Consider the following 71,229-nt stretch of genomic DNA (forward strand, 5'->3'; position numbering starts at 1 on the left):
GGTGGGGTTCAGTGGAGAAAGGGAACAGGAAGGGCAGGGATATCACTGAATGCAGGATCTCAGCAGTACTAGATGTCAGGATAGCACATAGTGCAGCCCATTGGAAAACATAATCCCCACTATACATACAGAATGATGGGGTCTAAATTAGCTGTTTCCACTCAAGAGATGGATCTTGGAGTCACTGTGGATTGTTCTCTGAAAACATCCACTCAGTGTGCAGCAGCAGTGAAAAAAAGCGAGCAATGTTGGAAATAATTAAGAAAGGGATAGATACGACAGAATATATCATATATCATATTTGTAAAAACAGCAAATAAATCCATGATCCACCCACATCTTGAATACTGCATGCAGATGTTGTCGCCCCATCTCAAAAAAAGATATATTGGAATTGGAAAAGGTTCAGAAAAGGGCAACAAAAATGATTAGGGGTATGGAACAGTTATGCCAGACCTAACTCCCAGTTTCACTTGAGCAAACAGGAGATATTTGACACTGTGCGATTTGGCTCCTGTGCTCTGTTCCCAAAGTGTTCTGCAGCAGGGGAGGGTCTCTGGTAGTGTGTGTGTGTCACTGGCATGCTGAAACAGGACAGAGTAGAGGTGGCATTGTGGGGCTGGCGTGAACCTTATCTCTTCATTTCCCCTTCCAAGAACCGAGGGGACAGGAACCCTTACCCAGCGAGGTCACAGTCTCATAGTTCTGCTGCATGACAACCCAGTAGAGGGCTCTTTGAGTGGGGTCCAGCAGAGCCCAATCTTCCCTGGTGAAATACACAGCCACCTCCCCGAAGGTCACCGGCCCCTGAAAGAGGAAGAGTCCAACACTCAGGACCTCTTTCCCCACTCACAGCCCCACTATTTGTGGCAGAGAGGAGCGAATCAAATGGAAGCTCTGGGTGGATCGCAGTCAACAGAGTCCCACCACAACCCTGCTCAGCGTATCCAGCAAATGCCAGGCTGAGGGGACAAAGAGAGAGCCCCTTGTCTCTCCCAGCAGATCCATCACACACCTACTAGCCACCGACTGATTCAGGAGATGGAACCCCTAGCAGGGTCCAGGGAGTGATCCATGGTAGGAAGCTCAATAGCCTCCTCCTTGTGAGGAGCGGGATATGACGGAAGAGGCAGCTCCAATAAGCCTGACTCATGGGTGCCTCCTTCATATCTCACAGCAGCCGCTGATTAGTGAGGTCAAGCTCCAGCACTGGGAGTCTGGTCAGTTTGACTAGCTCCATGTAGGTGGGCTATTTTCTTTCTTCACAAATTAGGGCATTTCCACCTCCCAACCTTCTGGGTCTGTTCCTAGAATCTAGGCCACTTATTAAATAACTCCCAGCAGGTTTGCCACACCCTGGCCTCCTCCTTTCTCCACCCTGTGCATTTCCTCCCCCGCTCCAACCTCCAGATCAGACTGTGCAAACCTTCCCATCTCCGGTGTATTTGCTGTCCCTCTCCTCCAGCAGGAACCCACCACCAACCCCCCGATAATCTCTACCTGAGTTGGTTCCACTGCAGCCATTTCTATTCCCTGTCCCACGCCAGGCTGGGATGAGCTGGAGCAAAACATGGACGTCATTCTGCAGCCTGTCTGGGGGAGAAGGGCAGTTGTGGGCGTCTCACAACCAGTTTTAGTTAATTTCACATCAGAATTCCCCCAGGCCCTTTCCCTGCAGACAGACACCCTAGATTCTGCCATGCTGGGAAATGCTCAGTCTGTTTATTACAATGTAGATCTGGCCCCTCCTGCCAGGCTAAGCCCACAGAGACATTTTTAACCCCCCTTCTCCCACCCCTCACCCCCTAACAAAGTCTCTGAACACAAGGCTAGAAACCAAAGGAGTCATTGTGGGGGATTCCCTCGGACACTGACCCCACGGCAGCCACACCCCAGCAGGGGGAATATGGAGTCAGGAACTGCCTTTCCCTCTGTCTGATCCTTGTTTTGTCCACTGGAAAGTGGTTCTGCCCAGGGATGCAGCAATACATGTGTCTGGGTGGATTAGGGAGCTGGAAATCTCTCCCCCCTCATTTCTACCACTGCCCCTTTCAGTCTCTCCTTCCCCTGTCCTCTCTCCCTGCCCCTCTGGCTGGGACAGTCCCATTCCTGGGGGCTTTGCTCTCCCAGGGCTGGATTTTCTCCTGGCAATTGCTACTGGGAGGAGAAATGAGGAGGGGCTGTTTGTGCAGAGTCACTTTCTTGCCAGTCCCCAGCACTTTCCCTGAGGTCTTTCAGTTACCTGCAGACTCTGGCTCAGAATTTAGTATTAACAGGGCCCAGGGCTGCCCTAGGGGGCTAGGACCAGCTGGGGAAAGTCATCCCCTGGGGCGGGCAGAGAAGCAGCTTTAATTCAGGTCACTTCCCAGCACAGAACCCTGCTGGGGGAGCAGCAGCTGCTAAGCCTGATCTCCCAGATCACAATGGAGGCTGCAGCATCTGACCCAGGAAGCTGAATCCCAGTATCCTGAGCAGAGAGGGACAGAGCGTTTGAGCAGCTTCCCTCCTTTAGCTCTCTGGGGAGAGCAGCTAATGAGAGCCCCTCCTCACAGGGAGAATTGCTGATCTCATTTGCCCCACTGTCCATCCAGAGTCACTCCTTGTTTTTCCATACAGTGACTCTGGATTAACATTGGTCTCAATGAAACCAGAGTTCAGAAAGAATGAGTCCAGAATGCTGTGGATGAGGCCATTGTGTGTCAGTGCTGACCCCCCTCCCAACTCCCTCACCCCCAGATATAGGACAAGGATGGTGGGGATGGGGGGGGGGCATTTTCCCAACAGAACCGGAAGTTCCTGCAGTTTTCAAGAGGGGAGAAAAGCAAAAATCTGTGATTTCACCTCACAGTAATTGATAAGTGGCTAGAAAATTATCACAGTGACTAGGCCTGGCCGGGGAATGTCGGGCAGTGCTTGGAGCCAGGATTCTGGCATAAGCTAATCACGAAGAAGAAGAGGGGTCAGGAGCAGCCCCCAGAGCCCCAGCTAGCCCCCCGCCCAGATACTCCCTGGGACCCAGCCCCCAGAGTCCCTGGCCAGGGACCTCAGATACCCCTCAGAGCCTCACCGGCCAGAGAACCCTCACCAGATCTTCATTGCCAGGTTGGGAGTCCCAAAGTGTTTTCCCCCTCCCCCCAAGAGACCCCAAAAGCCAGAGACCCCCCAAAAGAGACCCCCACTGGGAACTCAGTCTCTCACTGCCTGCCTAGGATTCCCCCCCCGCCCTCCAGCAGGATCTGCCCTGCCCTTTGCCTGGCACCCCCTCCTCCCCCCTGCGGGATCCCCTGATGCTTTACAGGGGCACCCCCTGGCCTAGCGCCGGGGATTCTCCCACACACACTCTGTGCACTGGGCACGGCAGCGATCCCAGGAGTCTGCGGGGGAAGCCCAGACAGAGCCCCTGGCACAGCACCAGGCTCCCTCTAACCCCCTGTCCCGCCTCCCCAAGAGACGCCCACCCCGGCTGTTCTGCAGCCACCAGGCCCCCAGCGATACCCACCTCCAGGACCCACAGCCTCAGGGCTGAGCACATCACACCCACCCCCTGAAACCCCAAATCTCCAGAACCCACCAACCTCACTAGGGTACCCCCTGCCCAGCCACCCAGAGGCCTCCCCCCACCACAATCCCCCTTCAGCTGCTACCTCCCCACACAGCCCCACCCCCACCCCGCAACACTGTTACCTCACAGTGCCTGAGAAGTGGATAGAAAGTGACCACCGCCCCCTGCTGGCCAGTCACAAAGGCAGAGGGAGCCCTGGGGGATGTCTATTGAACTGGAGTATGAAAGGCCTGGAGGGACAAAATAGATAAGAAATGTCCATGCCTGTCACTAGCAAATAATGGCCACCATGGATCCACCCCAGAGGTGGCTACATCTTAGCACTGTGGGAATCAACCCCTCACCGAGGCCATTTGTCATGGGGTTTGGTATACTTCTGGACCCACACTGCACTCAGAGTGACCTCCTCATCCCGTGCCAGCTGGAGAAAAGAAAAGGGTCCAGCCAACTCTCCCGTTACCACTTGGAACCACTGATCCCCCAAACAGGGGGAGGCCTCTGGCTTTGATGGGTATTAAATATGTGGCTGGTCTCTTTCTTCTGCAAACATTTTAACAGAGGTAAAGGAAGGAACAAATGATTCGCAAAGGAGACGGGAAAGATGATCCCTGGGCAATTTTACCACCTACAACATCCAGGATGGAGAATGATTCAGGGCAACAGGCAAGAAAGGAGAAGTTGCTGGAATTCAGAAACACAGAAATTGCCTGAATTGCTGGAATTCAGGCAAAACCTGAGCTTTGAGACCAACGTTCAGAAATGAAAGAGAAAGGGTGGAAATCTGAGAGATTTTGGTTCCATTTTGCAAATTATAGAGAGGAAAGTGGAAAATCAGAGGGATTTTATATCAGTTGTTGATAGGAGACAAAATCTGAGTGTTTCACATCAATATTTGATAAATGAATAAAGAGGAAATGGGCAACATTTGCAAACGTTTTATATCCAGGTTCAAGAATCTGAGAAAAGGTGTAAATCTGAGATTTTCTTGGTATTTTATAATTAGAGTGACAAGGGGAAATCTCAGGGCATATTCAAATAGAAATAGACAACTAGAGAGCAGTGGGGCAAACGTTTAGGGTATTTTATATGAATCTTTGAGATTTGCAAAGAAAATGTGTCAAACTGCGTATTTGATAACAAGAGAGGAAAACACCAAGATCTGAGAGGATTTTATATTGTTGTTAACGAACTAGTGGAAAAGCAGGACTGTTGGATTGGATTTTATACGACTGTCCAATACATAAACACAAAGTGATGGTTCCCCCCACCCCCACCATTGCCATGGGCAGCAGGGAGCCCTTTGAGGAGCTGATTAAAAGGGAGGGGGAGGGGGAGCTTGAAGGTCCCTGGATGAGGGAAAGGGGCAGCAGTGGGGGGCGGGCGGGTGACTGGCAACTGATGGTTGGGGTAACTGTGTTGGTAGTTAGGGGGCAACAACTGGGATTGGGAAATGGGGGTCTGGGCAGTCCCCATGGGGGACACGTGCGCCTCCTTTCCCTGCCCTGGCAGAGAACAGGCATCTCACAGAATATCAGGGCTGGAAGGGACCTCAGGAGGTGTCTAGTCCAACCCCCTGCTCAAAGCAGGGCCAATCCCCAACTAAATTCCCAAATGGGCCCCTCAAGGAGTCAGCTCCCAGCCCTGGGTTTAGCAGGCCAGTGCTCCAACCACTGAGCCATCCCACCCCCACTCCAGGGGCAGCCATGTGCTGGGGAATGACTCAGGGAAACAATTTCCCACCTACACAAGGACAAATCGCTGCAGATAAAATGGGTGGGAAAATGCCCCTCACTAGAGAAGATTTTAAACTGACGTTTGAGACTCATGGGGAGAACGGGGGAAATCGGGGGAGATGGGAGAGCTGATCATTGGAGGGGAAAGGGGGGAATCGCCCCAGATTTTATAGCCCCGTGTGAGACACTGAGAGAGAAAAGGGGCAGAACTAGAGAGAATTTGTGTCGGGGGCAAGAGGCAAGTGGCACAAACAGGGGAAGGATCCAATTAACCCCCCTCCCCCCTTCGCCCGCCCGCCACTCCCCACCCCTGGGAATTTCCTGGCTGCACAGAGACAGTTCAACGCCCCCCCCCCTGCATCCCACTCACCTTCCCCTCCCTACAACTCCAGCTTCTCCCCTCCCTGCCTGACACCCCCCATCCCCCCCACACCACAGGGATCCCCCCCGCCAGGCCCCAGTCTCTGCCCCCCCAATCCCAGCGGTGCCGGGGGCGGATCCTGCTGCAGCTCCACTGGGGCTGAGGCAGCTCGGAGGCTTCTCCCAGGTTCCCCGGGGCAGAGTCACTTTCCTGCCCAGCCCCAGTGCCCCCCCCCCGGGGTCTCTCACTCCCCGGGGGGCTCCGTGGGAGGCTGGACACCAGGGATGCAGGACGGCAGGAATGGGGGTGACAGGCCTCCTGTGCCTCAGTCTCACGGCGGGACCGAGGGGGCTCGTCACTCTCCAGCTCGGGAGCACTGGGAAGACCCGACCGTGGAGGGGCCGTCGCTGGGGGGGACGGCCCCGCGCAGGCGCTGAGCACGTCCTTATATCACTTCTGTGGCGGGAAAAGTGCTGAGGAGATGGAACGCTGAGGGCTGGTTTTGCCGGGAAAAACCGGTTTGGACTGGTTTGAGCCTGTCCCCTGATGGTAAACAAGTCCCCTCTCAGAGATGGAGTCCAGGGGTCAATAGTTCATATGCTCCAGATTGGATCTTATTTTAAAGACAGTGATTTACTTCATAAACATCTTATTAACCAACTCATTGAACCTATTGAACAGTTTATACTTCTCACACCTAACAATGAGATAAAAAAAAAACCAACACAGACAAACCTTGTCAGTAACGGCTAATGTCCTAACTGGGAAATCAGCAGCGGTTTGTAGCGGGGGGAGCGCACAGTCTGAATGTGTATGACCCAACCCCAGCCCCCAGCCCCACATAGCAGTGGGGCTTGGCACTCTCTGTCCATTGGTGTGGTGGCTGAGTGGTTCACCAAGCAGTGACAATCCAAGGAGGTTCCCGAGTCAGTCTCACTCCTGAGGAGATTCTGCACCAAAAAAATTCTGTGCACAATAGTTTAAAATTCTGCAAATTTTATTCGTCAATAAATAAATGTGGAGATCACCCTGCAGCCCCCACTCTCCTCCAGTGAAACAGACTTGGTGGTGGGGCTGCACCTCTCTGCTGCCTACTTCAGGAGCCCCAAAAAGACTCCCCAGAACTGCTCATGAGGGGCACATGTGCCTTCCCTTTGCTTCCCCATCAGGAAGTCAGAAAGCCTGAGCAGCTGGCCCCGGGCGATTTGAAAGGGCCCGGGGGCTCCTGCTACCACTACAGGCAGCACAGCAGGACTAAAGTGAATTCCTGCCCACCCTGGCTCCGCACGGCGCACCACTCCCAGAAGCATCTGGCACATCCCTGCAGCCCCCGTGGGGTGTGTCTCTCGCACGCTGCCCCCACCCCAAGTGCCAACTATGCCATTGGAACTGCGGCAATGGGAGCTGCAGGGGTGTTGCCAGCGGTCAGTGGTGCCAGGAGACCCACGCCCCCCGGGCCTCCTCCATGTAGGAGTTGCTGCCAGATGGGGGTGAGGGTCACTTTCGGGAGCTGCCCAAGATAGGTGCCACACCCTAACCCTCTGCCGCAGCCCAGATCCACATCCAAACTCCCTCCCATGGTCCGCCCCCCGCCTCCCTTGCACCCCAACCCCCTGCCCAGCCCAGAGCCTGCACCTCATGTACCCAAACTCCCCCCCAGCGCTTGGGGGGGGGCGAGGACCTGTTCTGGCATCACCAAAAGTTATATAAACCTGGTGACGTTGAGCTGGAGGCCTAGTCACTGCACATCTCTCTCCTTACAGGGGGGACTCTGTGGGGCAGGGCGCTGCTGGGGGTTTATTCCTTCCTTTAACGGCTGTGGAAGGGGGAACGGGGAGAGAATTTGCTCCTCTGTTCTCTGCGGAACACGTGCAGGCAGCGGGATTATCTCCAGGGCTGTAACAAAACACAAGCTAGCAGAGGGGGGGAAGGGATTTCCTGCAGGATGGATTCCCAGTGCAGCTCCCAAGCTGGCGAGCTGTGCCCAGGGGATTTAGACGCTTTAGAGGCAGGTGATTGACACGTGCTGGGTCCCATCTCCAGCGCTGACCTGACACGTGCTCGCTGCATTCTCAGCCGGGGGCTCCTGAGTCTGATGGTTCAGCAGCACCAGCCCCGCCCCCGCTTTTCCCCTGGGGAGCCCCGGCCCCCTCCTGCCCCCTCCGGGCTGAGGCGGGTCCCCGCGGGTCCCACCCCCCCGCGTGGGGCCCGGGAGGAGCCGACCCTTCCCGCCCCCCCCCCCCCGTCCCAGCCCCCGCCCCTTTGTGCGGCAGCGGGGCCGTGGCCGGGGCCGGGAGCGCAGCGCGGGGGCTGCTCCAGCCCTGCAGCCCGCGGGGCAGCGCGGTGGGGCCGGGGGCAGCGCGGGGCGGACACGCTGCCTGGTTCGCCCCCTGCCCGGGGGGGGGGTCCCGGAGCTCCCCGCGGCCGGAGCGGGGCTGCCCGGGGCTGCGGGGGCCGAGTGTCTCGGGCGGGGCCGGGGCGACGGAGCCCGGGAGCGGCTGGGCCCGGGGCTGCAGGAGGGGCTGGAGCGCGGCTCGGCTCGGAGCCCAGGCTGGGCCCGGGGGGGGGCGGATCTGGGGTGTCAGAGCCTGGCGGGGGGGAGCGGCTCTGGATGGGGCTGTGGGGGAGCTGGGAGTGCGCTGGGGGGGGGTAAGGGCTGGGGGGGAGCGGTTGGGGTTGGGGGGAGCTGGGAGTTTGGGGGGTCAGGGCTGGAGGGGTAGTGGCCGGGAATGGGGGCTGGGGGGGGGGAGCTGGGAGTTTGGGGTGCGCTGGGGGGAGCAGCTGGGGATGGGGGCTGTGGGGGAGCTGGGAGTTTGGGGTGTGCTGGGGGGGGTCAGGGCTGAGGATGGGGGGAGCTGGGAATGCGCTGGGGGGTCAGGGCTGGTGGGGGAGGGGATGGGGGTTGTGGGGCTGCTGGGAGTTTAGACTGCCCTGGGGGGTCAGGGCTGGGGGGAGCAGCTGGGGATGGGGCTGTGGGGGAGCTGGGAGTGCGCTGGGGGGGTCAGGCTGGGGGGAGAGCTGCTGGGGATGGGGCTGTGGGGGAGCTGGGAGTGCGCTGGGGGGTCAGGGATGGGGGGAGCGGCTGGGGGGGAGCTGGGAGTTTGGGGTGCACTGGGGGGTCAGGGCTGGGGGATGTTTGGGGGGCTCCGTGTTCAGATCTGGCCCTGCGGGAGCTTTGGGGGCTGGTGCTGGGGAAAGTGGGGGACTGTCTGAAGTTGGCTGCTTGGGATGTGGGTGAGGCCCCGGGGAGCTGGGGGTTGGGCTGCACCCCTGTCCCTGCAGCCTGGGGCCCTGCGTTTCCTCTGGAAAAGCTGCTCCCTGTTTCACCAGCTCTTCTCAGTCTGAGTCCCAGGGACCCTGCACAGGCGTCTGCAGGGCAGGACGGGCCCTGAAATCTGGCAGCTGGGAGGTTTGCAGCAGTTTCTAACCCTCCCTCCCCTGCTTCTTCCAGGAGGCCCCACAAAAGCATCTGGCCCGTCTGGGAAAAGAGAGAGAAGCAGCCAAAGCCGAGGAGGAGCGGCAGAGCGAGGAGCTGCTGGTAGGTGCCCAGAGCCCCCCGCCACTTAGGTTTGCCTGGCATAAGAATGACCTGGTGAGTGCAGGGCCCACCCTGCCCGCCTCAGCCAGGGACCCATCCCCGCTGGAGCCCAGGGAGCCTGCAGGGTCAGACACGGGGGTAACGTGATGCCCTTAGGACGCAGGAGGCTGCTGGGCAGGAGAGGGTTAGTCTGTGTTAGCCCAGAGCCCCTGCCCACGGGCTGTCTGGATGTCATCCTTTCTAGCTCCTGGGGGGATGGGGAGGAAGGAGATGAAATGTGGGCTGCAGAGGTGGAGGATTCGGCTCAGTGCACGTTGATGAGGTTTTGGGGAGAAGTGTCCCTCCTGTAGGTGATGTACAGCTCACCCCGGTCCTGATCCCTCCTCCCTTCCCGGGATAAATGAACTTCCCATCCCCCACCACCAGAGATCTTGTGTTCTGGTAAATAACTCTGCCACCTGCCCCCAGGTGCATTTATGATTTTCTCCTGTTATGGAGCAGATGAATTTCAATGTTGATAAATGCAAAATAGTGCACATTGGAAAAGATAATATCAAATGCACATAAAATGATGAGGTCTAAATTAGCTGTTACCGCTCAAGAAAGAGATTTTGGAGTCACTGTGACTAGTTCTCTGGAAACATCCACTCAATCTGCAGCAGCAGTCAAAAAAGCAAACAGAATATTGGGAATCATTAGGAAAGGGATAGAGAGTAAAACAGAAAATATCCTATTGCCTCTATATAAATCCATGGTATGTCCACATCTTGAATACTGTGTACAGATCTGGTCGCCCCATCTCAAAAAAGATATATTGGAATTTGAAAAGGTTCAGGGAAGGTCAGCAAAAATGATGAAGGATATGGAACAGCTTCTGCATGAGGCGAGATTAATAAGACTGAGGCTATGGCTACACGCCGTAGCTTTTAGCCACACGACTGTGCCGCTACAGCTGTTCTGCTGCCAGGCGCGCAGTGTAGCTGCTCTTTGTTGGCAGGAGAGAAGTGCCAGTGTAGACAAAGCCTGAGACTGTTCACCTTGGAGAAGAGACGACTAAGGGAGGATATGGTAGAGGTCTATAAAATCATAACTTGTGTGGCGAAAGTAAATAAGGAAGTGTTATTTCCTCCTCATAACACAAGAACTAGGGGTCATCCAGTGAAATGAATAGGCAGCAGGTTTAAAACAAACAAAAGGAAGTATTTCTTCACCCAACACACAGTCAACCTGTGGAACCCCTTGCCAGGGGATGTTGTGAAGGCCAAGACACTAACAGGGTTCTAAAAAGAACTAGAGAAGTGCACGGAGGACAGGTCCCTTAGGGGCTATTAGCCAGGATGAGCAGGATGGTGTCCCTAGCCTCTATTTGCCAGAAGCTGGGAATGGGCGACGGGATGGGTCACTTGATGATTCTCTGTTCTGTTCATTCCCTCTGAGGCACCTGGCATTGGCCACTGTCAGAAGACAGGAAACCGGGCTAGATGGGCCTTTGGTCTAATCCAGTCTGGCCGTTCTTATGTTCTATGTTCCCCTGTTACTGAGCCGCCCTCTCCCTGTTGCAGAAACAGACGGCAGCCGAGAGGCAGAAGATCGTCTGGGAGTGGCAGGAGCTGCGACGGTTTCTGGAGGAGCAGGAGCAGCGGCTGCTGTCCCGGCTGGAGGAGCTAGAGAGAGCCATTGTCCAGAGAATGGATGAGGGCGTCTGCAGCCTGTCCTGGGAGATTTCCCTGCTCAGCGAGAGGGGAGGAGAGAAGGGGCAGCAGCCGCTGAGCGAACCCCTGCAGGTCAGGCTGTCATTGCAATGATCATACGCAGCGTTTCTCTAGGCGCTTCTGAGCCCTAGACCCCAAAGCTCTTTACAGAGTGGGGTCAGGGGCATTATCCCTATGGGAGAAATGGGGAAAGTGAGGCAGAGGGAGGGGCAGAGCCCTGCCCAAGGTCACCCAGTGAGTCTGGCAGCGGTGCCAGGGATGGGCCCTGGGAGTCCTGGATGCTGCATCCCCAAGACCTTCTCTCCTGGAAATGTCTCTCTGCATTTGCACTTGGAGGGTGAAATCCCCTCCCCCACCATGCTGAGGTCCCGAGCCAGGCCCAAGGCCCCTGTCACTGCAGGTTAATGGGTTTAGTGGGACCAGGGGCCTTCTGGGTCTCTCAGCCCTGGGGGGAATTTGATTCTCAATGCAGAGAAATATCTTCTGCCTGTAAAGTGCCCGGGGAGAAGATTTCCACAGTGGGACCTGCCCGCAGGGTTTGCTGGGGCTGCATAGGGGAAAGTCCCTGGTAGGGGGGCAGCAGCTCTGCGAATGGAAAGCTGAAATTCCCCTACTGCCCGAGGCCTCAATGGTGACCCCTGCAGAGCAGGAGGCCTCCCCGCCCAGGGACACTCCCCCTGACGGCCTCCTCTTTCTCTCCTTTGTAGGGTGCTGGGAGCACTGGGGGCAGGTAAGTTCTGGGCTCCATTTCGTTCCCCCTCATGGGCCGCTAGGTTTGATAACTGCACTGAATAGGAAGCTGCCCCCTGCCCTGGGAGCATATGATTCTGTCTCCACTAGTGGCTGACTCGGGTAGGAGACGAGCCGGTTACTGTCTGGTCGCTCATGAGGTCACAGCAGGGCTGCTAGACCCAGGGCCGATGGGACAGACCAGGCCTGACTCCTGGACTGACGTGGCCGCGTCACGTACTCAGAGGGCGCAGAATCTCAGCTTTCGCCTTTGTTAAAGTGAGTTGCCGGCCCTCAGCACCTCCCCAGTGTAAACGGAGACAGTGTTGCCTTGCTGGGGCTGCCAGTAGCCTGAAGCCGTAGCTCTGAGAGCGTGAACTCTCCTGTCCCCTGTTAATGTCATCGAGGTGTCAACTGAAATGGCAGGAGTGTTTCCTGGCTGATCACTTGAGCAGGTGGAACGGGGAGAGGGCAGGAGTGAAGCCTTTGTGGGGTGGGAATAGGGGGTTGCCGTAGAGAGGGAAGAACAGAGGAGAGACACAAGGACAAGGAAGCGAGAGAGAAATGGAGAAAGGAGCGTGGGAAAGGCAGGGAAACACAGGGAAGAACCAGCAGGGCCCTACAGGGGTGTCCAGGAGGGGGCTGTTTTCCTCCTGAGTGACACTGAGTGTGACAGACAAAGACTTGGCAAAATACTAAGAACTAAAATTGTATTTCCCATACGAAGGGCAGATTCCCCCCTTGTTCTTCGTACGTGGGTGTCCCATGGAGAGCAGTGGGTGTTCTGCTGTGAATGGAGCAGGGCACAGAGTCCTAACCTGATGCCCTGGCCACTGGCCGGAACGGACAGGGCAGTGTGGCCCCCTCTGCCAAAGGAGCTGGACGCCCCAGGGTTACTGCTTCAGCTGAAGGGTTGGGGGGTTTTGGCATTAAAGGGCCCACGTTCATTCCCTGCTGGAGCCCTGGGCTCTGTCTGTGGCCACTGTCAGCATGTAGGACCTGCCCACTCTTTGGTCTGTGTCTCCTCCCTTCCACATGATCCCCGTGCCGGTGCCCCTTGTTCCTGCCGTAAACCAGCGTAGGGGGTGGCTCTGCCCCCCCCAGAACCAGAGCGTCCCTGAGAAAGCCCCTGAACAATGTCTCCGTTCCTTGCTCTAGTGTCTCCCCACTTCCCGTCTCTCTGGGGAGCACAGGGCTGAGGTGACTCACCCTGACATTGACTATCTCAGGCTACAAAGCTCAGATCCAGGTTTTGTGAAGTTTGGGGGTTGCTGGGCTCAGGGTCTGGGGCTCAGGCCTATTTCTCACCCCTCCTTTCCCCAGCAGGGAGAACAGGACATTTCGGAAGCCAGAGTCGTCGTTTGCGGAGCTGGAGAAGAGACTCAGCGATTTCTCTCTGCAAAGTGCCATGCTGCAGGAGGTGCTGCTGGGATTCAAAGGTGAGTTGGAGTCTGGGGGTGGCGTCTCCTCTGGTTAGAGCGACCCTGACCCTGGGAAGGAGTCGGGGACTCTAGTGATGTCACTGATCCTGGGCTCCATCTCACAGCCCAGCTCAGCGAGTCGCCCTTCCCCACGGAGCAGCCCTGTGGGGCTGGCTCTGTCTGCAGCGGCTGCCTTATCGGCCTCTGATCTCTGTCACCATCTCGTCGTTAACAGCAGTTCCATTAATAAGCAATGGGGATTTCTCCATGAATGTGAGGGCCTGAATTCTCACCTCTCCCATCTTCTCCTTCCCCTAGAGACGCTGCGACGGGAGCTGGGGAGCGACACAGGTACGTGTCTGTCTCTGACTGGCCGTGGGGAGATTTCAGCCCAATAACCATGTTAGCGACAGGGGATTGCAGCCTCCAGCAGCTAGAAGCTGTGTAACAATGGGAAGCGATGTTACTTTGTTCTTGCACCACTATATTTTCAACTGACTTGTCTCTTAAATATTTTAGCTCAGGGATCAGCAACCTTTGGCACGCGGCTCACCAGGGTAAGCACCCTGGCAGGCTGGGACAGTTTGTTTACCTGCGATGTTGGCAGGTTTGCCCGATCGCGGCTCCCACTAGCCACTGTTTGTCACTCCAGGCCAATGGAGGCGGTGGGAAGTGGCAGGCAGCACATCCTTCAGCCTGCGCCGCTTCCTGCATCCCCCATTGGCCTGTGACGGCAGACCGCAGCCAGTGGGAGCTGCAATCGGCCGACCCGTGGACATGGCAGGTAAAGAAACTGGCCCGGCCCACCAGGGTATGTGGATTGGAGTTTCCCCAAGGTCCTTTAAGTGTTTCTTGATTGGGCACTTGATTTGCAAATTCCTTTCTGAAGAAGCTGATCTAATGCTTTACTAAGGCTACTTCAGAATCAAAACACACGGATGTACAAGAACGTAGCCAATATTAATAACTTTAACTGCAAAAATGATACACCCACACAGGTAGTATCATCAGGAGCAAATTATAACCTTTTCATAGACACCTTACACAACAACCGTTGTACAACATTTGCTGCAAATATAACAGTGGTTGCACCAATGAACTATATAGTCACAGGTTATATTAATAACATCACAGCCAGGGCTGGTGTTAGGGGGTAGCAAACAGGGCAACTTCCTGGGGCCCCAGACCCCCACAAAGCTACATTGCTTCAGCCCTGGGTGGTGGGGCTCAGGGGCCCAGACTTCAGCCCCATGCACTGGGACTTCAGCTTTCTGCCCTGGGCCTCAGCGAGTCTAATGCCGGCCTTGCTTGGCAGCCCCCTGAAAGCTGCTCATGGCCCCCCAGGGGGCCCCAGACTCATGGTTGAGAACCCTGCCTTACCCCACGAGTCACAGCGACGTTCAGGTTACTGCCAGGCCTGAAGGACCAGTCACTTCCTTAGGTCAAATGACGCTTGGATCTCCCAGCAAAGACAACACTTGTAGCCAGTCCTGTCACAACCTGTATTAAGATTTAGTTGAAAGGAAATGAGAGTTGTTTACAAAGTTAAAGCAGTGTGACAAAGCTCTGTCCTTGTCTCCATGGGCCCTGCATTTCCTGGTGGATTTCGCTAGCCTCAGAGGCTCACTGTGACCCTCCACGTAGCCCTTCTCTTTAGGGACAAGTGTCACAGCCCACTGAGCCATTTTCATCATAAGCCAGCGAGGGAGGGGAGGCAAAGCTACCCTCCCTTGCACAGTCTCTGTTCTCTCCCAGTCTCAGTGATTAATCAGGGCAGCAAAGGGGGGAGCCCAGGACCCTCCTCTACTCTAGGCTCCAGCCCAGGGACCCTAATAGTATCAGCTGTGGTATCTGACCTTTTAGAAACAGGACACACACAATTCCCTGTTCTACTTCCCCACAGCAGCCCCACTTCCTCAGGCTCCACTTCACCCTTACCTCAGGGCTTCCTTCCTTGTGCCTGATCTGGTGTGCACTGCTCAGTCGCTCCCACAGCTCCTGTTCTGCACACCCACCTGCCTAACTGGGAGCTCTTTAACTAGTTTCAGCCAGCCCCTGATTGGCTTCAGGGGTCCCAATCAACCTAGCTGTCTCCACAGCTTTCTGGAAGGATGTTAATTGGCCCCAGGTGTCTTGATTAACCTGGAGAAACTGTCATTTGGTTACCATGGTAACAGGGATTTGTTTAGCCTGGGGCTAACGTACCTGTTTCTCACTACTTTCCTATAGCCAGCTGGCCTTGCCCTCTCACAGCAGCTAATCATCCGGATGCAGACAAATTACAGTCTTAAATTTCAAAGGTGATAGAAGCTTCTATAATAAGCAAGCTCTGCATATTCTTTAGGACAAACCCCGGCTAAGCAGCTGGGGATCTCGTGCTTATGCCTAGGAACTTTGCCCCCCAGAGTCCAAGCAGCATACAGATCATCAGTTCCTTCTGTGTGGGGTTTTTCATCCCCTTCCTGCCATGTGCTCTGAGCTGCAAACTCAGCTAATGGGAAGTCAAGAGCACAACAGTCTTTTGTCTTTAACATCCCATAATAGTCTCTCTGGTGTGGATGGACCTTTCCTGCCAGGCAGGGTGTAATGCATTCGGCTGTCAATCAGCACTTCACCTAGGTAAAGTCTCTCTCCTGTGTGGTGATTTACAGAGCCACAGAGGCTCACAATGCAACTAGTCAGATGTTAACCCAGGCAGCAACTCACAAGCACTCAATAAAGTCTAAACATGTTCTTAGAATCCTAATACCTGTTTTAACAATACTAACACAGTTGAGTCAGACCGATTCCACTGTGTGTTTGTCCATGTTCAACTAAGACATAGAGGCTTGTGTAAGAGCTAACACCTCGTCTGCCAGTGTCACAGGCAGGCTGGGCAGGGATGGTGTCTCTAGCCTCTGTTTCCAGAAGCTGGGAATGGTTGACAGGATGGTCAGTTGATGATTACCTGTTCTGTTCTTTCCCTCTGATGCACCTGGCATTGGCCACTGAGCTAGATGGACCATTGCTCTGATGCAGTGGGCCCTTCTTATGTTCACAGTCTGTATGAGGAGTATCTACTCATTTGGACTCACTGGGGAGCCACAGAAAGGAACAAGATGTGCTGAGGCAAGAAGGCCCAGTCTCAGCACCCGCAGGGTCACACTTCCCAAAAGCTAAAACTAGGCCCAGCCCATGAAGGGGGCACTGCCAGGAGAGACTGGATAAAGGCTGGAGCATCCAACAACTTAGTTAACCTGAGAGAGCTGCCTTGGGGACAGTGACAGGAAGAATCCCCAGAGTGACTCCTTTGATTCTGCTCTTCACTGGCCTTTGGTTCATAGAATCATAGAACTGGAAGGGACCTCGAGAGGTCATCTAGGCCAGTCCCCTGCCCTCAAGGCAGGACTCAGTATTATCTAGACAATCTCTGACAGGTGTTTGTCCAGCCTGCTCTTAAATATCCCCAGTGATGGAGATTCCACAACCTCCCTGGGCAATTTATTCCAGTGCTTAACCACTCTGACAGTTAGGGAGTTTTTTTCCTAATCTCCATCCTAAACTGCCTTAAATCCATTGCTTCTTGTCCTATGGTCATGTCCCCTCTGAGTCTTCCCCAGTTTTTTTCAATCTTCCCTCATAGGTGATGTTTTCTAGATCTTTAATCATTTTTGTTGCCCTTCTCTGGACTTTCTCCAATTTGTCCACATCTTTCTTGAAATGTGGCCCCTAGAACTGGACACATTACTCCAGTTGAGACCTAATCAGCGTGGAGTAGAGCGGAAGAATTTCTTCTCGTGTCTTGCTTACAATACTCCTGCTAATACTTCCCAAAATGATACTTGCTTTTTTGCAACACTGTTGACTCCTGTTTCGCTTGTGATCCACTACGACCCCCAGATCCCTTTCCGCAGCGCTCCTTCCTAAGCCGTCATTTCCCATTTTGTATGTGTGCCACTGAGTGTTCCTTCCTAAATGAAGTACTTTGGATTTGTCCTTATTGAATTTCATCCTATTTACTTCAGACCATTTCTCCAGTTTGTCCAGATGATTTTGAATTTCAGTTCTATCCTCCAAAGTCCTTGCAACCCCTCCCAGCTTGGTATTGCCCGCAAACTTGATAAGTGTAACACAGAGACTCTGCTGCTGGGAGGGTTTCACCATGTGTCAGAGGGTCACGCCCTGGTGGGAGGGGGCTAGGCCTGTACTGGGATACGGTCACTCTGTGCTTCACAGTGTGGCAGAACCTAGAATGTCCATTAGCAGGGAACAATGCTGGGGGGGAATCGACATGTGGAAAGGAGAGAAACCCTGTCTGCATTCTCTCACATTGCCTTTCTCGCCCTAGCAGGCTACAGAATAACGTCCACGTTTCTCCCCAAATCATCCCCTCCTCCCAGGGGGAAGGAAATGGCTGCAATGGAGCTGGCTCAGGTAAGGGATTCTCAGGGAGCTGGTGGTGGGTTCTGCTTGGAGGGAGAGAAGCAGTAAATGTACAGGAGGGTGGGAGCCAGTGATGAGCTGCCAAAATATTAACAACAGGTTCCCTTGTCCTCACCTCACGAGGGGGTCATGCCCCCCCAGGAGTCGTGCCCCTTCCAACCCCCCATGCTCCTTGACACCCCCCCCGGGGATCCCTGACCCATCCCCCCTGTCCCCTGACTGCCCCCTGCCGCCCCATCAAACCCCTCCTCTCATTCTTGATGCCCCCCTGGAACCTCTGCCCCATCCAACCACCCCTTCTCTCTGTCCCTGAATGCCCCCCACCACCCCATCCAACCCCTGCTCCTTCCTGACTGTCCCCCGGGACTGTTGCCCCCATTCAGCCCCCTTGTACCCTGCCCTCTGACTGCCCCGACCCCTATCCAGCCCCCCACAACCTCAAACGGGGAGGAGAAGAAGGGTGGAGCTTTCAGAGGAGAAGGGGAGGTGAGCTGGGGCAGGGGGCCGGGTGGACAGCTGCCTGAGCATTTGTTAAATTTAAAAGCTTTTTTAGAACCAGTTGTCCTGGAACAACCGGTTCTAAAAAGGCTTCTAAATTTAACAACCGGTTCATGGGACCCAGCTGGAGCTCACCACTGGTGGGAGCTGCTAGAGATGGTGGGAGGCAGGAAATATCCTGGGTGGAGAAAGGGAGGGGACAGGATGTGACAAACCTGCTGACACTAGTGTAGTTTAGGGTGTGATGGGTTGTCACCCCCAGGGGGCAGTCTGGGAACCGCTGTGCCCTCTAACCCAGGGGTCCCCAACCCCCGGGCCGTGGACCGGTACCGGTCCGCAGCCTGTTAAGAACCGGGCCGCGAACCGACCCCTAGCACATCAAGCGGCGTGTCTCCGGCAGGGCCCCTAAGCTCCGCCCGCTCAGAGCCGCGTGGTGAGGGGGCAGGGCTGCAAGCTCCGGGCTGAGCTCAGCTGCCTCGGCTCGGCGTGGAGCTCCCAGCCCCGCCCCCTCCCCACGTGGCTCGGAGCAGGACGGAGCTCAGGCCCCGCCGGAGACACGCTGCAGCTGTCGGGCGAGGCGCTGAGGCTCCGGGTGAGGAGGGAGCTGGGGGTAAGAGGCTGGGGCCAGGGGGGTTGGCTAGGTGGCAGGGAGTCCTGGGGACAGTCAGGGCACAGAGAGGGGGCGGAGGTTGGGGGAGCGGTCAGGGAATGGGGGGGGGTTGGATTGTGGGTGTTCCGGGGGGGGTCTGTCAGGACTCAGCGGGGGTGGGGGATAGGGGTTGGGGCAGTCAGGGGACAGAGAGTAGGGGTGGGGTCCCAGGGTGGTGGGGGTCTCTGGGGGATGGTGAGGGGACAAGGAGCAGGATGGGTCGGGGATTCTGAGGGGGGCGGGCAGTCGGGGGGGCAGGAAGTGGGTGGGGGTCAGATAGGGGGCAGGTCCGCGGAAATTATTTTTTCTACGAAACCGGTCCCTAGTGCCAAAAAGGTTGGGGACCGCTGCTCTAACCCTCAAGCTGGGCTGGCCCTTCTCATACTGCTTTGCTGGACATTTAGCCAGCCTCTCCAGGGCCTGTTATCACCCAACACGACAGCAGGTGGCGCCATACACCCAACTAAGCTACCTGAGTGCTTTACCTGAGCCACTCAAGGAGAGAGAGAAGACAACAGCCAATTTCCCAGCAATAAGTGATAGCAAGCAGATCAAAGCAGATTACTTATATAACCAAAAACTCAAACTAAGCCTAACATACTATCTGGATAGAATTTGAATTAGCAATTTCTCACCCTGACTGATGATAGAAGCAGTCCACCAAGTTTCCACACACAACCTAGAAATCCCTTTACCCTGGGACCAGCACTTCCCCCACTTCAGTCTTTGTTGCTCAGGTGCTGCCAGGAGTTCTCTTGTGTGTGGGGAATGAGGCCAAGAGATGATGTCACACCCCACCTTATGTAGCTTTTCCATAGGGCAGGAACCATTTGTTCCAAACTCAGTTCCCAGTCCGGTTTGTGGAAACATACAGGTACCAAAATGAAGTTCATTGTCATGTGGTCTGGTCACATGCCCTAGAGTGCCCTGCTGAGTCATAGTAGCCATGACTCATAGGCTGGCTGGCACATGCACAGGAGGGCTAAGCTCTTCCACAGTCCATTGTCTTTGTTGATGAGCCATGAACATTGTCTGGCTTCTTCGTTGTTGTACCTGAAAGGCTCGTTGTGGGTGTTACCCAGAGTAAGCACATTTGAAAGACAGATACAGAGTCAATATCCATAACTTCAGATACAAACATAATCCATGCACACAGGTAGGATAATCATATTCAGCAAATCATAACTTTTCCGATGACACCGCACATGACTCATCTTGTACAAAATGCCTCATGTCCTAATCATATTATAATCCTGCCACTATGCTGAATATGGGCTGTAGTGTCAGATAGGTCCTAATGTCAAGGCACAGGTGTTGGGAATGGAACTTGCCCTCTTTGTGGAACAGGAAATAACCCCCCAGCCAGGGCTGGGAAAACTTCCCAGACTCCCAGTGCTGGAGCCTGAACCTACTGACACTTCATTAGTTACCCCCACCCCCAGTCTTTGTGGCAACTGCAAACATTATCGGTGGTGATTTTATATTCTCTTCCAGGTCATTGATAAGAATGTTAAATAGCACAGGGCCAAGATCCAATCTTACGGGAACCCCCTAGAAAGAAATCCACTCGATCATGGTTCCCTATTTACAATCCCAGTTTTTAATCTATTTAATGTATGCCGTGTGTATTTTGTACATTCTAGTCAAAATATTGTGCTGAAGCAACTCATATGCCTACGTATATTACATCAGTACTATTAGCTGCAACCAAACTTTTGATCTCATCCAATAAGGATATCCACTTAGTTTGATAGAATCTATTGTGTCTAAACCTTTTTAATGGATACTAATTACATTACTCTCCTTTCTTTATTAATGAAATCCAGTATCGGCTGCTCCATTCTTTTGCCCAGTATCGATTTCAGACTGACACACTTGTAATTAGCTGCGTCATCTCTTTTATACTTTTTAAAATATTGGCACAGCATTAGCTTTATTCCAGTCTTCTGGAATTTCCCAAGTGTTCCAAGTCCTAATTAAAATTAACAGTCCACCACGCTCCTCCAGCAGGTCTTTCAAAACTCTAGTTATCTGGACCCACTGATTTAAACACATCTAACTTGAATAGCTGCTGTTTAACGTCCTTGTGAGTTATTGTTGAAATGGAAAGACTGTCACCGTCAACATCTTATGATATGAGTTACATCATCTGTTTTTCTCCAAATCCAGGAGAGAAATATTTATTGAACACTTTTACCTCTTCTCCATGATTGTTGATAATTCTGCCATTTCCATCTAGTAATTTATCACTACCATTGTTAGGATTAATTTTGTACTTTTAAAAACTTCCTTCTTATTTTCATTGGTTAATCATTGATTTCTGATAGCTTCCCTTGCCAGCTTTCTACAATTCTGACCTTCGAACTTAAATTCTTTACTATTGACTTCCCCTTTCTTCCATATATTTTATTTGGAGAGAGTTGGGATTCCAACCAGGGAGCAACCAGCAGGGTCCAGAGACAGCCCCATCTCCTATATTAAGCTCTGGTTAGTAGCTATGTGATAAATGTGATGACCCTGCCTCCGTCTGTCAGCTGGGAGACACAAAGTTTCTCTCTTTCCACCTTCTGATGCCACCTGGCTGCTCTAAGCAAGGTGAGGTGGGACTGTTAACATGTGCCTCCCGGAGCTTCCATTTACCTGGTGCTGCTGTTCCGTGAGTAGTGGGGTTGTGAGTGGGGCAGCAGGTCCTGAGTGTTGGACTCTTTCTCTTTCAGGGGCCGGTGACCTTCAAGGAGGTGGCTGTGCATTTCACCAGGGAAGAGGGGGCTCTGCTAGACCCCGCTCAGAGAGCCCTATACTGGGATGTCATGCAGGAGAACTATGAGACGGTGACCTCGCTGGGTAAGGAGTCCTGTCCCCTGGGTTATTAGAAGCTGTGGGATCTCTAAAGAACCTGAGTAGTGATAACGTTATACCTTTATTTGTCACACAAGTTTTGGCAAGTTTCCTTGCCCTCTCCCACCCACTAGTATCATTTTTGTCATGTGCCTTTTTGGTGCCGTCAGTCATTTTAAAATTGCATTGTATGTATCCTTATTGGATACATTAATAACTGCAGCTTTCATGCCTTTTCCTCATTTTAAGAGGAAAATACGTCACCTGTAGAATTCTAAATTGAGTAAATGGGTGTATGACTCATGCATGGCTTGTGTGACAGTCAGATGAGCTCCTATTTTGATAGGAGAGCGTATAATGTTGCCATTCAGGACCCCATGGGTGAAGGGAGAACAGAGCTGTGGGAGGGGAGGAGAAGGGGGGAGTAGATAATTCTGGGGTGCCAGGACATGGGGAGGGTGTGTGCAGGGTTAGAGCTAAGAAGCAGCAGGGAGGGATGAGGTAGTGAGAGACGTAGAAGGAACACAAGAAGCTCCCAAGGTGCCGGGAGGTGGTGCCGGCTGAGAGTAATGGGAAGAAGTGGAGAGGAGTGTGGAGGAAGGGCACTGAGGAAGTGGCTCATTCTCAGGTGCTGAAGCTAAGTGGCCTGTCCTTGTGGAAGAGTGGGAGCTCTTGGGGATCTAGTGCACTCAAGGGGCACCTCCCAAGGACTGTTTAAAAGCCAGGGCATTGCAGAGATCCTATGGATCCATGACAGTGCCAGAGGTTCAGCCTTATGGGGGAAAAGATATAAAACAAGAAAAGGATCTAAATGTGTATTTACCATCACCCCCTCATCAGTCCTCAGGGGAATCCCTGATCAGTTCCAAAGTGTATTAAAACCTTCCTTAAAGGCTTACCTCTTGGTTATCAGGTGGCGTATTTTCCCTTCACCCTCCCACTTCCCTGGTTCTTGTCATGCAGACAGCAAGCAGCAAAAGACCAGATGTCTGAAGCACAGATAATGCGATGTTTATTGGGGTTATTTCCAAGCAAGCATATTCCACTGCCCTAATGAACTTACACCTAGAAAAATTAATTATGCAGCAGACAGAAACAATTAGAGAACCAGACTGATTAACAAGGTAAAAGTGGTGGCCATAAAGATAAAACAATACAGAAATGAGGGTTTCACAACCACAAGCGTTGAGAAGGGATTTCTTGCCAGACAGGCTGCTGTCAAACTAAGTTTTCTTGAACCATCTTAAGATCTGTTTCTTTATCTGGTGGTGATGGGCACTATCAGGACAGGACTGTCTTCCTAACAGCCCAATAGCACCTTATTTCAGTGTGACTGGTTTGGGATGTGAGGATGTGACCCTTCGCTTCCCAGCTTATGGCTGCCCCTGCTGCTTAGCCAAAGGCCTTAGCCTAAGAACAAGGCCTCAGACTGTCACAGTGAGAGAAGGCTCAGACACAGGCAGACTGAGATTTTGATTCTTAGCTAGTTACAGGGGTATAAAGACAAGTGATAAAAATACCCCTAAGTTCTTAAAGTCTAGGCTTTACAGGCAGGCCTGAATATGTCTATTCTAACAGTGGGTTCTAGCCCTTCCCCCGTTCTGTGTCTGTCTTGTGTATTTAGATCAGGGGTCGGCAACCTTTCAGAAGTGCTGTGCTGAGTCTTCATTTATTCACTCTAATTCAAGGTTCCGTGTGCCAGTAACACATTTTAACGTTTTTAGAAGGTCTCTTTCTATAAATCTATAATATAGAACTAAACTATTGTTGTATGTAAAGTAAATAAGGTTTTTAAAATGTTTAAGAAGCTTAATTTAAAATTAAATTAAAATGCAGAGCCCCCCCTCGGACCAGGGGCCAGGACCCAGGCAGTGTGAGTGCCACTGAAAATCAGCTCGCTGCCGCAGGTTGCCTACCCCTGATTTAGATTGTAAATTCTTCAGGGCATGGGCCATCTACTATTCTCTGTTTGCACTTTGCCTAGCACAATGGGGACCCACTGTTAGTTGGTCCTTAGGCACTAAGGTAGTGAATATGATTTGTTATAATAGTAACTCTCTTGCCACTTTGAGCCAAGGAAGATGGCCTTGGGATGCGTAGCCTTATTTGGAGTGTGTTAGTAATGTTGATTTGATTTATCAACTTAATTTAATTTGTATTGTAATTATTTTAATTCATTAATAATAATACTTAATCATTTATATTAATTAATATGGGTTTAGGCTCGCCAATTTGTTTGATCAGAAGATAAAAGTTCGTGTTTCGAATCGGGTTCCACAGAATTGATAAAGGGACCTTCGGGGGTATGACAGGAAGCTCACAGTGAGACAGATTTAGTCATAACGACTTTTTATTAAAATCAATGAAATAGTAAGTAAATTGTAAAACAGGTAGAATTACAGAGTTACAATTGTATTACTGTTATTCAGGAGATACATATGATGATACAATATTATGTTCTGCAAACTTTGGTTAATATTCACACCCTGTTTTGATAAACTGGCGTTGGCCTCGCCTCTGGCGGTTCTGGTTTCACAGCTCTTGCAAGGGAAACTAATGTAAAGAGCTGCCAAAGCTACTTTGGAATTTACTTTTTAGCTCAACTAAATAATCTAATACACAAATTAAAATAAAGTTTAGAGAGACCAAGCTTAGCTGAGTCCCTTTTGAACTTAAGGTTTGAAAAGAAAATAAGTGCGGCCTATTACTGGTTAATAGCTGTCGTAGATGGATAGCATGAATACGTAGTTGAAGATGGTGAAGTGTAGAGAAGAAGGAGGAGGTCGAGGTGGGGGTGGGGATACCATAGTGAGGTAGGTTACCTCTTTTTATAGAAATAAATGCCGGAAATCCTTCCTCTTATGCCCAAATTTCACTCTTCCCCCATAGAAATGTTAGGGTACGCTTACTCCATAGGCTAGTATGTATGTGCGTATGGATGACAGGTATCTGCGCACTTGTGGGGTACTTGTTCAGTCTGTGAGTGCAACTTTGAAAAATCCCCTTTGCTATTCTTCATTGTCTATTGGTCTAGGTAAAGGGTCTTAGACCTAAGAGTAGGCACTTTATTTGGGTATAGGAAAAACAGTTCCTTTTCTGGGTAAAAGGGCACAGGATATAGCTATGCTAACTTTGCTTTAGCTTAAAATGCAGGTTTTTGTCCTGTAGGTTTCTTGCATTACAGCCAAACGTATTTTTAATATGAATTAATAAACCTATCACAATACTGTACTTACAAGAAAAGAGATATTGATGCAGGCAAGCAGATGAATCCTGAGGGCTACAGATGTTACTGTCTAAAAATGAGATGGGGTTAAAACTATGGAATATTCTTTGTGACAAGTATCCCACAAATTCCACTGACCTCCCTCGTTTTCTTTACCTGCAGTAGGGTTTCCAAATTCCAAACCTGATGTGATCTCGCAGCTGGAACGAGGGGAAGAGCCGTGGGTCCCAGACCTCCAGGGCTCTGAGAAAGAACTGCTTCCAAGAGCTGCCTTCACAGGTGAGGAATTGGTTAAACCAACTCAAAAACTGTGTTGGAATGCAGGAAACATTCGGGATGCCCTACAAAGACCCTGTGAGCTCTCCAAGTTCAGGATTGTTCCCTGCAGATGTGGAATCATTATGGCAGATGTCACTCATGGCTTCCCTCCTATTCTGACTGACAACTGGCAGCAGGTCGCTCCCTGATCTCACTTTCCCCTGAGAGTTATGGTGCAATGAGGACCCAGAACTAATGCCTTCCTCTCTTCTCTATGGAAGGGTTTGGGGAAAATCAGCTCCTGATAGGTTTGATCTCTCCCACATATATTTTGGTTTGTTCATCCCTTTTTCCATTCCTCTCTCTGACATTTCCTTTTTCTCAGGCACAGGGAGTGACCTATGTCTGGATTCTCTCTGTCTCGCATCCGGCAATGAGATGGTGAGTGAAAATGAGGAGGAAAAACCCCAGCAGGAAGACACTGTGCAAGTAGATGCAGATTGGATGTTATCAGGAAGATCCAAAGGGAATGTTTCCAGGAGTTGTGCACTCCCAGAAAACACAAAAGCCTGTGAGACTCAGCAGAGGCCAGAGGAAAACTACAATAGCCACTCAGTCCTTATTCCACGCAACAGAATCAACTTGGAAAAGAGACGCTACATGTGCCATGAGTGCGGGAAAAGCTTCAAGTGGAGCTCTGCCCTTATCGCACATCAGAGAATCCACACAGGGGAGCTGCCCTACACGTGCGCTGAGTGCGGGAAAAGCTTCAGGCGGCGCTCACACCTTATCAGACATGAGAGAATCCACACAGGGGAGACGCCCTACACATGCTCTGAGTGCGGGAAAAGCTTCAGGCTGAGCTCTCACCGTATCAGACATCAGAGAATCCACACAGGGGAGACGTTCTACACGTGTACTGAGTGCGGGAAAAGCTTCGATCGGCGCTCAAACCTTATTACACATCAGAGAATCCACACTGGGGAGACGCTCTACACCTGCACTGAGTGCGGGGAAAGTTTCGGGTGGAGCTCTCACCTTATCAGACATGAGAGAATCCACACAGGGGAGACGCCCTACACGTGCTCTGAGTGCGGGAAAAGCTTCAAGCGGTGCTCAAACCTTATTACACATCAGAGAATCCACACAGGGGAGACGCCCTACACGTGCTCGGAGTGCGGGAAAAGCTTCAATCAGCGCTCAAACCTTATTACACATCAGAGAATCCACACAGGGGAGATGCCCTACACGTGCTCTGAGTGTGGGAAAAGCTTCAATCAGAGCTCACACCTTATTAGACATCACAAAATCCATATGAGAGAGAACTGTAATAAATCCCTTGACTAGGGCTGGCCAAAGTTTTGTTTTTTTAATTACATATGCTAATTCCCACATAGTGATTTTTGCACCATCTTCACCAAGGTCTCTCAGCTCCACCAGATCAGTTGCCTTCTTCTGCCTTTTGCAGCTCACCCTTCTTTGGGGTCAGTCCTGTGATCTTTTCTATCAACTCCTTTCCTTTGAGTCGAAGGAGTGTGTGTGTCCCTCCTGCCAGGAATGTTCATCAGCTCCAGGTGGGGGAGAGGTTTGATCCCAACAAGCTACACTGAGGCAAAAAGTACCTGTGCCTGACATCCACTAGGGCTGTACATGGCGTTGGCTGCTCAAGTTAGTGATCTTAATGTAAACATTTGTAGTGCAGATGCAGCCCAGGTGCAGGGATTGGCATTAGCTTTCCCCTTGACCTGACCTAAACTCCATCACTTTTCCTAGTCTAAACAAACCCTGAGCATCACGGATATACTGTTCCCCCATTTCACAGCAACTGTTAGTCATCGAGTTCTCCCTTGGGGAACCAATTGTTTCATTCCCAGTTGCTCTGATGTTGCTTCAGGTTGTGCTGGGGAGCAGATATTTTTATGATCATTTTCCACACTTAAAATATATTGAACTATAACAAAGAGCAGGAACAGGGCAGGGATAGGGAAAAAGAAGTCATTTCACCCATTGTAACAACAGATGTAGTTAGGGTAAGTCAGAGGGATTCCCTTATTCCCCATCACCATCCTCCTTCCATCCGTGCTAGAGCCTAAGAATCCTTTTCCTTTCCCCAGTTGTGAGATGGGAGACTTCCAAAAGTGCTCCCTGTGCTATAGCACATGGCTAAGCTCAGAGAATAAACCCCAAATATCCCCTGAGCTTTGCTTTTTGAATTCTGTGTTTCTGATTACTTCAAGCCTTGGCATTGTGATTATTTACCAGTTTCTCTAGCACTGTTCCTACCACTGTTTCTGTAACATATTTTGTTTTTTATGGGACAGGGTTGTTATTCCTTTGCCTAACCCCAAGCTGGAAGGCCAGGGTGTCTGTTTTCTCTGGCCCCTCCCCACAGACAAATCTGACATGGTTGCACCTGCCAGGAGCAAACAAAAAGCCCCACCGGTCACACACACAAAGCAGATAGACACACACAAGACACAGAAGAAACTGAATTATTTGAGCTATCAACATTTCCACTTTCCCACAGCATGTTAGTTCTGAAGGTTGTTTTAATTTATTTTCTTGGAACCAGAAATGGGGAAAGAGACACTGGAGTCAGTGGAATAACAGCAGGAAGGGATAAGTCTCATGATTTGTCACTAACCAAAGGCTTTGTAAACAGAGTGATAATGTTACTGAATGGTCTGGCTAACCCTGCAGTTAGAAACAATCAGCTCTACGGGTGGTAAATTGACAGAGGCTCTGCTGCTGATCATGAAATAGAAGCACATTACCTTTAAACAGCTGCTACTTCAGTGCCTCTGGAAGTACAGAAAACAATGATCTGTCTTAAAGGAAAGGTGCCATTTCTCAGAGCCCCAATTTCTATTGTGTGTGTACAGGAAGGTTTGAATGTGTAGCAGGTAGTTTGGTCAAGCTTAGCTATTTTATGTGTGTAACAGGCTCCTGCCCACCTCCAGCAGAGGTTTCAATCACATACGATGGCAACTTACCGAATGTCACACAAATTAGTCCATCCCTCCCCCTATTCAGTCTCTGACCAGAATGTTAGAATGAGGCAGAGAACTGGGAAAGTATCGCAGTAGGAATACTTTAAAAAGTGGGATTAATCAGAGCTGGGCTGCAGACAGAGCCTGTTCTACAGCTGGTGAAGTGACAGGGACACACTCCCGCTAGTGCTGGCTCTGAAATAACAGCAGAAGCAGATTGAAGAGAATGAGCTCATGGGCAGCTGCCCTGTCAGTGCATCACTCACCTGGCAGGTGTTACACAAAACACAGCACTTCCCCCCACTGCCACCACTTCATCATACTGTCCATGGGGCTGTTTGTCCTGCAGGACTTTGATCTCTCCGGGTGGTCCATGGTGATTCATAACAGAGCCATTGGGGAGCAGGAGTCATCCTAATGGAAATCTCTCCACTTCTTTCTCAGTGTTACCTTCCCTGGCTTTGGAGATGACATTAGCCTTACTCCTGTCTTGATTTTAGGTAGGATTTTGATCACCTTCTGGGGCTTGGCAGCTTAGAACTTTTGAGGGCTTTTCTCTGCCTTTTTGGTCCCTGCTGCAGTCAGTACATTCTAGACATGGGCATGGTGACCTCCCTGAGGATCTTGACAGCTTTAACCAGCTTCTTGGTGGCTATTTTCCTGCTCACAGCCACTGTCTTCTTCTTGTGCCTTGTCCTGGGGGCCCAGCTGCTGGTTGAATGTGAAGGAGCCAAAGTGCTGGTGACTTTAGCCCGCACCAAGTTGCCTTTGCTTGTCAGACTCCTGAACCCCAACTGGATGTGGGTCTTGTTCTTCTGCACAGCACAGCCCTGGAGAGGAGGAATCTGCAAATGTACATTCATATGATCCCTTTGTTTAATTGATGAAAACATAAACTAGACACTTAGAGGATTGGAACTGATTTCAGCTGATGGGCAGGTTTGCTAGGTTTTTATGCATTTGGACAGTGAAATGTTGAGTGTTTACATTCATTTCAAGCATCCCCGTATAGTGGAGCTCCTGAACATAATGGAGAATGGTAATCAAAATGTTTTCCCTTTTTTTTAAAAAATAAAAAAATAAAAGAATAGGGAGAGGCTTATTAGAGAGCACTTGGATTTGAAGCAAGGACCACTTGATCTGCAGTCAAACACTCTACCACTGAGCTATACCCCCATGAGAGCAGATGCTTTCCCCATTGTAGCTGAAGCACATCAGTGATTCCAATAGCAGGGGCAGGTTCTCTCTGGGGCACAGAGATTCTTCAGGGAGTTGGTGGCTCCTTTCTTTCCTCACCCTGGAGTAAACTCAGCTTCTTATTCCATGGTACATGTTATTCCATAAAACAACAGCAGCTTGAAGAAAGAGGAGAGTGAATATCTCACTCTCAGGGCTGAAGGTGGCCACGTCCCCTCTGTCTGACCATTGCCATTGCAGGAGAGAAGGTTTCAATGGAATTGAATGCCCTGGCTCAGACTAGAGACACAGAAAGGTTTTGCTGTTCGTTGAACAGCGAAGGAAATTGTGTCTGTAGGTGAAACTGAGGAGGGACATGAAACGCCCACAGGGTGGTGCAATGCCCTAAGCTAAGGCAGGAGGGTGAAGGAATGGGGCTGAGGAATGAGTGAAGTGGACTCACCTGGGATTGAAATGACATTTGTTTGTGTCGGGCAGTGAGAAATGTGACATTAATTCAGATGCAGGGTTGAGGCTTCTTTAGCTCCTTGTAGAACTTGAACTTGATTTCCCTGAAGGGAAAAGGGGAAAGTCTGCGGTGGCCTTTAGTCCCTGGCTGGAGCAGTGTATGAAAAAGGCTCCAGAGACGCAGCTGGCAATTACAGGCCACTGAGGCTAACGTCAGTACCAGGCACATTGGGTGGAATTGTAGAGCCCAATGATTAGACTCATAGCTAACCAGGATTTGCTGGGTGTATCTATTGGGTTTCCGGGAAACGGGGCGGGCGGAAGCCCGCCCAATGCTAATGGATCCCCCCCTCAGCCTAAGGGGAGGATCCACAGGGCCTCAGAAACCCACTAATTCCGGGGGACAACTAATAAAAGAACAGGGACAGGAGTGCGGTCAAAGGGTCATAAGAAGGGAGCCTGACGGGGACACCGAGCAGAGAACCCCGGACAGCACCCACTGCTCCTCGAAGGTGTCAAGGGAGCCAGCGGACGCCGCCCAGAGGAACTCCGCCCGGAGACGTGAACGGACTAAGGACCGGAAACAATCCCCACAGTTGCAGGAGTCTCTGTTGGCCAACCGCCTCTCCCTGGTCGTGTAGATGGCCATTTTAGCCAGGGCGAGGAGGAGGTTGACCAGGAGGTCCTGCGACTTTGTGGGGCCACGGATAGGGAGTGCATGGAGAAGGAGGTAGGGGGAAAAGTGCAGCCAGAAACGCAATAGGATATTGGTGAGGAGCCGGTATAGGGGCTGCAGCCTGGCGCACTCTAAATAAACGTGTGCCAGGGTCTCCACTTTGTTGGGTGTAGCGGGGTGGTCCCCTGCTCCTGCCCTGCGGGGCTTGAAGCAGCCCAGGAGAGGGCTGGGGCTGGGGCAAGGAGCCTGGGCTGATTGGGGGAAGCAGGCTCAGCTGTGGCCATGCCCCAGTCAGGCCCAGCTGGCCCCTAGAAGAGGCAGTGAGCCAGGAGCCCAGTCAGTCTCCCTCTGCTTGTAGCGAGAGAAGGGCCTGGCTGCAGGGACCCAAGCAAGACACCTAGAGTGGGAGCAGGGCTGGGGAAGGGCCAGAGGAGCTGGGAGCTCTGGTCTGGAAAGCCCCAGGCTGCAGGCCTGACTATAGGCTGAATAGGTGCAGGGCTGCAATGGGGCAGCCCAAGGGGAAGCAGAGGCGGCAGGTCCAAACCCCTTTGCCTGTGATGAGTGGCTCATACTGCAGTCTGCCCCAGTGAACGGGGGCTGGATGGAGACTGGGCAGTAGCCAAGACTGAGGTGAAGTGGGGATCGTGGGTGGGGGTTCCCCTGGGAGGGGGAGACCCAGACCTGGGGGGGTACTGCCAGGGGGTACTGCCAGGGTAAAAGGGGCACCGGGGTCCTGGGAGGGACAGGGGGCCAGCTGCGGTAAGGCAGATCACCGGCCTGCAGAGTGTGCTCTGACGGCTGGAGAGCTAATTCCCAAGACGACCAGCAGGAGGTGCCGCTGGGTGAGTCTGCCCCTGCTTACATTGGGGAAGAATGAACATGGTTTTTGTAAAGGAAAATCATGCCTCACGAATCTACTATAATTCTTTGAGGGAGTCAACAAGCATGTGGATAAAGGTGATCCCGTGGATATAGTATACTTAGATTTTCAGAAAACCTTTGAGAAGGTCTCTCCCCAAAGGCTCTGAAGCAAAATGGGATAAGATGGAAGGTCCTCTCTGGATTAGGTAACTGGTTCAAAGACAAGAACGAAAGGGTCTGATTTTCAGAATGGAGAGAGGTAAATAGTGGTGTCCCCCTGGGGTCTGTACTGGGACCAGCACTGTTCAACATAGTCCTAAGTGATCTGGAAAAAGGGGTAAACAGTGAGGTGGCAACATTTGCAGATGATGCAAACCAACTGAAGTTAGTTACGTCCAAAAGAGAGTGCAAAGTGTGACAAAGGGATCTCACCAAACTGAGTGACTGGGCAGCAAAAAGGCAGATGAAATTCAATGTGGATCAATGCAAAGTAATGCACATGGGAAAACATGATCCCAATTCTACATCTAAACTGATGGGGTCTAAATTAGCTCTTACAACTTAAGAAAGAGATCTTGGAGTCACTGTGGATACTTCTCTGAAAACATCTACTCAATGTGCATTGGCAGTCAAAAAAGCCAACACAATGTTGGGAAGTCATTAGGAAAGGGATGGCTAGCGAGACAGAAATATAATATTGCCTGTCTATAAATCTGTGGTCTGCCCACATCTTGAATACAGGAGCTGGTCCCCCATCTCAAAAAGATATATCGGAATTGGGAAAGGCACAGAAAAGGGCAACCAAAATGATTGGGGTGTGGAACAGCTTCCATGTGAGGTGAGATTAGTAAGACTGAGGGGAGTTTTCAGCTAGGAAAAGAGACGACTAAGAGGGGGCTAGGATAGAGGTCTATAAAATGATGACGGGTTTGGAGAAAGTAAATAAGGAAGTATCAGAGGGGTAGCCGTCTTAGTCTGCCTCTGTAAGGAAGTGCTATTTACTCATAACACAAGAACTAGCGGTCACCCGATGAAATGAATAGGCAGCAGGTTTAAAACAAACCAAAGGAAGTATTTCTTCACCCAACAAACAGTCAACCTGGGGAAATTTTGCCAGAGGATGCTGTGAGGGCCAAGACTATAACAGGGTCCACCAAAGAACTAGATAAGTTGATGGAGGACGGGTCCATCATTGGCTATTAGCCAGGATGGGCAGGGATACAAAACCATGCTCTTGAAGTGTCCCCAGCCTCTGTTTGCCAGAAGCTGGGAATGAGCGACAGGGGATGGATCGCTTGATGATTCCCTGTTCTGTCGATTCCCTCGCGGGTACCTGGCATTGGCCACTGTGGGAGGATAGGATTCTGGGCTGGATTGGTCTGATCCAGTATGGCCGTTCTTATGACCAATAGAGGGCAGTCCTCACCAGCAATATTTATATTTGGTGCACTGAAACGGCCAACTTTCCAAAGCTGACCAAAATGATTAGTGAAAGTGTTTTGGAGAAAAACACTAAACAGAACAATACGAATGAAAACTGGGAGGTATTGTTTAAGGAGCTTGTTAGATGGGGCATAAGCCACATTGTCTAATTAGCTGAGCTTGCAATGGCCTTCCACTCAACTCGCTGACATTTTTCCATCTGCAAATGTGGTACCCATTTTAAAACCTAGATCCAATCAATTACAACATGTCCGGGAAGATTCTAGGCATCAATTATCTGATCATTGGATTGATGGCGGTAAAGAAGAGCTTCCCATAAGGCTCCCTCCCTCCCTCTTCCCAAGAGCCACCCTCATCCTCTCTCCCCTTTCTGCTTCCACATCCTCTGCAAACTTTCGAAGACAGATGCCTCGTGATGGCCTTTGCTCGTGGGGATGTTGCCTCTTGGTCAGGGTTTCGGCCCTTTTGGGGGGAAGGATGCAGCAGATGGCGTGTGGGGGGGAGCCCAGGGCCTCCAATGGGCTCTGACCCAGGCCACTCTGAGGGCAACACTTCTTACCACCCCGCTATTGTCCTAAGTTCACAGTTTATCACAGGAAGCTCTGAAGGGTGTCAACTCACTGCTTGGTACCTCTTCTCAGCTGGGCGTGGCATGGCAGCTCTCTCCTTGGGGTGGCAGCTGCCTCTGTTATGCTGACAGATCCAGGCTGGTGACGCGGTGGTGGGCAGGATTGAACCGGGGACCTCTGGAGCTTAGTGTGGGGGCCTCTACAACATGAACTAAAAGCCACCCGGCTGTTAGCGAAGGCTGTATAGAAGTCATGTTTTATTGCTCCCTCTAAGTGATCTCGGTGCCACTAGCTGGGACGCCCCACCACACCCTGGAGCTGTGTGGGTTACGTACTTCCCCTAGCTGAGGAAGCGCATCCTGAGCTTCGGAGAGTTCCCAGCTATAATCCCGGACGAGCCCTGTAACAATGCGACCACTGGCAGGACACTGCTGAGAGTATCAATTCAGGACAAATTGCTTGGAGCAGGGCAGTCACAGCCCGAGGCTGGGTGCCCTTTACTATTAAAGCACATCACAGCAGCCATGCAGAGAGGACTTTGGTTTTACCCCACTGGCCAATCAGACGTCATACAAGCAATTCCCTCAGCTATTCCAGTTCCCTTCTATCACCACCAGCACCACTCCTCATGGGGATGAATGGTTATGAAAACCAAAACCCCAGTAAAAGAAAACGGGTTCTCTCAAAGGACCTCAAAGGACCAAGCCCCAGATGCAGGTCAATAGACAAGTCAGATCTTACCCACAAATCACGCTCTTGCAAATCCTTTAGCGTTGTTATGGAAAAATTGATCCATGTGTTGTGTTTTCAGTCAGATCAGCCTGAGGCCTTTTATTGATTAGAAGCACGCAGGGGAGAACCATTATGGAAACGGCCTCCCCGAAGCTGGTTACAGACAGCCTTATAAAGCTTAAAACCACAATCGTAATATGCAAGTTACACACATAATGTCCTTATTATTTTGCTAAAAAAATATTGCAAAGTTAATGCTGATTGGAGTAGGAGTAAATTTCTTCCATATTAGGCTTTTCCTGTTCTTACTTATCTGTTCTATGCGGTTACGTGTTGGCAGTCGGGGATATTACAAAATTGTTTTTCAGTCGGGGACGGTTAGGACTTTCCACTGTCTCCTCCGTGCCCCCGTGCTTGGCTTGTCTGGCCGGCCCTGGCAGCCTGACATGAGGCCTGGGCCTACAAGGCCTTGGATAACACTGGATTTTCCCTTACAGTATCTAAAATATGAAGGTTTATTCATAAAAAGAAAGAAATATAGATGAGAGTTAAAATTTTTAAAGGAATTAATTACACACAGTAATGGCAAAAAAAAACAGGAGTACTTGTGGCACCTTAAAGTCTAACAAATTTATTTAAGCATGAGCTTTCGTGAGCTACAGCTCATTTCTTCGGATGCATAGAATGGAACACACAGACAGGGGATATTTATACATACAGAGAACATGAAAAGGTGGAAGTATGCATACCAACAGGCAGAGTCTAATCAATTGAGATGAGCTATCGTTAGCAGGAGGAAAAAAACTTTTTGAAGTGATAATTAAGATGGCCCATAGAAGGTGTGAGGAGAACTTAACATAGGGAAATAGATTCAATTGGTGTAATGACCCAACCATTCCCAGTCTTTGTTTAACCCACAGTTAATAGTATCTAGTTTGCATATTAATTCAAGTTCAGCAGTTTCTCTTTGGAGTCTGTTTTTGAAGTTTTTTTGTTGCAAAATTGCCACCTTCAAGTCTGTCACTGAGTTTTTTAAAAAAACCAGTGGGAGAACACTTCAACCTCTCTAACCACAAATATTCAACAGTCAGGATGATTCACCACAGGAACAAGCTACCAAGGAAAGTGATGGATTCTCCATCTCCTGATGTCCTTTCATGAAGACTAGATGCCTTTCTGGAATGTGTTTGCCCCCAAAATAGCTCTTGTGTCCTACAGGAGGCCTGTGATATGCAGGGGGTCAGATTAGATGCTCTAATGGTCTCTTCTGGCCATAAAGTCGACTCATTTCTGAAAAACTGAGTGTAGCATTGGGAGCAGCGTCTGATGTTTCCCTGTCTAGCCGGCTTGCTGCCTCAAACGAACGCTCCTTGAGTGGGGTGATCCACAGGGAGTAGCTCAAACCTCCAAAGTGCCTGGCCAGGGGCAGGGCATTGGCACAGCAAGGGAGGGGTGGGGCAGTGACATCACAAAGGCCTTTTGCAGGACCTGAGCCTATTGGTCCAAGGTGGTGGGGAGGTGGTGACCTCACAGAGAGATGCTGACATCAGCCAGGCAGGACAGGGGCGAGGGGCCAGGGAAACCTCAGAGACCCCTGTGGCTTTGCTTCAGCAAGTCTCCTTCTCCAGGTCTCTCTCTGAGGACTGAGAGAGTATTCGGGTTCACGGACCTGAGCGCCAGGAGGAACCTCTTTCAAGTTTTCTCCTTCCCTTTTAGTGATTTTACTAGAAAACAGCCGTCCCTGTTTAGAAGGTAAGAGCCTCCTCGAGATGTGAAACCTGTTCAGTCTGATCCATCTGGTAACAGGTCACTTCCCTTCTCTATACCTCAGGCTCCTCCCCATCTGTCCCATGGGAACAGGGACAGTTCTCGAACTCTGGGCAGTCGTGAGCCTGAGTGAGATAAGGGGCGATAAAGCCCTGTGTGAAGGAGAAAGGGGAGTTTCACGGTGTTTAACACCAAGGAATTCTAAAGTTTGCTAAAATGTCAAGTCTGCGAAAACAAGAAATGGTTGGGGCCAAACTTTTTAACCATTGCCTTTTCTAAAGCCCATTCAGGGGTGTGAGTCCCTGTCTTTATGTACCTGGGGTTCTTTGCCAGCAGGAGAGAAGAGGTTCTTGCCTCCATTTTTTGGCCTTAACAAACCAGGCGTTGTGCCCCAGTTCTCATCTGAGATCCCTGAAAAAGAACATCTTCCCATCCATGAACAAGACAGGACCTATCTTTCAAAGGGGAACAAAGAGACCCCTGGGACTTACAGACTAGCTAGACTCACTTACATAGCTGGAGAGATACTGCAATACATTCTTAAACAGTTTGTCAGCAGCACCTACAGGAGAATTTGGTTCTTAGGACAAGTGAGCATGGATTTGTCAAGAACAAATCATCCCAAACCAATCCTCTTTCCTTCTTTGGCAGGGTTCCGGGCCTAGTGGAGGTGGGTAAACAGTAGATGGGATCTATCTCGGGGGTTACTAAGGCTTTTGACACAGTCCCGCAGGACATTCTCACAAGCAAACGAGGGAAATGCGGTCTAGATGCAATCAGTGTCATGTGGGTGCAGAGCTGGTTGAAAGCCCAGACTCCAAGGGCCCTTCTCCAGGTTTGGCTGCCCGACAGAGAGGGTGCACCTAGTGAGTCCAGCAGGGATCAGTCCGGGGTCCGGTACTATTCAATAGTTTCATGAATGATTTGGAAAATGGAGTGGAGAGCCTGCTTCTAAAATGTGCAACTGACACCAAGCACTTTGGAGCTCAGGACTGGAATTCAAAACGCCCTTAACAAATTGGAGACTTGGTCTTTTTGAGCCAAACCCCATGGCTGGGCCCCTCTCTCTAGACTGGGCTGAAGTGAAACCCCAGAGCCAGACACTCCTCCTGGGCAGTGCGCTCCGACCTTGAATGGTCAGATGCTGCTTAGCTCTGTCAGAGCAGCTTTGGCTGGGGGATTCTCCCAGCACTTTCCAATAGCGGGAAGGTACGAAATCCCCATTTGCCTGCTGGGGACGGAGCCCTAGAGGGGGGAGCAACTTGCCCAGAGTCCCCCAGGAAAAGGAAAACAACCAGCAGTGGAACCAATAGGAAACCCAGCAATGGAACTCAGGAGTCCTGGGGGTGTGCTAGGGTGACCAGCTGTCCCAATTTTGGGGTCTTTTTCTTATCTAGGATCCTATTCCCCCCCCCCCCACTCCCTGTCCTGATTTTTCACACTCGCTGTCTGGTCACCCCCGGGTGGGCACATGTGGGGTCCCAGCTGCTCCCTGCCCCCCTCACTGAAGCAGGTGTGCAGGGTTACTGTCCTGGGAACTGCAGGGCACCAGTGGCCATGGGGCTGGCTGGAGGCAGGGCAGGGGCTGATTGGAGGTAAGGTCTGGCTGCAGGTAGGGCAAGGGGTGCGGGGCTGGCTGCAGACAAGGGCTGGCTGTGGGCAGGGTAGGGGGTGCGGGGCTGGCTGGAGGCAGGGCAGGGGGGTGCAGCAGGGGTTGGCTGGAGCCAGGGTGTGCAGGGCTGGCTGGAGACGGGCTGGCTGCAGGGGGGCAGGGGGTGGAGGAGAGGTATTTTAAGGTGAAGATAACACCATGGTTACCAGGTGAGTGGCACATCCTGGGTTAAAGAAAGGAAGGGACCTGGAGTTAATAGTCTGAAGTATTTGTGTTACCAGCCCTGTCACTGTCTGACCCCCCTTCAGTGTGGAGCAGGTGTGTACGTTGCTGCGTGGAACGCACCGACTCCTGCAGAGCAGGGGCAGCTGTTTCCATGGCAGAGAGCCTGGCACTTATGAGACTTTCCTGACTTGCTGTTTTGAAGCAATTCAGTAAAATAACGGTGGAGCTACAATGTCCGGTCCAAAATTTCAGCCCCCTGGTGCAAAAACGCTATTTTAGGATCTAAACAGGAGGCTTCCAGCACTAGGACACCTGACCAGAGAGCTCAGTGGGGGCGTAACAGCTGCTGACTCTGAGGGTCCTGGGTTAAATCCACTTGCAGGTGGAGGCGTTTTGATTTATTTGATCGATAATGAGGAAGGTGAAGATTTAATCCCAGGTTTTTTTAGTAAATGTCATGGACAGATCACGGGCAAAAACCAAAAGCTCATTGCCCATGACCCAGCCATGACTTATACCATAAATACCCCTCATTGAATCTTGGGGAGGGAGGCCCAGGGGGTCTGTGGCACCAGCTGTGGGCACAGGGAGTCCAGGGGGCCCGTGGCACCATGTACTGGGGGAGAAGCCCCGGGGACCCACTGCCACTCCAGATGCTGCCAGGTGAGGGGAGCCCCAGAGGCCAGCCCTGCTCCGGCCACCTCGGGACAGGTGCCAGGAGCCACTGAGCTGTGGCTGCTGCTGCCATCCTTGGAACCACTGCTCAAGCTGCCTCCAGGCCAGCTGCTGGGGCAGCCACGGAGTCAGCCACAGAGGCCACTGCAGAAGCCACAGAATCTATGACTTTTGCAGCGTCCGTGACACAGAGGGATCCCTAATAAAGAGACAAACCCCTCCCTGCTGTGACTGCAGTTCCTGGAAGGAAAGAGAAGAACAGAAAGTGAAGAGAGAAGGAAAGAGAGAGATTCCCTGTCACCTCTCTCCCTGCTGCCTCCCCCTTGTATTCTGTAACCCCATCTCACTGGGTTCCCTGTGCTGGTGCCATGGCGGTGACACTAGAGTTCTGGGGATTTGGGGGGAGGGGAAGGGGGCTCTTCACTTCTCAGCATTTCACACAAATTTGTCTTTGGGGCTGAAGTTTCTCCTGTGGGGCCTCTCAGTCAGAGCTGTACCCCACCCCCTTCAGTGGGGGTGTGTGTAAATTGCAGAGCAGGCAGAGAAGTCGCCCATAAAGGGTCATATTGTTCTGGTGACTGGCTCTGACCTGGGTCACATGTCCTCTGACACAGGCTCATGTGCAGAACATGGGAGCTCTGGCTTGTCCTAAATGCTGTAGAGTGTGAGTTCCTGGAAAGGGCAGGGGAGAAGGAGCAAGAGGAGAAAGGCAGAGACATTGGAGGGCGAAGAAGGAGAGAACAGAGAGACAATAAATGATTGAAGTGGAACAGGTGTCCCAACTCCATCTTGCTCATCACAGGTGTTCAGAGAGGCAGGCAGTTGCAGGTTTTCCAGTGTCAAGTCTGAACTTTGATTCTAACACTGTGCGTTGAAATATCAAGGGGATCTCCACATACCTGATCTCTTCCCCCCTCCCCTTTTTTGTATTAATTTTTATTTTGACGTGTTTGGCTTAACCGTGATCGTCCCTTTCCCCACCTGTATTGCAATTTGGGGTTTATGTTTATTTTGCCTCCCTGTTGTTCATGTCATTATAACTGTAACAGCAAAGGAATCTGCAGGAGCAAAAACTGACTCAAAACTTCATGTCCCCATCATGCCGGAACATCCTACAAACAGCTCACGGAGCTGGAATCATAACACACAAGGCCAGGGGATGGGAGATGCAGGTTTCCAAGGGTTCTGTCTTTCTCAGATGACACATTCCAGCCCCTTGTGTGCCTCCATCCTGTATGACCTGCTGGACTTTTACACATTTATTGTTTCATTCTATAGATAATGTGATTGTAACACAATGTGACTAAAATTAAACCACTTCCAGATGAGGAAACAGAAGAGAAAAGCCATTATTGCATTGACTGGGAACCAAACCCAAACCCAGATCAACTGTTTGGAAAGCACCTACACACACCACTATCCCACCAACGCATCTGGCAGGAGTAGCTTTCCTGCAGGCTGTGAGTGCTGGCAAAGGGGATGACACATGACCACAGCGTTAGTGAGCAGGGTGGATGGGCTGGAAGCTGCCTGACAGCTGGGAGCAGAGTTACCATCCCAGAGTGACTGAAAGGGGGCAAAGATGAAAACAGATCTCACTGGGAGCTGGCCCCACACCTGCCCCGCCCCAGGAGAGGGGAACTGAAGCTCAACTTCAATCACAGAAAACTCTTCCCTGAGAAGGAAGGGGACAGCTTGTTTTAAAGACCAGGTTTGTGTTTGTTCCTGCTACATACGGAGGGGCTGGGTAGTGCTGATTCCAGCCCCCAGACTCTGGGAGGATAAGGAACAAATTCAGGCTGCCAGTGACCTGCAGGAGGGAGATGATCTTTTGACAGTGATGGACGCCTCGTCCTAAAGGCCTTTGTCTGCCCCCTTCCAGTGACTGTTTGGCACAGGAATGCAGCCCCCACTCCTGAGTCTCTCCTGGGGAAATAATGTTTCTGTGCAAAACACCAAAGCTTTTAACAGAAAGGAAGAAAAGGAAATGGCCACATGATGGGACTAGAACATAAGGAATGAAACACAAGATGCTTCTCCCATGTGCATTGACTTTTAACCTTGTTTGTGGTGGTGGTGTATCCATGTTGGTCCCAGGGGTCCTCTGGGGCGCTGGGCATTGGCCACTTTCGGGAGAGTGGGCTAGATGAACTGGTCCGACTCAGTGTGGCTGTTCTTATGTTCTAACTGCTGGTTATGGAAGAGACGACCTTCCAGGCTACACAGAACTGAAGAAGGGTGCTGGGTTAGCTCCACAGCTTGTCTCTTTCACCAACAGAGGTTGGTCCTCTGCAAGCTCTTACCCTCACCCGCCTTGTCTCTCTTGGACTCTGAAAAGTGCTTTCTCCCCACTCCCCTTGGAGAGACGTTAAGTTTCCCTTTGGGCAACTATCAGGCTGAAGCAATTGTATTGACTGTGACACTAGAATTGAAGATTTAATATTATAAATAAATGAGTCTAAACCTGAGGTTCTGGTTTTCACATTGGTTTTTCTAACTCAGTTCCCAATTCTCTTCTAGAAAGGCCTCCAGGCTGCCTGCCCAGCCCAGCAAAAGTGGCCAGGAGAAAGCCCACACTGCTGCTCTTTCAGGTAGTTGAAGGCTGCTATCAAACCCCCCTCACTCAGTCAGTCCCCAGGCTGTGGCAGTGCATAGGATTCTTCCATCCTAAGTGCAGGACTCTGCACTCCTCCTTGTTGAACCTCCTCAGATTTCTTTTGGACCAATCCTCCAATTTGTCTAGGTCACTCTGGACCCAAACCCTGTCCTCCAGCGCGTGGATTCTTTACATGCTTTCACAGAGCGAAGAGCACATGTTCCATGATTTCATAGGGCAGAGTTTTGTGCTATCGGGAGCTTTCCCTGTGTGAATTTGACAGGTGGATCAACACAGAGACACATTATGACCCTTCTCAGGGTGCTGAGGGATGTGAGTCTTCTTGTTGCCACCTGCCACAAGGAAGAGGGAGTTTTGCATTTGGCAGCTGGATGTTAGTGACCAAACTCACCAGCCTGCTGGAACTCAAGCACCCTCCTCTGAGCTACAGCAACCACCTTAACCCCTGAGTTCCTTCAATGTGTCCCCCTCTGGGGTCCAGCCCGGATCACCAGATACTCGATGAAATCCCAGATCCTCTCTTCCCCAAGTATCCCAGGTTACTAGTTTTACTGTGGACCATTGCTACTGTATCTCACACAGCATCTGAGTACAGTTATCGAACAAGCAAAAAATTTATTTAACAATGGATAGAGATTTAAACAAACAAACGTGAGTGATGGAAACCAACTGTTACCACTAAACAAAGGCAGAAAATGATAGAAGAGAAAGGCCAGCACAAAAAAACAGAGAGAGGAACAATAAGATACTAAAAGGACAATGGTTGGAACTCTCCATTTCTCTCAGTCTTTGGACTGATGGGTACTAGAGCTGTAGCAACAGTTGAGGAACCAGGGTAAATTAAATCAAATTAACTTTTCAAGATTAGCCATCATTTCCTTTATGACTAAAAAAACACAAAAACAAGACAACGTTCAGTTTTCCAAAATAATTCACATTATCACACAGTCTCTTACTCTTTAACCAATAACTTCACCTATCATCTCATTTTAATTGGTAACAACAACATATTCAAATATCACAAATTCTTTTCATATATGTTAGGGCTTGGCTACACTTGAGAGTTGCAGCACTGGGAGTTACAGTGCTGGTTGTGCAGCTGTGTAGGAACAGCACTGGTGTGTGGCCACACTCACAGCTACCAGCGCTGCAGTGTAGCCACATTTGCAGCACTGTTGGGAGTGATGGATTATGGGCAGCTATCCCAGCGTTCAAGTGGCAGCAACCTGCTTTTCAAAAGAGGGGGGTGGGGTGTAGTGTGACAGGGAGCGGGGGAGGGAGAGAGAGAGAGTGTGGATTTTTGGAGCCGCCACTGTGTATTAGCTCCCTGCCCTGAAAATCAGAAAATTTTCCAAACCCCTTATTCTGCAAACAGCCTGCAGACCAGATAAGAAGCATGGACTTTCTCCCCCCCAGTTTCTCTCATCAAACACTCAACCCCTGTGAATGAGGTAGGCAGGTGGTTCTATCATTTGATTGTTCACAGTCACTTACAGATTGATCACAGCAAACAGGAGCTGTGTTTGTTTAGATAAGCAGCTCCTGAGTTCACAACAAAACAAAGAGAGGCTGCATAACAAAACAAAAGAGAGTAATTTACTTTCAAGCATTCTGGGATATCTCCTAATACCCTGGAGGCCAACAACAGCGCTGGTGTGTGTCCACACTTGATGAGCAGCGCTGGATCACCAGCGTTGCACTCGTTATACCCCAAGCAGACCAGGTGTTCAGCCAGCGCTGCAGCCAGGGAGTTGCAGCGCTGGATGTGCCTTGCAGGTGTGGACAGTTACTAATTGCAGCGCTGGAAAGCCTCCACCAGCACTGCAACTCACAAGTGTAGCCAAGCCCTTAGTTTGCTTTTAATCCCCATTGCCAATAACTGAACCCTTGTTCTTATTGTGGTTTGTCCCAACCACTTCTGTGAGTGCATATATCTCAGGATCTTCTGCCATGTGTGTTGGTAGAGGGGGTCTTCTATGTCGGAATGTTTGCATTATGGAGAAAAATACCTCTCTTTTCACATTTTTTAATCTTTCAAAGTAGGAGGAGGTAGAGAAGTAATGTAAATGCATAAAACAAAAGAGAAACCTCTCTGGTCTACACTAAAGACATTTATCGGGATAACTATATTGCTTAGGGGTGTGAAAAATCCACACAGCTGAGCAACATAGTTACACAGCCCTAACCCCCTGTGTAGATAGTGCTACATGAGCGGGAGAACTTCTCCTGCCAACATAGCCACCGCCGCTTGCGGGGGCTGGACTAATCAAGTCCGATGGGAGAAATCTCTCTCATTGGCTTAGAGCATCTGTTATTGCAGTGCTACAGCAGCGCAGCTACATTGGTGCAGCTGTGCCAACATCAGCTTAATTGTGTAGCCACAGCGTCAGACACAAAACCATAGAATCAGGACTCAACATGTGTGTATCTGGAAGTCTGAAATTGGAGGCTGACAAATGCGTTGCCTCATTGGTTACCATCATTTCTACAGCCTGAAAGTCCTTGTTACCCAATCAGGCAACCAGTTTGGGATCCACAGGGAAGGACTGTCCTATGAAGCACTCTCTCTTTGCATCCAAACAGTGAAGGACGACTGTTCTCAATCTAACCCTGGCATACTTTGGAAGTGTAATCAGTGACACTGAACTAGGAAGTGGAGTTGTACAAACAATTTTCCTTGGGTCACCATAGCTTCCTTTACTGGGGTGGAAACCAAGAACTGGGTGTGGAATCTTTCAACCTCAGCTCTTTCCAAATCCTTGGTTTTGGATAGGGTAGATTTACACTTCTTTGAAGAAGAATACTTTACAAAACCACTTAAAATCTCAGCAGTGTTAATGAGGAATGGCTTCCTGAAACATGCCCAGCTTTTCTTTAATTCGGTGGCACAGGTCCAGGGAAGGGACTGGATACAGGCCTTGATCAGAATCTTCGTTAGTTACCAGAGCTGGAGATTCTATTCAAACATGGCTATTTTGCTGAAGATATTACATTTTCAACACTGGTTTCATTTTATACACATCTTTAGCACCTACAAAAGGATAAATTCAACCAAAAACTCCACTTCTATTTCCTCAACATCTGTGTCATGAAGGGCTGCATTTCCCATAGCATAGGATTAGCTAGGAGAGATCTTCTGTAGGGCCTGGGTTACAAATGGTCTGGGAACCAAACACATGGGCATTTTGCCTAGTTCAAAACCACTTACCATGGAATTCTCTTCCCAGATCATTGGAGACAATATTGCCTTAAACAACTGAAATACACTGTGATCAGATGCACTTCCTTCAGTTAGTTGGGGTTCTGCTGTTGTTCACCATTTCTGAGTGGAGATTTTAAATCACTGCTATTTCTTTGTGAGCCTGTCCAGTAAATTAGAGAGTTCTCTCCTGTTGATAGAACTGCACTTCAGCTTTCTCCATGTCATCATGGAGGGATGGGGAAAAAGCAAAGCTGAAATCATAAATGAGGACTTTAGCAAAGGGTCATTGTCTTAAATTCTTCAATAAATCTGAGCTACATCCTACCAAACTGAACTAATATCCAATTGGGTGACCAAACATCCTTCAGGAAAGATAGAAACCCACATCACAGAGAGACAATACATGACAAAGAAAGTGTCAAGTGAAATTCCAGAGCAGGTTACATCTGATTATTCAGAATCGGGACAAGAGTCTCCCATCACATTCTCCTCTGATCCATTCAAACCTGCTTCCCTCATCCCTGTCTCCACAGTCAGTTATGTTATTTACAAATTTTTTAGTATCGTAGCATCCCCATAATAAGGGAAAAACAGCCCTCTTGCCAGAAGTGGCTTTACAATAGATGGAACCTGGAATTTAAACTCTAAATGATCACACTGTATTTGGGATCCATTTGAATTCCCCTCCCAGGACTTTGACACTTTCATCTCCAGTCATAGCGACTCTGATATAGGATTAAAGAAGTCAAAACATCATCTGCAAGCACATGACACTTTGAGAAGTGGATGGATAGAATGTGATGAAGATAAACTCTGCCTGGCTCAGGCAAAAGGTAACAGTTCTGCAGTGATGGGGAAGGAGGGAATCTCTGAGTCACCGCATCTCCTTCTAGTGTCACAGAAGCTGTAATTATACTTTTTTCCTGCCCCTGCTCCTCTTCATTTACATATAATTTGAAAAATTCCCAATATAACTGCTCTTCAGCACAACCCAGAGCAATGTGAGAACAACTGGCAAGGATACAATCTGTATCACTGGTGACTAACAATAACTTTGCAATAGGAGGAATGGTATAAACGTGATGCTCCCTGGTTCCTCATAGGAAGGGCACACTCCAATTACTTGTGGGACAATAGAAAGGACAAATAGGTCCATCTCAAAAGAGGGCGAACTGCAAAAGGCAAAAATGGGCCACTCATCTGGACAAGCTGAGGGATAATGGTGCTGCAAACAGTTCAAAGAGCTTTAAAAGTTACTATGTGGGAATCAGGAAAAGTATTAAAAAAACAAAGTATTGATAGCCCTAGAGATTTTTACAATGTTGATCTCTCTTGCAGATTCTCTGATGGCTAACATGGGCTGAGTGCCAAGAGAAGGTTTTCCCACACTCATGGCATACATAGGGCCTCTCCCCTGTGTGGATTCTCTGATGCCCAGAAAGGGCTGAACTTTTAGTGAAGCATTTTCCACACACACAGCATTCATAGGGCTTCTCCCCTGTGTGGATTCTCTGATGAACAGAAAGGGCTGATCTTTGAGTAAACGTTTTCCCACACTCACTGCATACATAGGGCCTGTCCCCTGTGTGGATTGTTTGATGACTAATAAGGTGCGAGCTGCGACTGAAGGTTTTACAACACTCACGGCATTCGTAGGATCTTTCCCCTGTGTGGATCCTCTGATGTCTAGAAAGGGCTGATCTGTGAGTGAAGGTTTTCCTACACTCACTGCATTCATAGGGCCTCTCATCTGTGTGGATTCTCTGATGAACAGAAAGGGCTGATATTTGAGTGAAGGTGTTCCCACACTCTCTGCATTCATAGGGCCTGTCCCCTGTGCGGATTCTCTGATGTCTAGAAAGGCCTGATTTGTAAGTGAAGGTTTTCCCACACTCACGGCATTCAAAGGGCCTCTCCCCTGTGTGGATTCTCTGATGTTGAGAAAGGTTTGAGCTGCTAGTGAAGCATTTTCCACATTCACTGCATTCGTAGGGCCTGTCCCCTGTGTGGATTGTTTGATGCCTAATAAGGTGTGAACTGTGATTGAAGGTTTTCCCACACTCACGGCATTCAAAGGGCCTCTCCCCTGTGTGGATTCTCTGATGTACAGAAAGGTCTGAACTCTCAGTGAAGCATTTTCCACACTCACGGCATTTGTAGGGTCTCTCCCCTGTGTGGATTCTCAGATGAACAGAAAGGTTTGATCCGTGAATGAAGTTTTTCCCACACTCAGGGCATGTATTTTTTCTCTTTCGCCTGAGGATTTCCTGTTGTGTTGTGGTTTCCATGAGGACCTTCTGAGTTCCCCAACAGGAAATAAATTTATCCACTTTCTCCCCTGGCTGGTTTCCTTGCTCTCTTTCTGGTCTGTGCTGAATCTCCCAGGAGTTTCCCTGCTCAGGACTCCTGGACACATTCCTTTTCGATCTTTGCGATAATGCCCTGTTTTTACCCACTGGCTCGACATTTTCAGGCTGAAAATTCTGCTCCTCTTTCTCACATGCCGTTGCATCACCTGCTGCGATACAGACAGAAACCTCAAACAGGGATGGAAAGGGGAAGACCAAACCAAAACAAGTGCTGAAGACAGGTCAAATAAAAATCAGGAGCTGAACTCCCCCAAACTCTTCCCCCAAATAGGAGAGAGGAGGGGGATGAATTCAGCCTTCACATCCCATCCAAATACGCAGGGGGAAGGGAGGAAGCTACTGCCTGGTGTCTGCTAGGATCTATAGGAAGCCATGAACTATATTTACCCTGAGGATACGACCCCTGCTAGGGACAATAATGAACTGAGAGACCTCCCAAGGGCTTTGTTGGGCATCCCAGATGTTTCCTTCAGGCACTTACAGATTCTGGGTGGCTTAATGTTTCCTCACCTGTGCAGGGAGATCTCAGGATCTCTCTTTCCTCTGAACCCTGGAGGTCTGGGACCCATGGCTCTTCCCCTCGTTCCAGCTGGGAGATCACATCAGGCTGGGTAACAGGAAACCCTGCTCAGATGAAAGAAAACAAAGGAATTCAGTTGATTTCATAAGACTTGGTCATAAAAAAACATTCTATTAATTTAACTTCAGTGCTTGGTGTGACCTGATGGGCCAGGGGCAGTTCTCACTGAAAATGCCAAGATCAGGGCAGGCTGAAAAAGGGAGAGCAGATGCTCCCAAAACTGCTTGTTAACACGGAAGTTAAACTCACTGACCAGTCACCAACTGTGCTTCTGATCCCCCACTAGGGTTATCGAGAAGCTGAAAAAAGAAATCGCATGGCCCCCTTTATTGCATCCCAGTTCTCTGACTCCTAATCAGCATTTAGGCCCAGTACAGTGAGAGGTTATTTCAAAACTCTGCTCACATAAACAAAATGATCTTCTGACCCCAAAGGGTCAGCCACATCACCAGGTCAGTATAGGTTTGGATATTACCCAAAATTCCATCCTTCCAGACAATCCTTTAGCATCTAAACTAAAGGTTTAAATGAAAGAAAGACAGAAAGAAGTTAAACGGGAAAGCAGTCAGATACATTCCAAAATGGATATATCAGGTTCTTAGCAGTATTGGTGAGTTGCTGGCTTGACAGTCCGTCTGGAACACATCCATAGCTTGGATGGGTCATTCAGTCCTTTGTTGCAGGGTTCAGTTTGTAGAGAAGTTGCTCCAGCGGTAGGAAGGGGGATTGAAGACAAAATGGAGATGATGCAGCTGCCCTTTACATTCCTTTTGCTATGTGGCTTGTACTTCCTGTGTCCCAAACACAAGCTTCACAGCACGTGGCATGGAAAAGCCTTGGAGTTCTCAGTAGACAGGCATACCCCGGCATGTCTTGCTGACTCAATAGGTGTATCCCTTTGGTCCTTTCCATGGGCTCATTGTACAGCTGATGACCCTCAATGGGCCATCAAACAGGCTAGGCAGTGTTGATGCCAATATCTCTGGGGGTGTCACCCAGAAACACTGCACAAGTCTGCAAATACAGATATACCCTACATATCTATAACTTACAATACAAAGGTGATACAAACATAGAAAGAAAATTATCATACTTGGCAAATCATAACATTTTCACTGACACCTTACATGGCATATCTAGCACGACTCATTGCAATTTTATCAGATTAAATTATTATTTTATTAATACCAAAGTGTCTCACAATTCCATACAGTGTCACACTTGGTAAACCAGTGAATTCCCAGGACCAGTTCCTCAGGTCCTTGAAGATGCCGAACACTGTGCTTATGAGGGACTGAAATACCCACATATCTGCTGGGAACACACACACAGACACTGTGTCAGTCTATACCCCTGTGTTCACTCTTCTAGAAAATTATGATCAATTTTGTACACAGTATGGCTTGTGAGGTATCATTTGAAAATGCATAATCTTCTGAATATTATCCTCCTGTTAAAATGTGTAGTAACACTGTATGTAAAGTTATGAGATTTTACTGTATGATATTACTGAAAAAGTTACAATTCTGGGGAACACCCACAGAGCAGTTCCTCAGAGACAGCCAGGCAAACAGCTGGTCAAACAGCCAGTCTCCTGCAGGGGGAAGGTGTGAAGAAGACATTTACATTCCATCACAGGGACCTCTTGAAGCTGTTGTGGAAAACGACCACACGATTGATTTTAAACCAGTTCAGCCTGAGGCTCTTTTCTTGGTTAAAAGTGCGCAACTGGCAACAGCTATTGGAATACTGTCCCCCTGAGCTAAAAATCACACAAGCCTTTTAAAGCTTAAAACCCCAAACAACGACACATACGTTGCACGTTAATTTCCTTATTTGGAATATATTGCAAAATATGATGCAGGTCAAAAGCGAGCTGAACAATCAGTTTTCCATATTCAGCCTTTCCTGTTATTGTTATTACACCTGGTGATATGGGTGCAAGACATTGCATGTCTCAAGAAATGTCACTACCAACCTAGGACATTTTCACATGCTGGGTGCAATCCAGAGCAGTGAGGAGTTGTGTCATCTGTAATCCTGGGTGAGATTCAGTGTTCTGCTGCTGGAGCTCCCCTGTCTGGATACTCCCAGCCAGCATTCAAGGACGCACCGAGTGTCTGTGTGATAAGTAACCCTGGACCGGCAGCTCTGACTCCAGCCGCCTGCTTGTTCCACCCCAAGCACATTCTGGTTTGGGTAGAGAAGGCTCACGGTTTGAGAGAAGGCCGAGGGTAGGAAGCTTCTGTTCGTTATGCTGGACCTAACCCCCAGTTTTACTTGAGTAAAGAGGAGCTATTTGACACTGTGTGATACTGCTCCTCTGCTGTGTTCCCAAAGTGTTTTGCAGCATGGGAGGGTCTCTGGTAGTGTGTGTGTCACTGGCATATTGGGGTGATGCAGAAACAGGACAGAGTAGAGGTGGCATTGTGGGGCTGGCGTGAACCTTATCTCTTCATTTCCCCTTCCAAGAACCGAGGGGACAGGAACCCTTACCCAGCGAGGTCACAGTCTCATAGTTCTCCTGCATGACATCCCAGTAGAGGGCTCTCTGAGCGGGGTCCAGCAGAGCCCACTCTTCCCTGGTGAAATGCACAGCCACCTCCTCGAAGGTCACCGGCCCCTGAAAGAGCAAGAGTCCAACACTCAGGACCTCTTTCCCCACTCACAGCCCCAATATTTGTGGCAGAGAGGAGCCAATCAAATGGAAGCTCTGGGTGGATCCCACTCAACAGAGTCCCACCCCCGCCCCGCTCAGCGTATCGAGCAATTACCAGGGTGAGGGGACGAAGAGAGAGCCCCTTGTCTCTCCCAGCAGATCCATCACACCCCTACTGGCCACCGACCGATACAGGAGATGGAGCCCCTAGCAGGGTCCAGGGAGAGCTCCCTGGTAGGAAGCCCAATAACCTCCTCCTTGTGAGGAGCGGGATATGAAGGGAGAGGCAGCTCCAATAAGCCTGACTCATGGGTGCCCCCTTCATATCTCACAGCAGCCGCTGGTTAGTGAGCTCAGGCTGAGTTTTACCAGCCCCATGTAGGTGGGCTATTTTCTTTCTTCACAAATTAGGGCATTTCCACCTCCCAACCTCCTGGGTCTGTTCCTAGAATCTAGGCCACTTATTAAATAACTCCCAGCGGGTTTGCCACACCCTGGCCTCCTGCTTTCCCCACCCTGTGCATTTCCTGCCCCGCTCCAACCTCCAAACCAGACTGTGCAAACCTTCCCATCTCCGGTGTATTTGCTGTCCCTCTCCTCCAGCAGGAACCCACCAGCAACCTCCCGATAATCTCTACCTGAGTTGGCTCCACTGCAGCCATTTCTCTTCCCTGGGATGAGCTGGAGCAAAACATGGACGTCATTCTGCAGCCTGTCTGGGGGAGAAGGGCAGTTGTGGGCGTTTCAGAACCAGTTTTAGTTAATTTCACATCAGAATTCCCCCAGGCCCTTTCCCTGCAGACAGACACCCTAGATTCTGCCATGCTGGGAAATGCTCAATGTGTTTATTACAATGTTGACCTGGCCCCTCCTGCCAGGCTAAGCCCACAGACACATTTTTAACCTCCCTTCTCCCACCCCTCACCCCCTAACAAAGTCTCTGAACACAAGGCTAGAAAAGAGCAGAACCAAAGGAGTCACTGTGGGGGATCCCTCGGACACTGACCCCACGGCAGCCACACCCCAGCAGGGGGAATATGGAGTCAGGAACTGGCTTTTCCTCTCTCTGATCCTTTGTTTTGTTGACTGGAAAGTGGTTCTGCCCAGGGATGCAGCAATACATGTGTCTGGGTGGATTAGGGAAATCTCTCCCCCCACTCATTTCTCCCACTGCCCCTTTCAGTCTCTCCTTCCCCGGCCTCTCTCCCTGCCCCTCTGGCCCAGGACTTTCCACTCTCCGGCTGGTTTAGAGCCGTTGAGGAGGAGCCCTGGGGCGTCCAGACGACGGGTGGGTTTCGTCGCTGGCAGGGAGGCCCTGTGGGAGGCTGGACACCAGGGATGCAGGACGGCAGGAATGGGGGTGACAGGCCTCCTGTTCCTCAGTCTCACGGCGGGACCGAGGGGGCTCGTCACTGTCCGGCTCGGGAGCACTGGGAAGACCTGACCGTGGAGGGGCCGTCGCTGGGGGGGGGGGGGGGACAGCCCCGCACAGGCGCTGAATACGTCCTTATATCACTTTTGTGGCGGGAAAAGTGCTGAGGAGATGGAACACTGAGGGCTGGTTTTGGCGGGAAAACCGGTTTGGACTGGTTTGAGCCTGTGTCCTGATGGTAAACAAGTCCCCTCTCAGAGATGGAGTCCAGGGGTCAATAGTTCATATGCTCCAGATTGGATCTTATTTTAAAGCCAGTGATTTACTTCATAAACATCTTATTAACCAACTAATTGAACATATTGAACAGTTTATACTTCTCACACCTAACAGTGTTTGTCCTCCAGATATGTTTACAGGTGTTGAGTTGTGGGGGAGAGAGGCCAATTCATGTCTCTACCCCCCCTTTCATAGTTTCTTCCAACTGGCTAGGAAGTACCTTTGCTAGGATGTGAGTCAAGCAGTGTCCATTGTCGCTGTGCTATCTCGGAGAAGTCTGCATTGTACCCGGTTCCTGGGATAGTCCTTGGGAGTGTGGATCCCTTTAATGGGCCAGCAGCGAGTCTGGCTCCTCCACTGTCACATCTGAAAGGCTGGTGGTGGGCATTTCCCAACCTCATCTCAGTCACACACACAGAGCAAAACTTCCCAGCCAATGCTACACACACAATCCAACACAATATTAATGTTCAACAGACCAAGACTTTTGAAATGATACCTCACCAGACAGATTTTGTACAAACCGTATCATCATTATAGGAGACTGGTGAATATGGGGCTTCCAGGGTGCTGCTTTGAGCACAGCGTGCCACCCCTGGGCTGACATTGCAATGGAGACGTACCCTTAGAGTCCATCTCTCCTGGGATAAAGATGGCAGCATGGCTGGCCTGGACCATCTGACGTGGGCTCATGAAGCTAAAGCTGAGAGGCTAAAAACTGTGGTGCAGATATTTGTGTTCACACTGAAGCCTGGGTTCGGAAACCCTCACCCCTCGAGGGGTCTCAGAGACTGGGCTCAAGCCCATCTGTCTGCACTGTAATTTTATAGTCTTGCAGCCCAAGCCCCATAACCCTGAGTCAGCTGACCCGGGCTTTGCGACAGGTGCCATGGGTGTGTTAATCGCAGTGTAGACATAACATTAGGCTACGTCTCCAGTGCAATGAAACACCCACGACTGCCCCGTGTCACATTAATCAGGGTCATGCGGCTTGGGCTCTAACGTTGCAGTGTCCGTGTCTCAGCTCAGGCTCAGTCCCCTGCTCTAGGAGCCCAGAAGGTTGGGAGGGGGTTTAGCAAGTGGAACTGGTAAAACCGCAGGGGAGTATTACCCTGGACTCATGGCATTTCTCCATTGGTCTGTCTGCTCTGGGGCAGGGACAGAAACACGTCCTGCTGCTTTTGTTATTTCAAAGGGCGGTTTAGGATTTTCATTCTCAGACACGGTGCACAAAACAGGACTCAACCCTCGGCATAAACTAAACGAGCTGCCCACAGATTCTGGCAGCCACAATGAGCATTTGGTGTGAGAGCTCAGACCTGCCCCTGTCCCAGAGGGACGGGGTCATCTGTGAGGGGACTGGACCACTGACCTATCAGCTCCTAACTCCCAGACTTTCAGTAACTCTATCCTCAGTGCCTGTGAGTGTAATTTAAACCATAAGAAAAACCACACTAGGCTAGACCGACGGTCCATCTAGCTCTAAATCTTGTCTTCTGACAGTAGCCAGTACCAGGTGCCCCAAAAGCAACTCAGTAAGGTACCACTGGAACTTGAACCCAGGATGTCCTGTATACAAAACAGTGGTTTTAGCCAGCTAAGCCATGGTGCCTACAGCTGCTGAAGGGATCATGTCTGCACACACCTGACTCTCTGCCAACCTCCATCTGGGCCTGACAAGCTTTGCTGGTGTTTGGATTCAGTAAAGCAGAGGAGCAGGTGAAGTTTTACTCCCAAGGTTCTTTGGACAGGTTGACACTACAAAATTAGATCAGTGTAACTACATTACTCAGGGGTGTGAAAAATTTACCTCCCTAAGCAATGCCGTTATATCAGCCTAACCCCGGTGCAGATAGCGCTGTGCCAACAGGAGGGCTTCTCCCAACAACATAGCTTGGGGAGGGGCTTGGTTAGTGAAGATGAAGAGAATAGGTGGCCCATGGCTCTTGCATTTGGGGAGGCTGGGTGTGAGCGCTGGAAGCTCCCTGGAAGTGGGGGGCCCATTGGTGCCCAGACCATGGCACTGCCCCCCCACACCCTTCTCCTCTCTCTGAGGCCCCACCTGTGCTCCCCCCTTGCTTCTGTTTGGCCACTTCCCACCCCCCACTCTTCCTCTTTGGCTGAGGACGGCTGAGCCACCTTTCGCTCGCTCCTCTCCTCCCCCAAGGCCTTCCTGCCTGCTGCTCGTGCCTCTCCACCCCCTACCACACGGTCTGCCCACCAGCCGCCACCACTCTGACCCATCCCTGCAACCCACCCTGCCCACCACCCACACCTCTGTGCCCCTCCCCTGAGACCTGCCCTGCCCACCACTTGCACCTCTGCGCCCCTCTGTGTGTGTGCGTGGCGGGGTAGAGACTGTTTGTGTTCTGGGGAGAGACAGTGTGTGTGCTGGGGAAGAGTGAGTGTGTTGAGCTAGGTAGGAGCGGATCATTATTATCCCTACTCGAAAGAGAGAGAAGCTCAGGCTGAGAAAGGAGAATTGACTTGTCTTAGGTCAGACAGCCAGTCAGGGGCAGAGTTGGGAATAGGACCCAAAAACCCTGATTTTCAATCTAACCATCTTGAATTTCATACACAGAATGACCTGAATAAAGTGCTCACAGATGAGCTCCAGACCAACAACAGTGCACACAAATTATTCAGCAAGTATTTGAGGAGAACTGCAACATTTGAGAGAATCATGAACTGCTCGGAGACCATTAATGTAGAGAAGCAGCAAAATTCATCAAACACAGAACTGGTTCTGACTTATTTCCTTGGTCTTAAAAGAGAACAACAAGGACCTGAGTCTCCTCCCTGTCAATAACCCCCTGCTCAGCCAATCAGGGTAGAGACTGAGGACGGGAGGCTGAGGGTTCTCACCAGAGAGCCCAAAGGATGGCCCAGGTCACTGGTGGGGATCACTGACCGAGCACTATTTCAGCCCCACATTTTTGGGTGGACCTCCCACAGTGGGAGCTGCAGAGCCCTCCCCTGCAACACACACACACACACACCCCTACATCCTAGTGTTGGGAGGAGAACAGGAAAAAGGACAAAAGAAGCAAGAGACAAAGAGAAAGGAGGGAGGGAGGGATGGAGGAAAAGGTGAAACAAAAAGGACAAACCCCAATGTCCCCCGTGATTCTATGGGACAAAATCCCAGGTGCGCAATAAAATTCTGCCTCCTTAAGCTCGTGTTTTCCATGCCTAGAATTCAACTGTCACCAGCTGGATCAGACTGAACAGGTTTCAAACCTCCAGGAGGCTCTTACCTTCTAAACAGGGACGGCTGTTTTCTAGTAAAATCACTAAAAGGGAAGGAGAAAACTCGAAAGAGGTTCCTGCTGGCGCTCAGGTCCGTGAACCCGAATACTCCCTCAGTCCTCAGAGAGAGACCTGGAGAAGGAGACTTGCTGAAGCAAAGCCACAGGGGTCTCTGAGGTTTCCCTGGCCCCTCGCCCTTGTCCTGCCTGGCTGATGTCAGCATCTCTCTGTGAGGTCACCACCTCCCCACCACCTTGGACCAATAGGCTGAGGTCCTGCCAAAGGCCTTTGTGATGTCACTGCCACACCCCTCCCTTGCTGTGCCAATGTCCTGCCCCTGGCCAGGCACTTTGGAGGTTTGAGCTACTCCCTGTGGATCACCCCACTCCAGGAGCGTTCGTTCTAGGCAGCAAGCCGGCTAGACAGGGAAACATCAGACGCTGCTCCCAATGCTACACTCAGTTTGCCAGAAATTAGTCGACTTTATGGCCAGAAGAGACCATTAGAGCATCTAATCTGACCCCCTGCATATCACAGGCCCCCTGTATGACACAAGAGCTACTTGGGTCTGTTCCTAGAATGGAAGCCGCATATTGAACAAGTCCCAGCAGGTTTGCTACACCCTGGCCTCCTCCCATTCTCCACCCTGGGAATTTTTTGGCAAACTCCAACCCCCAAACCAGACTGCCCAAGCCTCCCTCCTCCGGTGCATTTGCTGTCCCTCCCCTCCAGCAGGAACCCACCAGAACCGCCCCCCGCCCAATAATCCCTACCTGAACTGACTCCACTGCAGCCATTTCCCTTCCCTGTCCCATGGGAGGATGGGATGAGCTGGAGCGAAACATGGATGACATCCTGCAGCCTGGCAGGGCGAGAAGGGCAGCTGAGGGGGTTTCAGAACAGGCTTTAGTTCATAACATGCTCCAGCTCTTTATTGCAGGGGAGACCTGGCCCCTCCTGCCAGGCTAAGCCCACAGGGAGATTTTTCAGCCTCCCCAGTAATAAAGTCTCTGAACAAAATGCTGGAAAGGAGCTGAACCAAAGGGGCTGGGCAGGCTCCATAGGGACACTGGCTCCTCCCTTCCCCTCCTGTGCGGCCCTGTCCTGTCGCTGGCAGAGATCGGCCCCCCCATCTCCCCCCCAGAGGCAGCCGTGTCTGCGGGCTCCCCCAGCCAGCACCTACTAACCCCCACCCACGCTGGGGGAGTGACACAGGACAGCAAATTCCACCTACCCAAGGACAAATTGCTGCAGATAAACGGGCTGGGTTCACATCCCAAAGCTGAGGAGAATTTAAGAATTATGGAGAAAATAGGGAAAATGAGAGACTAGAGAGTCAATAATTTTAGGGAAAACGAGGGAATCTCCTTGGATTTTCTAGCCCCATGTGGGGAGGGGAGAGAGAAGGGGAAGAACCAGAGAGAATTGTTCTCAGGTTTTGAGAAGGAAAGAAATGGCACAAACAGGAAAAGGATGCGAGTAGCTCACCCCCATGACCATAGGCGTGTGCAGCACATTTCATTAGGGTGCGCACCCAGGGAGCCCCCCCCTAGCCCCACCCCATCCACTGCCTCCCACTTCCTGCCCCCTGGCTGCCCCCCTCAGAATCCCCAACCCCCCCTGCTCCTTGTCCCCTGACTGCCCCCTTCTGAGACCCCCCCACTATAACTGCCTCCCTAGGACCCTACCCCCTACTTGTCCCCCTGACCCTTATCCACACCCCCACCCCCAGACAGACCCCCGGGACTCCCACACCCCATCCAACCACTTCTCACCCCCTCATAGGACCCCCAGAACTCCCGACCCATCCAACTCCCTCTGCTGCCTGCCTGCCCTGACCCCTCAACCCATCCAACCCCCCTGCTCCTTGTCCCCTGACCGCCCCCTCCAGAGACCCCCCACCCACTAATCACCCCCCCAACTATCCAACCCCCCTCCCCACCTCCTGGCAGCTCTGTCTAGTGGCTGCTCCCACCCACACACTCAAAGTGGCGGAGGAGGTTCCCTCTCCTTTGAGGGGAAGGTTGCCTAGTGGTTAAGGCACAGGACTCAGGCTCACGTGTTCTGGTTTTGAGTCTCTGCTCTGCCCCAGACTCCCTGCTTAGCCTTGGGAAAGTCACTTCACCTCGTTGTGCCCTAGATCCCACCTGCCCAATGGGGTCAACACTGACTGTGCCTCCTGGGCTAAATCCATTCATGGCTGGGTGATGGGGGGGAAACGGAGATAGCAACATGGGGAGATTTGGGCTGAATTTCTCCACAGCCAGAGAGTGAGAGCCAGATCCACAGGGGGGATGGGAGCGAGAGGGGCTCAGGCCAGCTCCACACAGAGGGGGGGGTCAGGGCTTCAGCCTTGTAACTTCTGCCACTAAGGTGGCTGGGGCTCCCGAGCCGGGGACTTCAGCCCCACATCTTCTGCCAGGGTCCGGGGTTCTCCTCCCTGCCCCAGGGTGGCTCCTCTCCCCCCGCCCAGCGCAGCTCCTGCAGGGGTCTGGGCTTCCCCCCCCCCCCCGCTCCCGCCTCCCAACCCAGCGGGGCTTCTCCTCCCCTGTCCCAGCTTAGCGCTTCCCTCCCCACCCCCTCCCAGCTCCTGCAGGGGCCCAGGGCTTCTCCTCTCCACCCCACCCCCAGCGTGGGTCCAGCCCAGTCTGGGGCTTCTCCTCCCCCCACTCCAGCTCGGCTCCTCTCCCCCCCCCCGCCCCGCGGCTTCTGCCGGTATCTGGAGCTTCTCCCCCCGGAGCACCCGCTGCTGCTGTGGCCGGAGCCGAGCCTGGCGTGCAGGGAGCAGCGATTCACGCGGGGCCCTGGCAGAGCCCCCAGCCCGAGCGGGGCGGGGCAGCCCCAGGGGAGCGGGGGGGCTCTGCTGCTGCTGGCCCCGCCCCCCCCACCGAACCCTGGGGCTGTTTTGGGGGGGCTCACTCAGCCCCCCAGGAGCGGGGGGGGGGGAGCAGCGGAGCGGAGCCTGCCCAGCAAACAGCTGATCGCAGCTGCGCCCAGGCCGCCCCCGGGGAAAAGCTCCGCGGAGGAGGCGCCACAAGCTGCCGGCAGCGGGTCATTCCCGGGGGGGCCGAGCACCCGCCGCAGCCTCCTCCCCCCCCAAGCCCTCACGGGAGGGGGGAGGAGCAGCCTCCCCAGCCGGGGCTCAGGGCATTGGGGTACCGGGGCTCCCCCCATGCGCACACCTGGGCCCGGGACACTCACACACACACTCTGCCCCAGGGCTCCCCTGGTGCCCAGAGACCGATCAACCCCCCACCTGCCCCCCCGCCCTTCCCCGCCCGCAGCTCCGGCCTCTCCCCTCCCCGCCAGCCGCACCCAGGGGAACCCCGGGCCTCAGGCTCTGTCCCCACCTGGAGCCCAGCGGGGCCGGGGCAGCTCCTGCTGCAGCTGAGAACAGCGGCTCCGCTCCGGCCCGGGCGGCTCCAGCGCTGCTGGCAGCACGTGGCCACCAGGGAGCAGCTGCTGAGCCCGGGCTCCTGCGTCACAATGTGCCAGAGCCCCGCCCCCAGGAGCTGCCCCGCCCCCGGGCTGTGCCAGAGCCCCGCCCCCAGGAGCTGCCCCGCCCCCAGGCTGTGCCAGAGCCCCGCCCCCCAGGAGCGGCCCCGCCCCCGGGCTGTGCCAGAGCCCCGCCCCCAGGAGCTGCCCCGCCCCTGGGCTGTGCCAGAGCCCCACCCCCAGGAGCTGCCCCGCCCCCGGCCTGTGCCAGAGCCCCGCCCCCAGGAGCTGGCCCGCCCCCGGCCTGTGCCAGAGCCCCGCCCCCAGGAGCTGCCCCCCCCTGGGATTTGTTCTCCTGTTTCCTTCTTCCCAGCACCTGCCGCTCCCTTCCTGTGTCTGCAAACACCCCCCGGGTGGGCTGCAGCGCTCGCTGGGGCTGTCTCCAGTGGCTGAAGTTGCCTCCATCTCTAATCACCTGGGGCGGGGGTGGAGGGAACGAAGGGAGGAGATGGGCCCAGGGTGTGAAAGCAGAATTAGGGGGCAGGGAAAGAAGGACTGTTTGGAAAGGTGGAAAGGAAAGGCTCCTGGGTGCTCCAGATGGAGACAGAAGCAGTTGGGCAGCAGAGGCTCAGATAAATTGAGGGGAACCTCCGGGGTGTCCCAGTGTTGGCCTGGGTGTGTACAGCACCTAGCACAATATGGGGTCCCGATCTCAGTCATGGTCTGTGCAGCACCTGGGAGCCCTGATGTCTCTATCCTCATCACAGGCACTGGGAATGGAGTGAGGGAAACCTCAGCACCTGAAGGGTTAATGCAGCCCTGTGTGCAGCCCCTGCTAGGGTGACCAGACAGCAAATGTGAACAATCGGGACAGGGAGTGGGGGGTAATAGGAGCCTATATAAAAAGGCCCCAAAATTGGGACATCCGGTCACGCTAGTCCCTGCTGCGCTCACGAGGGGTTGGCTTAGAGAGTTGTAGTAATAACAGCAGCAAAGAGTCCTGTGGCACCTTATAGACTAACAGACGTATTGGAGCAGGAGCTTTCGTGGGTGAATCCCCACTTCGTCAGATGCACCAATAGTCCCATATGGGCTAGTGGTCAGGATTCCTGGTTTTTCATACACGGGGCCTGGGTTCAACTTCTGGTGTGGGAACCGTGCAGAGCTTTTGCCCAGAGTGGAGACAGGAAATAAAAGGAACAGGAAGGGATCCTGCCAGCAGAGGAGTTGGACAGTGTGGGGAGGGGATCCCAGAAGTGGGGGTGGGGGGCAGAGGTCTGAGCGGAGACCAGGGAAGGATCCCAGCAGTGTGGGAAGTTGAGAGCACAGGCCTGGCATGGGGACCTGGAAGAGTGAATGTGTCCCTCTAAACCCACCCACTGCAGACTAGGCAGGACTGGAAGAATTACCTATTTGTTGGTAAATGTCAATTTCTGTGTAAACACACAACCCAATGGCAAAATATTTCCATCGATAATTATCAAAATTGGCAGATGGGCAAAGTAAGAAACATGCTGCTTGAGAACTTACCCTGTTGTAGGAGCAGCAGTGATCTGTGTGTTGCGTATCACCTGTGTGCCCAAAAGGTCTGTTACACTCCCCCCACCCCGTCTCCTCTCCCTCTCTGAATGCCTGTGAAGCGGCTTTCCCCCTCCCCCCCCTCCTGCAATGCTGGTGGGATGAAGGGGCTGGTTGAACAGCTGGAAGAGCAGGAGAGCTCCTAGATAGACAAGGTGTCTGGGACTCTCATTAGGCAGCATTGTGAAAGCACAGCTGAGCACAGGGCCCCTTCCCCTTTTAAGGACCTGAACTTCATGGCCTGCGACTGGAGATGACTTGGCTGCATCCAGTGGGTCACACTCCACCTCAGCCAGTGTCCCTGCAGGGTCCCTGCTCTGGGTGTGCGAGTGCTGCCTAATGAGAGTCCCAGACACCTTGTCTACCTGGGAGCTCTTCTGATCTTCAACCAGCCCATTCATCCCACAAGCATTGCAGGAGGGTGGGAGGGGGAGGGGGAAAGCCACTTCACAGGCATTCAGAGGGGGAGAGGAGACAAAAGCGAGGGGGAGGGGAAATATAACAGACCTTTTGAGCATAGAAATCACTGCTGCTCCTACAACAGCAGGGACAGGCCACTAGGAACGAAGGAAGCCAGCCTGTTTCTGCCTGGCTTTGAACCAGGGACCTTTTGCGTGTTAGGCAAACGTGATAACCACTACACTACAGAAACTCTGTCATGGGGCTGTATCCTTCCCTTCATAAGAACATAAGAATGGCCATACTGGGTCAGACCAAAGGTCCATCCAACCCCATATACTATCTGCCAACAGTGGCCAATGCCAGGTGCCCCAGAGGGAGTGAACCTAACAGGTAATGATCAAGTGATCTCTCTCCTGCCATCCATCTCCACTCTCTGACAAACAGAGGCTAGGGACACCATTCCTTACCCAGCCTGGCTAATATCCATTAATGGACTTAACCTCCATTAATTTATCTGCAAAAAGAACAAAGAGAACATGTGGCACCTTAGAGACTAACAAATGTATTTGACAGGTTTCAGAGTAGCAGCCGTGTTAGTCTGTATCCGCAAAAAGAACAGGAGTACTTGTGGCACCTTAAAGACTAACAAATTTATTGAAGCATGAGCTTTCGTGAGCTACAGCTCACTTCTTCGGATGCATAGAATGGAACACACAGACAGGAGATATTTATACATACAGAGAACATGAAATGGTGGAAGTATGCATACCAACAGGAAGAGTCTAATCAATTGAGATGAGCTATCGTCAGCAGGAGGAAAAAAACTGTTTGAAGTGATAATTAAGATGGCCCATAGAAGGTGTGAGGAGAACTTAACATAGGGAAATAGATTCAATTAATGTAATGACCCAACCATTCCCAGTCTTTGTTTAGACCACAGGTAATTGTGTCTAGTTTGCATATTAATTCGAGTTCAGCAGTTTCTCTTTGGAGTCTGTTTTTGAAGTTTTTTTGTTGCAAAATTGCCACCTTCAAGTCTGTCACTGAGTGGTTAGAGAGGTTGAAGTGTTCTCCCACTGGTTTTTGAATGTTATGATTCCTGATGTCAGATTTGTGTCCATTTATTCTTTTGCATAGAGACTGTCCAGTTTGGCCAATGTACATGGCAGAGGGGCATTGCTGGCACATGATGGCATATATCACATTGGTAGATGTGCAGGTGAACGAGCCCCTGATGGCATGTCTGATGTGATTAGGTCCTATGATGGTGTCACTGGAATGGATATGTGGACAGAGCTGGCATCGGGCTTTGTTGCAAGGACAGGTTCCTGGGTTAGTGTTTATGTTGTATGGTGTGCGGTTGCTGGTGAGTATTTGCTTCAGGTTGGGAGGCTGTCTATAAGCGAGGACTGGCCTGTCTCCCAAGATCTGTGAGAGTGAGGGATCATCTTTAAGGATAGGTTGTAAATCCTTGATGATGCGCTGGAGAGGTTTTAGTTGGGGGCTGTAGGTGATGGCTAGTGGCGTTCTGTTATTTTCTTTTTTAGGCCTGTCCTGTAGTAGGTGGCTTCTGGGTACTCTTCTGGCTCTGTCAATCTGTTTTTTCACTTCAGCAGGTGGGTATTGTAGTTTTAAGAATGCTTGATAGAGATCTTGTAGGTGTTTATCTCTGTCTGAGGGATTGGAGCAAATACGGTTGTATCTTAGAGCTTGGCTCCTGCTCCTCCTGCTGACGATAGCTCATCTCAATTGATTAGACTCTTCCTGTTGGTATGCATACTTCCACCTTTTCATGTTCTCTGTATGTATAAATGTATTTGAGCATAAGCTTTTGTGGGCTAAAACTCACTTCATCGGATGCATGCAGTTAAAAATACAGTAGGAAGATATATACACACACAGAGAACGTGAAAAAAATGGGTGTTGCCATACACACTATAACGAGAGTGATCAGTTAACGTGAGCTGTTATCAGCAGGAGAAAAAAAAACTGATTTTGGGAGGGGAACAGGAGAAAGGACAAAGGAAGCAAGAGACGAAGAGAAAAGAGGGATCAGACAGTGGATGGAGCAAGAGGTGAAACAAAAAGGACAAACCCTTATGTCCCCAGTGATTCTAAGAGACAAATTCACAGGTGCAGAATAAAATTCTGCCTCCTTAAGCTCGTGTTTTCCATGCCTAGAATTCAACTGTCACCAGATGGATCAGACTGAACAGGTTTCAAACCTCCAGGAGGCTCTTACCTTCTAAACAGGGACGGCTGTTTTCTAGTAAAATCACTAAAAGGGAAGGAGAAAACTCGAAAGAGGTTCCTCCTGGCGCTCATGTCCGTGAACCCGAATACTCTCTCAGTCCTCAAAGAGAGACCTGGAGAAGGAGACTTGCTGAAGCAAAGCCACAGGGGTCTCTGAGGTTTCCCTGGCCCCTCGCCCCGGTCCTGCCTGGCTGATGTCAGCATCTCTCTGTGAGGTCACCATCTCCCCACCACCTTGGACCAATAGTCTGAGGTCCTGCAAAAGGCCTTTGTGATGTCACTGCCACACCCCTCCCTTGCTGGCCTAATGTCCTGCCCCTGGCCAGGCACTTTGGAGGTTTGAGCTACTCCGTATGGATCACCCCACTCAAGGAGCGTTCGTTCTAGGCAGCAAGCCGGCTAGACAGGGAAACATCAGACGCTGCTCCCAATGCTACACTCAGTTTTTCAGAAATTAGTCGACTTTATGGCCAGAAGAGACCATTAGAGCATCTAATCTGACCCCCTGCATATCACAGGCCTCCTGTATGGCACAATAGCTACTTTGGGGGCAAATACATTCCAGAAAGGCATTTAGTCTAGATGAAATGACATCAAGACATGGAGAATCCACCATTTTCCTTGGTAGCTTGTTCCTGTGGTGAATCATCCTCGCTGTTGAATATTTGTGCCTTTGTTGTAATATGAATTTGTCTCTTTTCATCTTCCAGCCATTGGGTCTTGTTATACCTTTCTCTGCTTGATTCAAGAGCCCTTTAATTCCCAAATCTTTTCTCTCCCTGAAGGCACTTCAACACTTCAGTGAAGTCACCTTTCAATCTTCTTTTGATAAGCTAAACAGGTTGAGCTCTTTCAATAGCTCAGGGTACGTCTACACTACGGGATTATTCCGAATTTACATAAACCGGTTTAGCAAAACAGATTGTATAAAATCGAGTGTGCGCGCCCACACTAAACACATTAAATCGGTGGTGTGCGTCCACGGTCCGAGGCTAGCGTCGATTTCTGGAGCGTTGCACTGTGGGTAGCTATTCCGTAGCTATCCCATAGTTCCCGCAACCTCCCCCACCCCTTGGAATTTCCGGGTTGAGATCCCAGTGCCTGATGGGGCAAAAATCATTGTCGCGGGTGGTTCTGGGTAAATGTCGTCAGTCACTCCTTCCTCTGTGAAAGCAACGGCAGACAAGCATTTCGTGCCTTTTTTCCCTGGATTGCCCTGGCAGATGCCATAGCATGGCAATCATGGAGCTTGTTTTGCCTTTTGTGACTATCACCGTATGTGTACTAGATGCCGCTCACAGAGGCGATTCAGCAGCGCTACACAGAAGCATGCTTTTGCTTTTGCATGACAGCAGAGATGGTTACTAGCCATACTGCACCATCTACCATACCATAAATTGGTAATAAGATGATCATGGTTACCGGTCCTTTTGCACCATTTGCTGCTGTCATAAGTGCCCCTGGCCGATCAGCCAGGGGCGCAAAAGCCAAAATTGGGAATGACTCCCTGAGTCAATCCCTCCTTTTTGGTATCTAAAAATAGAATCAGCCCTGCCTAGAATATGGGCAAGTGTACTAGAGAATCACTGTATCATAGAACCAGAGAGCACAGCTGCTCTGTGTCAGATCCTGCAGAAATTATGAGCTGTATGCTATTCACAGGAGATGCTCCTGCAACAACCCCACCTGCTGATTCCATTCTTCCCCCAGCCTTCCTGGGCTACCGTAGCATTGTCCCCCCACTTATGTGATGAAGTAATAAAGAATGCAGGAATAAGACACATTGACTTGTTAGTGAGAAATGAGTGGAAGGCAGCCTCCAGCTGCTATGATAGACCAGACAGGACAGTAAGGAGTGTGGAGGAGAGGAGCCCAGCATCCCTCTGCTAGTCCAGGGGCAATTGAATCTTTTCTTTACACATGAACGGTGGGGGCTGATGGAGCTCAGCCCCCTGTTGCTATGATGACAATGGTTATCAGCCATACTGCACCATCTACCAGGAAAAATTAGGGCCAGGCGCCCTTGATCGACCTGACGGATGCTAGTCAGCATGGTTACCACCCCTTTTGCACTGCCCCATGTGCCAATAGGCTGATGGTGAGGACGGATACCAGTCCTTTTGCACCATCAGCCACCCATGGCAGGGAGGAGCAAGGATGTTGGTGTTGAGTGCTGCAGCATCGCGTCTATCTGCAGCATTCAGTAAAGATAGGGTGACATGTAAAAGAGTCAAGAGAGGATTGTTTTCCCTTTCACTTCTGGGGGTGGGTGGGGGGTTGCGTAAATTGCTGAGCTATGCCCTGACCCACCGCGGACACTGTGTTTGACCCTAGAAGCATTTGGAGCTCAGCCAAGAATGCAAATACTTTTCGGAGATTGCAGGAACTGTGGGATAGCTTGAGTCCTCCAGTCCTTGAGCGTCCATTTGATTCTTTGGCTTTCCATTACGCTTGTCACGCAGCAGTGCGCTGAGTCCCTGCTATGGCGTCTGTCTGGAGATTTTTTTAAAATGATTTTGAATTTCGTCTTCTGTAATGGAGCGCTGATAGAACAGATTTCCCTGCCCTTACAGCAATCACATCCGCATGGTCCATGCGGGAGCTCTTTCTTTATTTTGATTTTTAACTGCATCACCACACATGCTGATCGGAGCTCCACGCTGGGCAAACAGGAAATATTCAAAAGTTCGCGGGGCTTTTCCTGTCTACCTGGCCACTGCATCCGAGTTCAGATTGCTGTCCAGAGCGGTCAGTGGTGCACTGTGGGATACCGCCCGGAGGCCAATACCGTCGATCTGCGGCCACACTAACCCTAATCCGGTATGGTAATATCGATATTAGCGCTACTCCTCTCGTTAGGGAGGAGTACAGAAACCGGTTTAAAGAGCCCTTTATACCGATATAAAGGGCCTCTTAGTGTGGACAGGTGTGGCGTTAAATCGGTTTTACGCTCCTAAAACCGGTTTAAACGCCTAGTGTAGACCAGGCCTCACTAGAAGGCAGTTTTCTCCAGCCCTCAGAACCTTTGGTGGCTCTTTGCTGCCCCAGCTCCAATTTCACAACATCTTTTTCAAATGAGGACACCAAAACTGGAGGCAGTATTCCAGTATCAGTCTCACTGATGCCGTGTCACTTCTTGTAATGTTATTGACATAATCTGTAACTGTATAGATCACTGCTGCGACCACGGTTCTATATTTGTAGCCAGGGCCGCCCAGAAGGGGGGGCAAGAGGGGCAATTTGCCCCAGGCCCCGAGCCCCACAGGGGCCCCCACCAGAGTTTTTCGGGGCCCCTGGAGCGGGGTCTGGAAAATTCTTGCGGGGCCGGACGCAGGAGCTTCTTCCACTCCCGGTCTTTGCCGGCGGGGGGTCCTTCCGCTCGGGGGCGGAAGGACCCCCCCACTGGCGAATTACCACCAAAGACGGAGCGGGACCCGCCGCCAAAGCACAGCCCGGTCTTTGGCGGTAATTCGGCGGCGGGGGGCCCTTCCGTTCCGGGACCCGCCGCCGAAGTGCCCCGAAGACCCGTGGCGGAGGCCCCCCTCCGCCGAATTACCGCCGAAGACCGGGCTGCGCTTCGGCGGTAATTCGGCGGCGGGGGGGTCCCCGCCGCGGGTCTTCAGGGCACTTCGGCAGCGGGTCCCGGAACGGAAGGGCCCCCCGCCGCCGAAGACCCCGGGCCCCCAGAATCCTCTGGGCGGCCCTGGTCTGGAGCTCATCTGAGAACATTTTATTCAGGTCATTCAATGTCTGAAATTCAAGATCCGATGGTTAGTTTGAAAATCAGGGCTCTTGGGTCCTATTCCCAACTCAGCCACTGACTGGCTGTGTGACCTCAGACAAGTCAATTCTCCTTTCTCAGCCTCAGCTTCTCCCTCTTTCAAGTAGGGATAATAATGATCCGCTCCTGCCTACCTCACGGTGCGTGGAGGCAGGGCCGGCTCTAGGTTTTTTGCCGTCCCAAGCAAAAAAAATGTTGGCTGCCCCCACCCAAGCCCTGGGCTCCCCACCCGCACCCGCCTGCCACCCCAGCCCTGGGCTCTGCCCCCCACATACCCTATGCTGCCCCAGCTCTTGGCTCCGCCCTTTCCCCCCTACTGCTCCCCCACCGACACCCCCCACCACCCCAGCCCTGGGCTCTGCCCCTCCACCTGCACCCCCTGCCACCCCAGGAGGTGTGTGTGTGTGGGGGGGGGGAAATTCCAGATCTTTCCACCTTATTCCAAATTCCTACTAAGGTGCCACTTTGGGGGAATGTGCTCAGTGGGGGAGCAGCAGCCCCCCCTGCCCCCCTAGCTACGCTCCTGCTTGTGGGGGACCCTGCAAGACCCAGGGCCTGGGGCAAATTGCCCCACTTGCACCCGCCTCTGGGCAGCCCTGCTAGCAGCTCTTCTGGGAGCGCAGGGGAGGAATGACTCCCCCTTCTCTAGCTTCTCCCCGTGGGGCTCTGGGGAGCAGGGAGGGTTGTGTGATAAATTCCATCCAACTCCCCCTTTGATCCAAGCCGAGGGGCGTCTCAGCCTCCACGATCCCCTTGGCAGGGCCAAACAAGGGATGTTTTCCACTGCCCAGGAGACCCAGCCAGGGACTCAAGGCAGCCCCAGACTTTCCCTTTCTCCCTTCTGGGAAATCAAGTTCAAGTTCTACAAGGAGCTAAAGAAGCCTCAACCCTGCATCTGAATTAATGTAGTTTCTCACTGCCTGACAGAAACAAATGTCATTTCAATACCAGGTGAGTCCACGTCAGTCATTCCTCAGCCCGATTCCTTCACCCTCCTGCCTTAGCTTACGGCATTGCGCCACCCTGTGGGCGTTTCATGTCCCTCCTCAGTTTCACACAGAGACACAATTTCCTTTGCATGGATCCATGAACAGCAAAACCTCCCTGTGTCTCTTGTCTGAGCCAGGGCATTCGATTCCATTGAAACCTTCTGTCCTGCAATGGCAACGGTCAGACAGAGGGGACGTGGCCACCTTCAGCCCTGGCAGTGAGATATTCACTTTCCTCTTTCTTCATGCTGATGTTGTTATTCCATAAAACATGAACCATGGAATAAAAAGCTGAGTTGGAAAAGAGAAGACTAAGGTTGGAAAAGAGAAGACTAGGGGGGGATATGATAGAGGTATATAAAATCATGAGTGATGTTGAGAAAGTGGATAAGGAAAAGTTATTTACTTATTCCCATAATACAAGAATTAGGGGTCACCAAATGAAATTAATAGGCAGCAGGTTTAAAACAAATAAAAGGAAGTTCTTCTTCATGCAGCGCACAGTCAACTTGTGGAACTCCTTACCTGAGGAGGTTGTGAAGGCTAGGACTATAAGAATGTTTAAAAGGGAACTGGATAAAGTCATGGGTGGCTAAGTCCATAAATGGCTATTAGCCAGGATGGGTAAGAATGGTGTCCCTAGCCTCTGTTCGTCAGAGGATGGAGATGGATGGCAGGAGAGAGATCACTTGATCATTGCCTGTTAGGTTTACTCCCTCTGGGGCACCTGGCATTGGCCACTGTCGGTAGACAGATACTGGGCTAGATGGACCTTTGGTCTGATCCGGTACGGCCTTTCTTATGTTCTTATGTTCTTATGAGTTTACTCTAGGGTGAGGAAAGAAAGGAGCCACCAACTCCCCAAAAAATCTCAGTGCCCCAGAGAAAAGCTGCCCCTGTTATTGGAACTAATGATATGCTGGAGATATGTTGGGAAAAGGGACTGTCTGAATTGCCAAGGCAGGAAACGAACAATCTATAGCAACATCATTAACCACAGACACACTCTAGCCATGCTCCAGCCAGTGGGGAAATGAGCAGGAATTCATAACGTCAACTATAAAAATGATACACATCTAGAAATAGCATAATTATAATCAGCCAATCAGAACCTCTCCATAGACCCCTTACGCTACAACCTTTCTACAATATTGGCTACAAATAGAACAGCGGTCGCAACGGTGATCTATACGGTTACAGATTATGTCAATAATGTCACAGGAGGTGACACGGCATCAGTGAGACTGATACTGGAATAGCCTCCAGTTTTGGTGTCCTCCTTTGAAAAAGATGTTGTGAAATTGGAGCTGGGGCAGCAAAGAGCCACCAAATGTTCTGAGGGCTGGAGGAAAATTCCTTCTAGTGAGCTATTGAAAGAGCTCAACCTGTTTAGCTTATCAAAAGAAGATTGAAAGGTGACTTCATTAAAGTGTTGAAGTGCCTTAATGGAGATAAAAGATTCCAGCGCTAGGACACCTGACCAGAGAGCTCAGTGGGGGCGTAACAGCTGCTGACTCTGAGGGTCCTGGGCTAAATCCACTTGCAGGTGGAGGCGTTTCGATTTATTTGATCGATAATGAGGAAGGTGAAGATTTAATCCCAGGTATTTTTAGTAAATGTCATAGACAGATCACGGGCAAAATCCAAAAGATCATTGCCCATGACCCGGCCATGACTTATACCATAAATACCCCGCATTGAATCGTGGGGAGGGAGGCCCAGGGGTTCCATGGCACCAGCTGTGGGCGCAGGGAGTCCAGGGGGCCCGTGGCACCATGTACTGGGGGAGAAGCCCCGGGGACCCACGGCCACTCCAGATGCTGCCAGGTGAGGGGAGCCCCAGAGGCCAGCCCTGCTCCGGCCACCTCGGGACAGGTGCCAGGAGCCACTGAGCTGTGGCTGCGCCTGCCACCCTTGGAACCACTGCTCAAGCTGCCCCCAGGCCAGCTGCTGGGGCAGCCACGGAGTCAGCCGCAGAGGCCACTGCAGAAGCCACAGAATCTATGACTTTTGCAGCGTCCGTGACACAGAGGGATCCCTAATAAAGAGACAAACCCCTCCCTGCTGTGACTGCAGTTCCTGGAAGGAAAGACACGAACAGAAAGTGAAGAGAGAAGGAAAGAGAGAGATTCCCTGTCACCTCTCTCCCCTGCTCCCTCCCCCTTGTATTCTGTAACCCCAGCTCACTGGGTTCCCTGTGCTGATGCCATGGGGGTGACTCTAGAGTTCTGGGGATTTGGGGGGAAGGGAAGGGGGCTCTTCACTTCTCAACATTTCACACAAATTTGTCTTTGGGCTGAAGTTTCTCCTGTGGGGCCTCTCAGTCAGAGCTGTACCCCACCCCCTTCAGTGGGGGCTGGTGTAAATTGCAGAGCAGGCAGAGAAGTCGCCCATAAAGGGTCATATTGATTTGGTGACTGGTTCTGACGGGGTCACACGTCCTCTGACACAGGCTCATGTGCAGAACATGGGAGCTCTGGCTTGTCCTAAATGCTGTAGAATGTGAGTTCCTGGAAAGGGCAGGGGAGAGGGAGCAAGAGGAGAAAGGCAGAGACATTGGAGACGAGGAATTGGGGGGAGAAGAAGGAGAGAACAGAGAGACAATAAATGATTGAAGCAGAACAAGTGTCCCAACTCCATCTTGCTCATCACAGGTGTTCAGAGAGACAGGTAGTTGCAGGTTTTCCAGTGTCAAGTCTGAACTTTGATTCTAACAATGTGCGTTGAAATATCAAGGGGATCTCCACATACCTGATCTCTTCCCCCTCCCCTTTTTTGTATTAATTTTTATTTTGACGTGTTTGGCTTAACCGTGATCGTCCTTTTCCCCACCTGTATTGCAACTTGGCATTTATGTTTATTTTTCCTCCCTTTTGTTCATGTCATTATAATTGTAACAGCAAAGGAATCTGCAGGCTGCCAGTGATCTGCAGGAGGAAGATGATCTTTTGATAGTGAAGGATGCCTCGTCCTAAAGGCCTTTGTCTGCCCCCTTCCAGTGACTGTTTGGTACAGGAATGCAGCCCCCACTCCTGGGTCTGTCCTGGGGAAATAATGTTTCTGTGCAAAACACCAAAGCTTTTAACAGAAAGGAAGAAAAGGAAATGGCCACATGATGGGACTAGCACATAAGGAATGAAACACAAGATCCTTCTCCCTGTGCATTGACTTTTAACCTTGTTTGTGGTGGTGTTGTATCCATGTTGGTCCCAGGGGTCCTCTGGGGCGCCGGGCATTGGCCACTTTCGGGAGAGTGGGCTAGATGAACTGGTCTGACTCAGTGTGGCTGTTCTTATGTTCTAACTGCTGGTTATGGAGGAGACGACCTTCCAGGCTACACAGAACTGAAGAAGGGTGCTGGGTTAGCTCCACAGCTTGTCTCTTTCACCAACAGAGGTTGGTCCTCTGCAAGCTCGTACCCTCACCACCTTGTCTCTCTTGGACTCTGAAAAGTGTTTTCTCTCCACTCCCCTTGAAGAGACGTTAAGTTTCCCTTTGGGCAACTATCAGGCTGAAGCAATTGTATTGACTGTGACACTAGAATTGAAGATTTAATATTATAAATAAATGAGTCTAAACCTGAGGTTCTGGTTTTCACATTGGTTTTTCTAACTCCGTTCCCAATTCTCTTCTAGAAAGGCCTCCAGGACGCCTGCCCAGCCCAGCAAAAGTGGCCAGGAGAAAGCCCACACTGCTGCTCTTTCAGGTAGTTGAAGGCTGCTATCAAATCCCCCCTCACTCAGTCAGTCCCCAGTCTGTGGCAGTGCCTGGGATTCTTCCGTCCTAAGTGCAGGACTCTGCACTTCTCCTTGTTGAACCTCCTCAGATTTCTTTTGGCCCAATCCTCCAATTTGTCTAGGTCACTCTGGACCCAAACCCTGTCCTCCAGCGCTTGGATTCTTTACATGCTTTCACAGAGCAAAGAGCACATGTTCCATGATTTCACAGGGCAGAGTTTTGTGCTATCGGGAGCTTTCCCTGTGTGGATTTGACAGGTGGATCAACACAGAGACACACATTGTGACCCTTCTCAGGGTGCTGAGGACTGTGAGTCTCCTTGTTGCCACCTGCCACAAGGAAGAGGGAGTTTTGCATTTGGCAGCAGGATGTTAGTGACCAAACTCACCAGCCTGCTGGAACTCAAGGACCCTCCTCTGAGCTACAGCAGCCACCCTAACCCCTGAGTTCCTTCAATGTGTCCCCCTCTGGGGTCCAGCCCGGATCACCAGATACCTGGTGAAATCCCAGATCCTCTCTTGCCCAAGTATCCCAGGTTACTAGTTTTACTGTGGGCCATTGCTACTCTATCTCACACAGCACCTG

At 51.2% G+C, this 71,229-nt stretch overlaps 1 long non-coding RNA gene and 2 other non-coding genes across 4 annotated transcripts; 1 reads left to right on the top strand and 2 right to left on the bottom strand.

The window, feature by feature from the left end:
- Window positions 1–10,940: 10,940 nt before the first annotated feature.
- LOC123358507 lies at window positions 10,941–17,403 on the top strand. 2 transcript variants are annotated; one of them, XR_006575738.1, is made up of 5 exons: window positions 10,941–10,978; window positions 11,614–11,636; window positions 12,962–13,074; window positions 13,375–13,407; window positions 17,387–17,403. It is a non-coding gene; the product is annotated as an uncharacterized LOC123358507 (long non-coding RNA). The 2 variants fall into 2 exon arrangements; XR_006575740.1 differs by having other exon boundaries at window positions 10,942–10,978; window positions 12,959–13,074.
- Window positions 17,404–29,041: 11,638 nt separating this feature from the next.
- On the bottom strand, window positions 29,042–29,113 carry TRNAC-GCA. The gene has a single exon. It is a non-coding gene; the product is annotated as a tRNA-Cys (tRNA).
- Window positions 29,114–60,060: 30,947 nt separating this feature from the next.
- Window positions 60,061–60,133, bottom strand: TRNAV-AAC. The gene has a single exon. It is a non-coding gene; the product is annotated as a tRNA-Val (tRNA).
- Window positions 60,134–71,229: the final 11,096 nt, after the last annotated feature.

This window comes from Mauremys mutica, unplaced genomic scaffold, assembly GCF_020497125.1.
Source record: "Mauremys mutica isolate MM-2020 ecotype Southern unplaced genomic scaffold, ASM2049712v1 Super-Scaffold_100084, whole genome shotgun sequence".
Lineage (NCBI taxonomy): Eukaryota > Metazoa > Chordata > Testudines > Geoemydidae > Mauremys > Mauremys mutica.